Genomic DNA, 69566 nt, shown 5'->3' on the forward strand with positions numbered 1-69566 from the left:
CCCGGCGGGCGCACCTAGGGCGCCCGCCCAACACGGTGACGCGCGCGCACATCCGTACGGATGGCCAGTACAGAACCAGCGGGTCCGGTTCTTCAACCAAGGATTACCTGGACCCCCGCCGTGTCGGTTCTGTCTGGACCTGACCCACCGACAGGAGCAATGTCCTGTGGTGGCGGATAGCGCGCTGTGTTCGAAGCTTTTGCAGGCCCCCGAGGCCAATTATCAAATGCTTCGGATCCGCCAAGGTCTCCGTCCAGGTTCGCCGTTCGAGCGTCAACCGCCGACCGCGTGGCGAAGTTCGCGTGCGCAGGCTCCACGGGCATCAACGTGGTCGAGCCGCGCGAGACCGTCCAATAGGAAGAACCCGCGCTACCGCTGACGGACGAGGGGGCCGAGGACCTTGGGTTGACGGGGGAAGCCGGGGAGGACGCGTAGAGGCGTCGACGATCCTCCCCGTGCCAAGCCTCAATAAACAAGGCACCCCGTCGACCGCTTCGGTACGCGCGCAATCGCAGAGCCGAACGGACGAAGCGGCAATTTGCTTCTTCAAGAAGCAAAATTATAAGGTCACCGCAACGGTCGGACAACGACGCGGGATGATGCGCGCCATCACGCCGGTTCTAGATTCGGGCGCCGGCCCGAATCTAATACACCTACGCTGTGTGGCAGAACCGTGGCGCGCTGCCATCTAGTCCGCGCGGAGCCCGCCGCTCATCGACGCTTCGAATAGGTCGATGAAGGCCCTTGGCGAGCTCAAGCTGTACGTCGGGATTGGTGAGTTCGTCGCGCGCGTACCGTTCCTGGTGGTCACCAACCTTGCCGTGGACTGTATCCTCGGAACCACGTTCCTGGATCGCCACGTGAAGGCGATCCTGCCACCGCAGAGGAAGGTGCTGTTCAATCATGCGCCGTCCGTAGCGCTGACGGGAGTCACACCCTCTAGGCACGACCGCAAGATGGCCTCGAGGGGACCGTCGCAGCAGCTCCGGCAGGAGGAAAATTCGGCCGACCGGAAGCGCGCGCAGTTCCCGACGAACGTACCGTCACGGAAAATTTGCGTGGTCAAGGGGGTCACGATACCCCCGATGACCCAAGCGATGGTACGCGTCGCAACACCAGTTGGGGGCTTTGCTTCCTGCAAAACCACCCCAAAACGGCGCATAAGAATTTATGCCTGATGGCCCAGGGGGTCATGGACCTCTTCCCGGGCGAGCCGTTAACGGTGCTTGTTAGCAACTTCGGAAACCGCCCGGTCCACGTCCCCAAGCATACCGTTGTTGGTCTCGCGTTGCCATCCCCCACACACATCCTGACACTTGGCGTGTCGGTCCCCGGAGAGGCCGACGCTAAGGAAGGGGGAGGGAACAAAAATAATTCCTCGACCGCTACGGAGGAACAGGCGCGACGCGAACAACCAGTTACGGACGATGGCAGAAGAAAATCCTCCACCGCTACGGAAGGATACGCGCGTCTCAAAGAATCTGCTACGGACGAAGGCAGGATTAATTCCTCACCCGCGGGGGAATGTGCGCGACGAGAAGGACCCGTTACGGACGATGGCAGAATTAAATCCACGACCGCTACGGGAGGAGGCGCGCGACGCGAAGAACCGGAAACGGACGTCGCCCGCAGTGGCAATCCCGCTAACGCGGATGAGCGGACCGATACGGACGCGGAGAAGACCCGCTCGTGGGAAGAAGACGTCCATATTGGCGCAGAAGACAGTACCGTCCGGTCGGAAATTATGGACATGCTGTCCGAGTTTAAGGACATGTGGTCCGGCCACTTGGGTAAGATCGATGCTACGAAGCATGGCATCGAGCTGAAGCCCGGTGCGAAGCCGATCTACCAAGCACCCTACCGGGCCGGACCCATTGCGCGCGAGAAGGAGAAGAAGGAAATCGACCGCATGCTGCGCGCGGGAGTCATCGAACCGACATCGGCCGAGTGGGCGAGCCCCGTGGTCTTCGTCCCTAAAAGGACGGGTCCATGCGGTTCTGCGTGGACTATCGCAAGCTAAACGCCGTCACGGTTCGCGACTCCTACCCACTACCGCGCATGGACGAATGTATCGACTCGCTCGGCGATGCCACTGTCTTTACCACGCTAGACTGTAATAGCGGGTATTGGCAGGTGGAGATCGCCGAGGAGGACCGCGATAAAACTACGTTCGCGTCGCATTCGGGCCTCTACCGCTTTCTACGCATGCCGTTCGGTCTCAAAAACGCGCCCGCGACATTTCAAAGAGCGGTCGACATCATCCTGTCCCGCGTGAAATGGGAGACCGCGCTGGTCTACCTCGATGACGTCATCGTCTACTCGCGAACCGTAACGGTTCGTAACGGTTACGGAACATATGGCGCACGTGCGCGAGGTACTACGGCTCCTACATACCGCGGGCGTGTCGCTAAAATTGGTGAAGTGCGCGTTTTTCGACACCTCGGTAACCCATCTCGGGCACGTCATCCGTACGGGACGGTTGGAGGTGGAGCGACGCAACGTCATCGCGATCGAGCGCGCGCGCGCGCCTACGAACCAAACGGAACTGCGATCCTTTCTCGGGATGTGCAACGTTTACCGACAGTTTGTGCAAAGATTCGCGAAGATCGCCGCGCCGCTGAATAAGAAGACCGGCAAGAATCAGCCCTACGAGTTCGAGATCTTAACCGATGCGGAATACGCGGCGTTTGAGGAATTGAAGCGGCGCCTCGTGTCGCCGCCAATCCTCACGCTGCCCCGCTACGGACGGAAATATACTCTGGACACCGACGCGCGCGGACACCAAGTGGGTTGCGCCCTTCTACAGGAGCAACCCGATGGAGGTACCCGACCGATCGGATATTTGAGCCGCGCGTTGATCGACGCGGAGCGCAATTATACGACGACCGAAAAGGAATGCTTGGCCGTAGTGTGGAGCATCCTCACCCTACGGCCGTACCTATACGGAAGCGCGTTCAACCTCCGCACGGATCACGAGGCCCTACGCTGGGTCCTCAATTTAGCAGACAGTTCCGGTCGGCTCGCTCGATGGCGCCTGCGCTTGGCGGAGTACGACTACGAGGTACAATACCGCCCAGGCGTCAAGCACCAACTCGCGGACGGCGTATCGCGCTTACGTACCGATGGAGGAGACACCGAACCGGTCGATGATGTGGTCCCGTGCTTCGCGGTCCAGTACGATGAGGGCAGCGAGGCCCTCCTGGACAAGGTGCACTGGGACCCGCCGCAAGACTGTCCGGACTGTTGTCACGCGCTCGCGATAACTCCCGAGGAACGCGACGCTGCGTCCATCTCGGTTGAGGAATTTCTACGCGAACAAGCTGAGGACGCATTCTGTCGCTTCGCCGCGGAAACCGTCGGGACGCCGAACGCGAAGTTCGACATCGACCGTTACGGATTTCTCGTAAGGACGTCCCCGCTGGACGAGACCCTGCAGCGCGTGGTGCCGACTCGGTCGCGTCCCCGGGTACTGTACCTGGCACACCATCCGAGGTTGGCAGGCCACCATAGAGCGACGCGTATGTACTACATCCTTCGCAGGGAGTACTACTGGCCACACATGGCCAGCGACGCGTTTTCGACCGTACGGAATTGCACCTCGTGTGCTGCGACCCGCGGGACGCTTGTCAAGAACCAAAAGGATCTCAAGCTGTTCCCCGCGGCGGGCCCCTTGGAGTTTGTCGCGATGGACCTCCTGGGGCCCCTGCCCAAGACTGCGCACGGAAACCGACACGTGTTGGTAATTACCGATCGGTTCTCCAAGCTAATGCGCAGTATCCCGCTTCGGACCACAACCGCTTCGGTCGTCGAAAACCCGTTTTTGGACCACTGGGTCTACGTTTACGGAGCGCCGCGCTACGTACTAACCGACAATGGCCCTCAGTTCGTTGCGAAATTCTTCGACGGGGTATGGGCCCTCCTGGGGGTGCGGCATTATCTCACGACGGCCTAGCACCCCCAGCCGAATGGGCAGACCGAACGGTTCAATCGTACGCTGGTGCAGCGCCTCCGGCACTACGTGGAGGAGCACCAGTGCGCTTGGGACGACTACGTGCAGCCGCTGACCTTCGCGTACAATACGCAGGTCCACCGGTCGACGGAGACGACTCCGTTCGATTTGGCGTTAACCCGGCCACCGTCCGGTTTAATCCTCCCCGGTACTGTGCCGCAGGACGCGGGGACCCATCCAGAGGACCCGCGGACCCCGGTGCAGTACAAGCGCGTTACGCTGCGCAGGCTTCGCGACGCTCTCGACCGCGCTCGGACGAAATTAACCGCATCGCAAAAGCAGTACAAGGAAGATTTTGACAAGAAGGTCCGCTTCCGTCCGGTCATTGTGGCGGGCGATTTTGTCTACGTCGATCGCCCGCCCCGCCCGTTGACAAGAGTCGAGCGCTGCACGCGTGCGCAAGGTACGGCCGGAACGGACGAGCTCTCTGTCAGACTACTACCGAAGACAGAGGGTCCGTTTTGCGTGCGCTCCGCTACGGACACCACGGTCCTCATTGAACAGGACGGCGTGGAAAATCGCGTGAGCATCGACCGCGTTACGAAGATGCCGCGCGGGCAGGGGAGTACCGTCACCCCCGCCCCATCGACCGAATCGGACGGACAAGCCGCAACGCCAAGAGCGGAGGACGTCGTTGACCGCATTGTCGGACACCGTGCTACGCGTGGCGGGATCGACTACAAGGTCCGGTGGTATAGATATACAGATTCGGACGATACCTACGAGCCCGCCGATGGGCTTCCGCAGCCGTTTATCGACCGGTATTGGCGCTCGCGCCAACAAGGATCAAGCGTGCATGCGTACCGCAAGTTTCGGCCGCTCTCGGTCGCACCGCTCGGACGCTCGCTCGCGCAAAAGCCTCTCGGGAAAGCAAGCCGCGCACGTGCTATGCAGCCCCGGCAGCCAGTCGCGTGTGACTGCGCACCGCAAGGCAGCTCGTACCGGATGGATCCCGCGCAAATGGATGCAGATGCTTCCAAAATTGGCCAACCCTCCGGGAGGGTGGTCCACAATCCGAAGTTCTCCCAAGCGTCCACGCGGATAGCTATCAGCCACGCCTGACCGCACCGTTCTGATGATCGCGCTCGCACGCGCCTATGGAAATGGAGAACTGTAGCGGGAACCGGTACTTTGTATTGAGATGTATCACGTTCGCCGGCTTTTTAATTTAGTCGCGATTTGGGCTACGTTTTTCCCTCCCACGCTGCGGGAAAAATTCGTAGCCCGTTTCTGACAACGGCATCGCACTCCTGGGAGCATTCCGCGTCCGGTAGTGTCGCCTCAGGAAAACCGCATTCGGACATATTTGGAAACCAAATCGGTTTCTTCCCGTTTCTTTCGGTTTCTTTTGGTTTCTTTCAGTTTGCAAATGACGCTTTAGGAGACAGGTCTCAGAAAAGGGACATTCCGATCGGTTGATGCGCGCGAATCGCTGCGAGCGCACGAGGGAAGTTCTGGCGCACGTATCCGTGCCCTTCTGTGGCCGACTTCGGCCGCAAAGGACGGAAAACAAGGGCGGATTTATGAAAATTGGCCAGCCCTTCGGGGCAGGAGTGCGAAGACGGGGATTCTCATCCCAAACCAACCGTACGGAACTTGCGCGCGCTGTTGTCCAAGTGCGCTGGTGCGCTGGGGCGGTGAAGAACCGCCCGGGCGCCAGTGTCGGCCCCCGTCCAGCCCGGCGGGGGGCGGCGGCGAGGACTTTGGGTCGCGCACTGTACGCCGTGGGCACGCGCACCGCATCAGACGAATTAATCCGCGCGAACGCGGACTCGGCCAACTCGGTGGCCCGCGGAGCCTCGCCGCGTTGGCTTCGCCATGGGTGTACCGCATGGGCCGATCGGCTCGACGCCGGAGCCCGACCAGGGCTCGACGGCGGACCGTATGGGCGCGCGGCGCTGACTTCGTCGTGACCGTTCGTTCTCGGTCTCCGGAGGAGGTACTGTACGGAAAAGTCGTCGCGGGTGGAGGAGTTGGGAATTTCGGGGGAGTGTTAGGAGGGAGTCGGGGGTTTCGGAGCGTCTCGCAGGAGGGAAATTGGACGACGCGCTTACCGATTCGGACGGGACAGCTGGCGTATCGACCGCCAGCTCGGAGTCGAGGCGGGAGAAAAGTCCGCCCGCACGCACGCGCTTTGGACTTCGCATCGCGCGCGGAGGAAAGAAGAGAGACCGCAAAGGAGCCGTGTGGTCGGAGAAGTGGTCGCTTCGGGGACGTAGCGAAAGCTAAGGAAGGGGGTCTGTAGTATAACGACCGTGTCGCGCGCGGAGAGGATATTAACCGTGCGGCCGTGCACGGTGCACACGTGGGCGGGTGTGCCCACGTGTACGGAGCGCGCGCGTTGACTAACCGGCCGTGGCGTGGCGCACGTGTACCGTAGCACACGTGTCGTCCGTGCGGTAGTCTACGCCTGTTACGTGTGCGCGTTAGCACACGTGTCGTCCGTGCGGTAGTCTGTAAGCAACACGCGTGTACAGTAATGCACACGTGTAGTAGCAGCGTCCGTGCGGTAGTAGTAATTATGGCGCTAGCTTTTTAATTGTGTACAGTACCCGGCACGCACTAGGCGACAGGTACTGTACTACTGTACTGGGACAGGTGTCCGAGGCGTCCCTCTGAGGGGTTAAGACCTGACACCCGTCCCTACCGGTAAACTGGGGCAAGCTCGCCCCCGTCCCTTTCGCGCCTACGTACGTCCGTTTTCGGTTGTCTGTCGCGCGCGCTGGCTTCTATCCCGTTACCGGTCGCTCCCGTTCTCGCACCACGGGGCGACTGCGCGTAACCGGCCAGTGAGCCACTCCCTTTTCGCGAGCTCGTCCAATCGGTTCAATTAGCGCGTCGCGTCCACGCCGCGTGCTCCCTCGCTATAGCCTCCGCCTCTCACCCAACCCAGGGCGGAGAGGAGTTATCCCACAATGATCTCACGTAACTCTTCCAAAGCTTCTGCGGTGTTGAGCTTCTTGGCATGCATCAAAGATTGAATTCTCAGGCTCTGGACGTACTTCCTGATTCTGTTCTGCCGAGTTATGCTGTTGTATTCGTCTTGCATAACTTGGCATGCCTGACCAAAATTTTCACACCTGTCTCTCACCTTCTCCCGATAGAATCTCTTAGCTTCTCCATCGAATATGTTGTGGAAAAAGGCAAGTTTGTTGGTTTGGTCAAGGTTGTAGTCCTGGGCGGCATCAATATAGTTATTGATGTGTTCCGTGAGGTCCTCACCCAGTTTTCCGGTGCATTTATCCTGGTTCTTGAATCGCAATGCCATGTTGTGAGCGGCTCTTGCTTCGGAGTCACGTCTCACAGGGGGATAAACTTGTACTGGTGGGCCGGCTTGACATTCAATTTCCTTGTTAGTAGGCATACATGCTCGGCTACTTTTCTTGTGTTGAACAAGCCTTTCGTAAGCAAAATTGATGTCGTCTGAGTCTGAGTACAACATTTTTACTAATCCCCATGAGATGCGGTCAGTTGCGGGATGTCTGATATACTCTACACCTTCTGCACGTAAGAACTCACGGATGATTCTGAAAACGAACGTGGTGCCCTTCAGTACTTCGAAGGAATATAGAGTTTCAACAGGGAGGTCTTCACGTAATCTTTCTACTAGTTCTGTGTCCAAAATATTATCAGATCTTGCGCGAGTAATGTGTAGCGTAATAACTGAAATGATATCATTGTGAACTGGAGATGGTGGTGTATACGTTTTAAGTTCCTTGGTGATGGTCTCTATAGCTGCCTCGTCAATTCCGTTATCCATAGTGTTTGGTGAGTTAAAGTCTCCAGTAAGTAATTAAGTAAGTTACTTTAGCCTTAGAAAAATATGCTTTCTGCAACCTTACAATTATACTGAAATTTTGACTTTTTTATGGCTCACACTAATTCCAGCTGAATACGCGTACAGGTGTGCAACGCTCACAGCTAGTACAGTAGTAAACACGTGTGCAATTTCCACACCTAGTGCAATGTGTGACACGTATCCGATTTTGTGCGCGAAGAACACCTGCCAAACGTGTTCAATTTCCACACGTGTTAGAGTCCACACGTGTGGGAGGTGTGTGTGGAGAGTGTAGTGTACCACGTAGGGGGGGCAATTGCAGTAGGATACAACAAACTGTAATTCGACTTTTCAAAAAACAGCAAAAAATGTTTTCGGAAAAGTTTTTTAAACTTGTGTTTCAATTTTCGGGGAGGGTTTTGGAAAATGAACCAAAAAATTTTTGTTACTAAAAAATCTAATTACTGCGCGTTATTTTACGCTCGCGCAAATATAAGACTCGACGGCGGTGGTTGGCGCCAATGAAGTGGGACGCCAAGTCGTGCGCGGAGGGAAAAAACCTCTCGCAGGTAGCGCAGTAGTGGTCCTCGCTCTCGCGTTTATAGCGAGCTTCGCGTGCGAGGTGCCTCTTGCCACCCTGGTGCTGACCTAGCTGATGGGTACCGGTAACGGTGACCTGGCACACGCGGAACGTGAGCGAGTGAGAAGGGGGCTTCGTTTTCTGGATGCGCGTCGTAGCCACGCGGTACAGCGTTCGATTGACGAATTCAGGTAGCGTAGATAATGGTACCTTCACTACAGTGGAACGAGACTTAATTTGATTAAAAATACGAACAGCGTTGTCCACGTGTAAATTTTGTCCCGCCCCTAGTGCGTCAATTTCCGCTTCCTCTCCAAAAACCTTGTCCTCCGGCCTCGGTTGGTCTGCCGGGGTATCTTCTTCTTCGACGAGGTCCAGTACGGAGACGGAGTTCTCCTCGTCGCTTTCCCAATTTACCTCAGGTGTGCGGGGTAGAGACAGTGCGCCAAGGGTGGGATCTTCTGGGTCTTCTGCAAGGGCGGTCGGTGCCCCGAGTTTACTCATTGTTTCTGAATTTAATACCACTAGGATAGAAATTAGTTAGGCAACTCGATTCCTATATTAAAGGTAGCGAAAAAACAAAGAACTTATACTTGTATTTTTTCGGTGAGAGTTATCCTTAAAAGGATGATGGCTATACCTCTTAATTGATAAACTGTAGTGCGTTAATATCAAAGAAGAGGTAGGGAGACCACTCTCGTGGCGATTCCAAAACGTTGAACAATTCCAAGATCCTTGAGGTTGTTTTTTTCTTCTGCAAAGAAAACTATTAAGCTTAAAGTCTAGACTGTCGCAAAAAATAAAAGGAAAGGAGGGAACAATAAAGGTTAACCGGCAGGACCGGGCGAATGAGGGGAATCGCGCTTTTCATTGTCGTGGCTTCGTTTTTGTTTTTCGCTTGTCTTGGCAGCTAGTCTGCCTCGACTCTTCCCTTATTTATACTACTTCAGCCAGGTGCTTTGTCCTCTCCTCACGTAATGTTTTGCACTATCGAAGCATTTTTAGGAGAGGATGCACTGCATGTTGACAGCTGAGATTATTAAAATGCTCCCGTTGTTGTGCATTACATTAATTGCGTTGAGGTGCATTTTATTCGTCCTGTATGCGTCACCTTCATACCATAATTTCCCACATTCCCTCTACTTCTGACGTGACGTATCCTCATTGTGGCTTCTGTCAATCCATTGATCCACGGGGTGCATGATTCGTGCGATTAATTGCGTTGTGGTGCATTTTATTCGTCCTGTATGCGTCACCGTCATACCATAATTTCCCACATAAATGCCTCAAAAGGCTGGCGAGGCGACATTCTACCGCACGGTAAATTGGGTGCATATCATACTAATTGGTTTCATACATGATGGACCAGAAAGGGGTGCCCCACCTTGCTGGCATCATGTAGCCAATCAGATGACGGCGGCCCCACCACGTCGATTGCAGCTCATTTTTTGGGGGGGGGTGCCCAACCTTGGCCGAACAGAAAAGCGCTGTAGTCCCCAAAATGCGAAATCGCTTATAGGCGATTTCGCATTTTGGGGACTACAGCGCTCACTCAAACTTTTCTGTGCACACGCTTCTGTATACAGAAGCGTGTGCACAAGAACGGTTCCCCGCACCCCTCACGGCCTCAAATCGTAGCCGTCGGGCACCAATCAGAGGGCTCCCAGTGCCCACTAGGATGACATACAGTGACGCGCGGTCACGCGATTCTGAACCCGCCTTTTTGCCGCGTCTACCTTCTTCAGCTCGTCCCCGCCCGGCCCCACACAGCTCGCTGCCATGACCTCACCCGCCTTCCTCCCCGCCCTTCTCCGCGCCCTGTCGCTCTGCCTCTCGCAGGGCGCGCGGCGGCTGCCCGTGCGGCGCGGATTCGGCGCCTCGCCCGCGTGCGCCGCCATGCGCGAATTAAGCAGAAGGGGTTTGGCGAGCTGCTTGCGGAGCAGAGTTGCAAGGGAGACTTCGGGTTTCTAGCGACGTGCAAGCATGGGCGGGAGGAAGAGATGATGGCGCTGACGCGTGGAGGTGCGTCGCTGGCGCGGGCGCAGCGGCGGCACAAGCCGTAAGCGCGGGCGTTGCGAACGATCAACGTGGTGAACGTGCGCGTGCTGGACGGGCGGATTCAGAATAACTACCCGGCGCGCGCGGGGACGTACGAGGAGTGAGTGTGCAGCACGCCGTGCGCCACGACGGAGAGGGGTGGCGAGCTGACGTTAGACGTGCAGAACCCGATCACCGGGATAACGTCGATGGCAGACCGGGCGACGGTGTGGCTCGGCGACCGGTACAGGATCTGGGTGTTCTTGCTCAACCTCGCGCTCAAGCGGACGGTGCGGGTCAGGCGGCTGAAGGTGAACGCGGGGCGGTGTGGGTTAGGAGACAGGTTTAGAGGGGGGTTTATACGGACGTGTACGGGAAGGCGCTCAAGGACGGGCCGGGGCTGGACGCCGTGGGGCAGTTCATGAAGCCCAAGTTTGTCGGGGGCATCCCCGGGAAGTTTAGTCCCGGGGAATATGGGAGGGGCATGCACCATGCAGGGATGGTGCAGAAGTTCATCTTGCCGCATGGATATGGGATCAATCATTACGTCAACTAGGCGCAGCTAGGGGGCGGTTTGCAGGCGGTTGCGGGGCGAGGAGGTGGTCGTGGGGCGGATGGTGGGGAGAGGTATTTTATTGTGGAGCAATGGTTGGGCATCGGGTGTATTTTACTCGGTGTGGGATGAGTTGTGGGTTGGTTTAGATGGACAGTAGATGTTGGTTAGATGGTTGTCGGTGAGGGTGATGATTTTGAGGCATTTACAGTATCTTCGCTGCCTGATACGTGTACACGTCGCCAGCGAACACAGTTGCCACAGCGGGGCAGCCCTTGCCAACCTCGACCCCTGTACTGCAAACTACTTTTCCCCAACCAGTCCGTCAACTTCTTTTCCGACTTCACTTCGTCCCCTTCTTTCCCCCTTGGTCAACACCAACGTTCCGTCCTCCCTCCCTCTCTCAACCCACATACCCACTCTAACAACGCCCACCGCTTTCCCTAGCTTCCCTTCCCCTAAATCCCCCCCCCCACCATGGCGTCTGCGCGCCCCTTTCTCCTCCTCCTCCTGCTTCTCCTGCACCTGCTGCACACCTCGGCCACCTCATGGAAGTCGACAGAGCTCCCGAACCCCCAAGACGACCCCGCGGGTCTATGCGGCCGTGGCGGCTTGCATTCGTCCGTGTGCGACCCCGACGGCCTTCTTTCGCTGTCCGACGCCGACACCATCGACGGCTTCATTAACTTCATCCACGATGGCACCCACGGCTATACAAAGCTAACTTGCGCCCACTCTGACCTGGCCGGTGCCCAGCTCGCAGTCGCCGTCGTCGAAAAGATGGACTGCGGCCTCTGCCTTGGCTCAAAGGAGAACCGCGCCTTTGAGTTTGCAAAGGACTTACACGATCGTTGGGGCGTCGGCGACGTCAAGTGTCAGAACGGCGTCGTCTTGTTCTTGTCCTTGCGTGATCACGTCATGGGTCTGTCTGTGGGCAGGGGAGTCAAGCATGTGTTGAGGACGGACATGGTTCCGCTCATCATGGGCATTATGAAGCCCAAGTTGAGGAAAGGCGAGTACGGGCAGGCCATAGTGGACGGCGTGCACGCCATCGGCAATATTGTTAGCGGCATGGAGGTTCAGCCAGTGGAGGAAAACTCATCGGGGTCCATCTTTCTGCCCATGTTCTTTGGGGCGGGCTTTCTCGCTTTGATTGCTAGGAACGCCCGCAGAAATCAGAAGTTTAAGCGATGTAAGGAGGCACTCGAGAACATCGATAAGGACCGCGCTTGTGCGGAGAACAACCAGTTCGTTGTCACCAGTTGTCCTATTTGTCTGAATGACTTTAAGCAGTCGAGAGATGAGGATAACGAGGACACGGAAGAAGAGGAAGCCCAGCCGCTTGTGGAAATTGATACGAACGGGCCGAAGTCGACTAACGTGGGGAGCTCTGAGCATAATGTCAAGTCTGTTTCAGCCGGAAATGGCCTTCGTACTGCGAACGCAGGCACGGGCACCATGGAGCAAGACGTCACGAGTGAGGGGGAAGATGCTGTCAAGATTCTTCCGTGCGGGCATAAGTTCCACGAGAGATGCATTTTACAATGGTTTTCTACTCCACAGCAAACTAACTCACAGTGTCCTATCTGCAGGCAATCGGTCCTGGAGCCGGAAACAGTCGAGGCCCGAACGAACAACGGTCAACCCAGTGGCTGGGATGTTTATGAACCGGAGTATAACTTTCGCATGCGAAGGGCTCAGCATTACTACAGCGATTTTATCACACTCGACATGATGAACGACTGGAACTCACGTCGACGCGATCAAACGCCCATGACTACAAGTCCGGAATTGACGCGGTTGGATCCGGCTGCTGTCACTGAGGCGCGGCGGTCGGGAGCTGATGGCAGTTCTTTCGCTTTTGGAGGTGGCAGCAGTGCTGGCGGTGGCGGTGGCGGAAGCAGCTGGTAAGGTTTTCTGCCCTCGAGAGTTCGATGTTGTGTCTGTATTTATATCAACTCGGAGCGAGATTTGCCTATGTACAGTACCGTAGGTAGATATTATTTCGGGGGCAATCCTGGTCGTCTGCCCTCCCACAATAAACGAAGATGATGCAACGTTTTCTCGTTGTTCAAAAAGTCATTTCCACGTTTATATATGTCTGGGATGCTGTAGTTAACGTGCTACACACGTAAGTCGAACTAGTAGTCAACCGAACCCCAACCATCTTCAAGTTATATCTACCAAGCATGAAGGCCCCCTTTCATGGGGCCAAATAAGTCGCATCTGCAGTGGCAGTACTCCCCGACCGGCTTCCTGACCGCTCACTGGCAGGAACACCGTTCTGTCACTGCTTAACCCCTCCTCAGCTTTCGCAATTGCTGGTGAAGCTCATCCTTCTCCAAAGTTAGAATAGCAAGTGCCATTTTCGCCTCTCGCAAATCACGCACGACATCTGAATAGACGGGCTCCCTTGAAAGCTTTACCTCCAGATCTCCTACATCTCGTCTCAGAGCTGTGTTTTCTGCCATCAGTTTTTTAAGAGATTCTGCGTCTTCTCCATACCGGCTGTCCTCTAGCTCCCGTTCAAGCGATTCCTTGTCTTGAAGAAGGTCATCGTTCTGTCGCCTGAGCGCTCGATTTTCCCTACGCAGCTTGTCAAACTCAACCCGTGATGGTCCTGCCGTGTTAGTGGCACCGACGTCCGTCTCAGTACTTCTAAAACGACTGCTGTGTGAGGTTCCAAGTGACGAGTCAGTCCCTGAAAACGCGGTTCTCGGTGACGCAGATGGCTTGCGCTGTATCTTTGGCTTCTGTACAGGGTCTTCAGGAGCGGGTGTATTCCCTTGACGATTACGAATCGAGGGTTTTCTCAAGTATTGCTGCAATTTAGGTTGCGGTGGTTGCACGTTAAGAGTAGCATCGTCAACACCGATGTCGTCCAGAGAATCACCGGCATCGATTTCCGACCTTTCGTCGTCATCTCCGACTGTAGATGACTGGCCATCTGATCCCGGATCGTGAGAGCCTAAGGAGGCTGTGCCGCGAGAGGTTTTCCTATTTTTTGCCTCTGCGAGAAACGTGGAAACGACGCGCATGACGATACGGCCACCAGAGGAAAGCGGGGCGCCCACGCGCTTCGAGTATGACGGAATCTCAACATAATCGGCAAAATTGAGCTCAATCTTACCGATAATCTTACCACGCTGAGAGTTCTGACGAACGGCAAGCCTGTAGACTTTGTCTTCGAAGTTGGAGCCCTCCTTCTTCTTCTTGAAGAGGGTGACTTCTTGTGAAAGAACTTCGCCTCCGAAATGAGCGATGCGAGAGGACCTGTCAATTTTTGCAGCCTTCGTTGACAGAACCTTGGCTCCCCGTTCCCAGGTAACGACAACATCACTTGACGCTATAATCTTGTCCACAGACTCGATGTGGAGGTCGAACCCGAACTTGTACCCCAGCTTGTTCAAATTGCGCATGGAGCTCGCCTTGCCGATGAGCTTTGAAGAAGAACGCTTCATACTGTGATAGGAGGTCGCAAAAGTGTGAACGGCAGTCCGTGTATCCAAGTATCAAAATGAGTGGGTACTTCGCAATTATGATGCAGAAATGTCAATCCAACTCGTCCCGGACTCAGCAAACGAGAACGCACCTCGGGAAGGGAGTTGGTATGAGGTGAAAAGTTGTCGCAGAGAAGCAGGCGAAGTGAATAGTGCGAGCGGGGGTTCGGGTTGTCTTAAGTGTTGTGTGCAAAAAGTGAGGGGGAGCTTGTATGGAAGGGAACAAGGTTGCTGGAGAAATAACATGCTGTGGTCCCCAGAAAACAGGAGGCTGTATTTGGAGGGTGCCATGGGACAGCATTGCTGGATGAGCATACCCCCGACCATGCGCCTTCAGTTCGACTGATGCCTGTCAACGACTGTTCCCATGCTGTTCAAATTTGGGTTTTTCTGCACGTCATCACCCTGTGTGGCCGTTTTCGCAACGACTAATTTCTGCATAAAATCATCTACAAAAGTTTTAGAATTTTAACTACTAATCCCGAACCGTTTTTTTGGCTTTACTTGTGGCACTGTTCAGGTTCTACATTTGGTTATGTGTTCAACAGCGTCTCTCCCTTCTGAACGCCTGTTCAATCCGTTTTTCCTTCTTCATCCTACATCTGAACGATACCGTATGTGAGTTTGCATTTCTACTAAAGCCCATCGTCCATCCATTTCGTGCTCTCCTTCGTGGCATGCGTCTCCGTATGTGGCATGCGTCTCCGTATGTGTAGGACTACCCGTTCCTCTAAGCAATGGCTTCCCGCCGTCGCGCTCATTATGAAGGACAAAGTAGTGCTCTTTCTTTCGACTGGTTCAGTAAAGTCTGAACAAGGTAGCAAAAAGCATTTATGCGTATGAGGGACTCCGTGCATCTGCACGGAGTCCCTCATACGCATAAATGCAGATGCAGGCAATGTTTCTGTTTAATCCTTTCTTTCTTCTTACCATGAAAACGATTGTGAAGATATCGATCTTCTCTCGCATTTCATTCACACACTGCTCTCTCAATTTTAACAATAAAAAAGCTTCATCCCACTCAAAAACTCACCGAAAGCAAGGATGAGATTCCCCTGTTTTTATTGTTGGAGAAACGGGCCGCTACAGTTTCCGATATCTTCTAATTTCATGTCTGATCATCTTTTCACTTTAGAACGGCAAGGGATACCGTACTGTGAATCGCTCAAAATATACTTTTTAGTTGGATGGCAGCGATTAAGATTGGGATGTCGTCTCAACTTTACCTTCTCACTATTTTGAATTGCCTTTCAACTTAAAGGGGTTTCGCGACTGCTAGGACAACTGAAAATTGCGACTTGGTGTTTTCTATTTTTCTTGCGAGTAACAATGTTGCAGATGAGAAGGAATTGGGCACAGCCGAAAAAGGGCTGTACAAGGAGTGGTACTCGGGCGTTCAATGCCTTCTTCTCTCTCCTCAATTCATCACCTGTTCTCCCACTTCTTTCTCTCAGTTATACTCTCAGTTATACTATTCAGTCATCACACCAGTATGTGTTACTTCTTCTCGAGTGGCTTAACCAATGAAGAATGTTTGGCTCAAGGCTCCGCAAGATTTCGGGAGACCTTCATCTTGCAAGCAGATTGCTTGTTTTCCCCAATACAAAGGTACTGACCACTTGCGCCACGCGAAGGCGGGCAACAGTTGCGAATTTACCGTTTCGGGCGATTTAATCATTCGGGTAATCATTCACTGTAAATACCTCTGGGTCTAGAATCATTATTAGGTAATAAATGTCTTCTTGTTTTTTCAACACTATTGACTGCTGATTGTACAGCAAAGAACGATCATAGAGCATTGCAGTCGAGGAGTATTGCACCTTTTTTGTACCTGACAGCGGTGTGCATTAATGATCGGTAGCCACTGTAATGATTCGTCAATATCTCACGAAACGAGACACTGCATCGGAAATACAAACCCTACATACACAGTGACTATCGTACCAGTTTTTCCGCACAGAGATTCAAGTTCAACTGCCATCTGAATTCACAGCCCAATCTTGGCCATTGTCCCGGTTTCATAGCACCTAGTCTGTCACCTCTGCATTTTGAAGCAAGCATGTCTGAGTCTCCAATTGCAGAAGCACAGGAGACATCATTGGATGGTCGTGCGCAACTAGGTTCACAGGAAATAGATGGCGGTTTGGACACCGCGGAGGACATGGACCATGTCTTCGTCGATCGCCCTGAGGCTGAACATCAGTCCGCTCAGAAATCATCCGAGGACCTGCCTGATAACAGAGCCGATCCAGACGATGTCAATACTGTCCAGCTTTATACGGAAGATCCAGGAGCAGGAATTCGCAGCTCTTCAGATGACCAAGTGGAGGAGGCCGATCATGTGGAGATTGCTGGCACGGCAATGGACACCACAGGACTAACGCCTGCACCTGGGCAGCAGCAACCGGCGAATTCTCAAACAAAAACTGATACAGCTGGGAGGGATGCAAAGCCGCCACCAGATCAGGCGTTGGCCTCTGCCTCTCCGGCTGCTGCATCTTCTGCTATCGCGACGTCGACCGTTCCTGGTATTCAAATCCCGTCAAGTTTGTCTGTTAGTGCAGCGCAGTTCACAGCATTCGCTCCTTTGGCTGCAAATGGGGCTCCCATCATGTCTCCCTCCATGGTATCAGTCCCAATGACCGTGGGACGGCGTGCTGTCCGGATAGCGCCGATGGGAGTTCTCCCGCTTCCACCGCAGAGCACTGTGGCTACGAGTATGGTGCCAGATCTCACAAATTCTACCAGTGCTGGCCTGGTACCTCCCGCTAGTGGTTCCGAGGGAGCAACCATAGAAAGTCATTTGAATGCATCGACTGGGGGCGCGGGAGCTATTATTGGTGATATGCCAAAAGGCAAACGTAGAGGAACTCCAGGTGGTTCCTCAACAAATCCCGAGGGTATGACCCCTGAAGAACGAACAAAACAGAAGCGCATGTTGAGAAATCGAGAGAGTGCTGCGCGCTCCCGGGATAAGCGAAAAACAAAGAACATTCAACTTGAGACCTCAATAGCGAAGCACACCAAGAAGAACCTTATGCTTGAAAAGGTTCTTCGCGAGCTTCAAGATGTTATTCGCTGCATGCAGCAGGAGTTGAGTAATCAAAACGCCCAGCTTTCCTGTTAACGAGCCTTATGCCCTGGCAACCCCTTCCGGCTGTTGTCCAAGCTGATTTTCTGTAGAATACACTGATAACTAGGAGTTCGTCAACCGCAGCTGTGTGTGTGTCGTGCTGTTCCTTCTCGAACACAGCACTGTGACTGCAAAATGGCTGGTTTTAGTTGAGCAGGTGTCGACACTTTACTGTGTGTCCCAAAGTAACAATCGTGAATCACAAGCCCAAAAGCAAAACTACAACGACATCGACGTTGGAGCTAAGAATGGTGTTCATGCCCCTCTGATAGTACCGCAACGGCAAATTGGACATGTGTCGTTTGAAGAAAGGCTTGCGTCGGGTAGAAATTTTGCAGGACAGACATTGCAAGACAATTGTACAAGGCCAGGCTTGAAAGTTCGCAACGTGCGATAGCATAGCTTCGGAACAGCCTCCTCCTGGGCGTTGGCAAAACCTCTCGCAGCGCACATGGCGTACTTGTCCCGAAGAACTGGCCTTATGGTCTCTGGAACCCCAATCTCCTTGATCGCTTGCAATGCGTGCGCCGCGGTCCCGAAATTGTTCATCATCATATTCGCGTCAGCTGCTATCACGAGTGCTTCTATTCGATGCTTTTGTTGCAGTGGTAAGGCGGTAAGCGCGGTAGCCAGCTGAGTGTAGGTCTGCTTACCGGCAGCAGTGGTTGAATGTGTACTGCTTCGAATGTCTTCCATTGCTGCTCTCACCTGTGCAAATAGCCTGTAGTGCACTAGCTGGCTTATGAGATCAGGTGACGTATGCTGTCCTCGCTCCTTCCCTCTAGAAATTGCTCGTAGAGCTGACTCAAAGTGCTTTTGAGCGGAGCTGTATCGTCCATCGTCGAGTCGCAGAGTACCTCTCTCTATCATTTCATTTGCACGAAGCGTTGGAACTGTTTGACCGTCGACTGCAGCTAGTCTCTGAGACCGCATCAGCTCATGAGTAGCCTGACGGGCTTCCTGTACTGGGCCTGCCGTTGCGTCTTTCAGTGCTCGGATGCTCCTTCGAGTTTCTTCTGCATTTCGCTCAACGATACCTGTAGTTGCGTTTTCTATGGGGGTCTCTGGACTGATATTTGCGTCAGCAGAATGCGGTGGTGGTTCTTTGCTGCGAATCTGGAAAATTGCCTCCTCATCAGACGAGTCGTCAAGGCCTCCCTCGACAGTCCGATTTTGAGTAAGGCTTGGAGCAGAGGTTCCTGTACCTTGTCTTCTGACTTCGGTGTCATCGGAGAGATCCGCATACGCCGTGACGTAATCTGAAGCCTCCAATTCAATGACTCTTCGAGACATTTCAAGTCTCTCGCTCATATCAGAAGGAACCAGTTGAGGTAATGCAGAGCAAGAAGCTGGACTTACGCTCCCGTGTTCTTCTTGCGTCGGTGGCGAGGCAACGAATATTTCAGTTGTACTTGTATTGCCTAATGAAATTGATGAGAAATCGATTGTTTGCCTTGCCCTTCTCATTTTCTGGAGTTCTGTCAATGATGGAATAATGGATGAATCCATTGCAGTACTGCTCTGTGAACTCTTCTCAATCAAAGTTTGAAGGAACTGTGCTAGAGCAGTATTTCCATTCGAATGCACATGGTCAGCAATGGATTTCACAGCAGCGTTTCCTCCTTCCACATCTACGAAAGCCGAAAATGTGCCGCTGCGACCGAGCAGTGTAGAGCATCGCCGCCCGATAGAAAACTCTCCAGTAGCAAATGCGACGTTGAGAATTCTTTGCAGAACCCTGAAAAGCTCTGAACCCGCGTGAAGGGCATTCGCGTGACTAAGACGTGAACACTGCTCCTCAATAATTGTAAGCGCCTCTCTGGTATCTCCCATTCTACCCATGAACATTGCGCGACGAATCGGTGGCATACTCAATCGACCTTTCTGCGAAGTAGCAAGTAAATATGCTACTGGGGACATAGAGTGGGCAATCAAAGTTTTCGTGAGCTCTACAGAACCTTGGGAAACATCTTGGAGCTCAAGAATGCGATAAACTTGGTCCGTGGTGCGCACATCGGCCCGAATGGGCTCATCTGGAAGAGTTAACATTCCCCTTAACAGACCTGACAGTGCGCCATACTGACGGGAGGAAATTGAGAGTGCTGTAGTCGCCCGTTCTGGGCAAGGCCGAGCGTAAACAATTCTATCAGGTAGTGCAGCAACTAGTGCAGAAACATTCCGACCATAGCTTATTCCCGCGATTGTATCCGCACGTCCATTTAGAGATACCGCAACTAAAGAGTTCCCTGATATAACCATGACAACAGGCCCAACCCATGAAAACGAGGGAAGAGAAAGCGGTGCATCCATGGGAATGTTCCTCTGAAATTCGAAAACAGACAATGCAAGAAGCATGTCTTGAACGAAATAAATCCTCTGTTCCGTCATAATGGCACCGAGATAAGTTTCATGCTTTCTTTTAGAGGGCAACTTTTGCCATCGAACATCAACGACAGTTTCTGTCTCGTGCAGTCGTAGGGCAGTTCGGTCCTCTAAACAAAGATCCACTTCTGTCATTGTAATAGAGGTCGAGTCCTGACTTTCGCCGGAGTGAGATAAGCGCTTTCGACTCGACGCGTTCTTCGAAAGGCAAACATGCTGTGATTCTGGGCTGTAGTACAAGACAGCAGTCCATGACGCAAACGGCGCACGAAAAACTTGAGTCGCAGTTCTACCATCAAGTTTAAAGCGCTGCACTCCACGACCTGGACGCATTGGAGGCTCCCCTAGTGTGCTCGACGAGGGCGCAAAGGAGGACAAGGACACCATGCTTCCTGAGTTGGCGAGAATGATGATGCGATCCTCTCGTCCCATCTCATTCAAAAAGCATCCTGCACGACCTTCATTCGCCTCTGAGACATTCCATAATTCGGCGTCCCCACGTCTTGTGCACAACACGTACTTGGCAGAATCCTCACTCTCTTCGTAAAGTTGCGTCGGATAAGATGCTTCATCAGCAAAATAAAACACAAGAGCCGCACAACAATAGCCGTACTGGTCCCTCGCAATCTCGATACGATAGAAATCGCCGGGCGGTAGGTCACAGATTTTAGAAACACACTCATCTTTGAGCTCATATCTGAACAAAGAACCGCGGTGAACTACAAGAGAATCTGAAGGAATTGTCACCGGGCCCGTGAATGCAACATGTGGCATTGTAGAGAATCCTGTATCCAACCCTGAAGACAAAGGCGGTCGGATACTCCCGATGCTATTTGTTCGTGGCTGGAATACCAAGACCTTCTCATCATTACTAAATGACGCCGCAATGAGGCCAAAAGCTGGCTCACATTTCAAAACAGCGAAATCTTGACCAGCGTCCTTCCGTACACCTGGATGGTCACTTTCCATATTTGAATCATGGTCTAGGGGTAAAATCCTAGACGGTTTCGCATAGCGAGAACTATTCACAATCAGGCTTTGATTGCCTATCATCCGCACGATAATCCGCCTGGATGCTGTCAAGAGCATCAAATAAGCCGGGTTTCCGTGCACAAAACACATGGCCTGGAAACGACGCTTTCGATCTCTTGTTTTGGAAGTGGCAAGCACTGGTTCATCTCCTCTTTTGTACAGGGCAGCTTTCATGTAAAACGTCATGATGCGTCCTTGGCTTGTGCATAACACAACGACCGGGAGAACAGGATGCCAAGCAATGCTTCCGATTTTTTCTGACATGAGTAACTGCGCATCAAAATGGCTTCTTTGTTCCTTTTTCGCAACGTCCCAGACACGTATAATGCCGTTATTGTAGGCAGCCGCCGCGAACGGATGACTGGGGTGCATGGCAATTGCAACGATTGGACATATACGGGACTTCGGCTTTGACGCAACTTTTCCCCGCACTTTGGCGACAACGCCGCCCACAAAGTTAACGTTTTCCTGGTCCCCCTCAATATCACTGCGCAGCTTAAATGCTTCAAGCATTGTACCGTTCTCATTAATCGGTAAACACCATAGACTGGGACTGTCAACCTTGCAAAAGAGGGCAAACTTTCCAAAGTATGAACCTTGGACCAGTCGAACAGATCGCTCGATCCCAGTGATTTCCTTCTCTTCAGCAAGCTGTAGAGATGCGAGCCGTTCTACGTATGATGCGACCCGCCCGTTGTCCATGAAAACTAAAAAGGAACGACCACCGCCCACGTAAAGAACTTTGTCGATATGAGAGGAAGTACGAGTAGAAGCTCGAAATGCATTTGTAGATGTGTCATGATCCACAAGCAGGTTACCGCACGCCGTAACAAGGCGGGCAGACCGCGACGACAATGCGAAATCAGTCGGCATTCCCAGCTTGCCACCCAGTGGGTGCGATGCAACATATCTCAGGCGCAAATCCATCTTGCTAACACGGGTAGATGGATGTGCAAGCGAGCCTGGCGTTGAGCTATTTTAGCATCCCAAACATCTGCATTCAACAAGTCAGGTCTCTGGTTCCCTCGTTCCTAGTCCTCTTCCTCTGCCAAGAACTGCGTCTTCTGTTTCCACTCCCTATCTTTTCCAGATATAAGGCTCAGATATCGCAGTAAGAGTGCCACTGATCCACCTCTGAATGTCTAGGTATGTGATAATCTCTCCTTGACGGAGAAACGTGTCGTGTGTTGTGCCTGGTGAGGCTCTTTCAAGTTCACTTCCTGTATTCCGTCATGTGCACATGAATAGAACTGACCACAATTGAGAAGTGCGCCTAAGAGGAAAAGAAAGCTATGAATGGACGTGACTTCTGAGCTTCTTGCAAATCGTTTGGCATTGACCTTTCTCCAGGGAGGAGCGCATCTCTGTAGCCGAGTATGCATCCGGTCTTGATATATCGATCGAAGGATGTCATATCGTGGACACGTGGCCAGCACATACCAGCTCTCGGTTCTGTTGACAGGCCAGACATGCGCATCGAGCACGCTGTAGATTGCCGCTTCTGGGCTTTTCATGTTGTACACGTGTGTATAGTATACACACTGTATACAAACTGAGCATACTTTTTGCTGGACCCGAGTCTTCAAGAAATGGCACCATGCAGTAAAGCGCACCTGGACACTTCATGTGCAGGGCCTCCCCGGGCTCCTTTGTTCCTCATCGTTCTTGCTCCCGACAGATTTCGAGAGCAAGAGGCGTGAATGCTTCAACATCTTGAATCTATAAGTACGGCAAACTGCGAAATCGTCTCATATGCCATCCCGCATTGACGGAGAACGACTTCCCTGTAACTGAGTTGCACGGTTTGGCTTTCTGTATTCGCGTGTCGCTCAGTTTTTCGCAGAAAAACAATAATGAAACCTCTCAGTCGATATGTGGTTGAGTTCCCCATCTATGGGATGGAGGTCCTCGATGATGGATGTTTTGCGATTGTTGGTGGTGGGGGCCGAATGAAGAGCGGAATCCCAAACGCATGTGTACGTCTATACTTCCTCTTTGTTTCACGCCCGAATGCTTCACATTTAATATGCGATGTGACTTTTTGAGAAGCATAAATCACAAACTGATACTTTTCCTCTGCTGGGCTCGTGGCGCAACTATTCGTAGGAAGTGTTATCCTTAGATGAGCAAACTCATTCCTTGGAACAACGTGCTTCTGTATCCCTAGATGACGCCCCTGTCTCTGTAGCCTCACATGGACGCATTCTTATCACTGCTATGGGCACTGGTTGCAAGAATCTTATCCGGAAACAGCCAGAGACGTTGGTGCCGCTATCGAGTTTTCATCACGATGTTCAGGTTTCGGCCGCCGACGAACAGGTAGCTGTTACAGTGGCTCCAAGTGGTTCTCGTTTAGCTGTTGCATCTGATGATGGCCACCTCACTATTATACAACTCCCACATTATGATTTGTTGACTTCCAAGCAACTGCATTCGCAAGGCATTACAGACTTATCCATAAGCTTCGATGGCGCGCTTCTAGCGACAACCGCACGAGATCGTGCTGCTTATGTGTGTAAGACAGACTCTATTGAGATCGTGCAAAGAATTCGACCTGTTATGCCAGAGGCTACGCGCACACATGTCCGCGCTATCCGTTTTGCGCCAAAAGATCCTTCTGTGCTCTTCACTGTTGAGAGCAATCCGCGGAAGGGTGGATGGGTTGCCGTCTGGCGCTCAAGAAATCAGGATGGAGGAAACTGGAGCCCAGTGTCATGTTTGAAAGCGTCGAGAGATGCGGTGACGGCATTTGCGGTAGACTCGAGCGCTGAGTTCTTGGCACTGAGTTCCTCTGAGGGTCACGTATCGGTCTTCAAATGGAATGCCACATCTTTGTCGCGGTTGTGGAGCACGGAAGCGAATATGCTAAGTTGGGGGCCGGGAACGCCTCCGCACGTGCTACCCGTCACCGCTCTGGCCTTCACGAAATCTTCTGAACACCTACTCACAGCTTCTGCTGACTACACTGTCGCTGTGTGGTCTACACGGAGAAAACGCAACTGGAGAATACCACGTCGCGTTCTTCTTTGGTTTGTCGGCGTAGTTGTACTCATGTTTGCCATGCTTCTCGTTGAGGATGAGCAATTGAATCTCGTCCTGCGAGAGACGCGAAGTCGCATTACGCCCCGCCTTGAACCATTTGCATCAGAGCTTCAAACCCGCATGAGGCCTCTCGTACATAAGGGTTCGGAGTCTCTACGCCCGTTCGTGCGACAAGTCCAGAAATCATCATGTTCAAGCCTTTCGTTACTCCGCGGCAAAGCCAAACCAATTACAAAACGTTGGGAAGAATTCCAGGGGGTCTGGCGAGCATTGACGGAGAGAGCTCGGGACAGTTTCGATGGTAAGTTTAAGCGCGGCGCGAGGCCTTTGGGGGGCTCAAAAGCTATCATGACAGTCTTAGGAAGCCACTCCGCTGAAATGCTGCAGATTTCAAAAGAAGAACAGGCTGTATGTACTATGGATGACTTGAGGGCGACGCCAGAATCTAATCATGAGAATCTAGAGTCACAGACTAGAAGTTGACCAAATGACATAACATAAGATAAATGCATTGAAGACATAGTGGGGAACCTGTTGCTATTGGACCGTTGTCCTCATATGAGGTCACTTTTCAACTTTTTTCCCGATTTGCACTTGTTCGACAAGAACGAAAAAGATACCCTCGCCACCCTACTTGGCTTCTGCCTTGCAGAAAAAAAAAATGTCGGTGAGAACTGCATGCCCTTCCCGGTTATTTTTAGAAATGTCTCGAAAAGAAGCTTTCGTGAGCATCCTTGAAACCCTATGTAGGAATACTTCATTCAAAAAAGCAACTGGATGTTTAATCTGCAATACATTTTTAGTCTTCCATTGTATTCAAAATTGCTCTCCCGGTGTTCTGCAAGATTTTACGGCCGACGACAAGTACATTAAAGAAATAGTGTCTACAATGACATTCTAAATTTGTACTCTAATGTAATACTGTACTTCCAATAATTGAATGTCCTCGATAACTGCCGAAGCTGCCGCTTCATTTTCAAAAGCAGTTGTCGAGGATGACTGCACACGTTCTCAGTCTAGCCGACATCTATGAGAACGAACGACAGCGAATTTTTCGCGGTCGCCTTGGTGGTGGATCTCGGCATTAACCTGATTTTTGAGGATCCAGTAGCACTGAGTTTACGAGATCGTATTTCAACTGCTGCCAAAAGTCGCTGCAGAATTAATCTGAATTCCACCAGGGACGTCAACAGGCCGGCAACTCGTCCATTCTGTGCGTTTTTGCAGGTATCACGCTTCCATGAGCCATGGCCAATGCAATAAAAGCGACGGTGTTACAGATGCAGTGACAGTCGTTGGGGCTGTGCTGAGATGCAGGCGTCTCTTCTAGAGAGTGAAGGCATTGTTTTTGCTCATGGAAACATGAACCAGGTATCAGCTCGGGACATGTAACACGAGAATGCCAGGCAAAAAGGAGCAGAAAGATTCTCAAGTGGGAGAAGAGCAGGCGGTTCCAGAAGCCAAGGCTCGGACCAGTGTGCATGGGCACTTGCACTAACTTCCCCTTTTCACACAGAAGCACCGATGTTCTCTGTAGATGACAATCCCAATTCTGTCTTTATTCCTTTAGCTTAGATCCCGTCTCACTATGCCCAAAAAAACGCAAAACGAAAATAGTCTTCGCTGCATCCTCCAAGCAGAGGGCCGCTACGCTTTTGGGACGGTCTTTCAAGAGATCTTTGAGTACGAAGAGGCGGCTTCAAGCGCGAGTGAGTGGTGTGAAAGATACGAAGAGAAGTTTGAATGGCATTTGTCCTTGGACCGACTTTTTTAATTCTTTTTGTCCTCTCTTCAGCGCCTTCCCATATCACACGAGTTCTTCCGCGGAGAATTGGTATACGCATAATATTGATTGGTTCCCGAAAAGATAGTCATACTTTGAAACTAGATATTTGAACATCGAGACTTTCGATGTTGAAAGTTTCAACCTCGTCCTCGGGTTTGCCTTTGCTACGCTGTGTTTCGATTCGAAAACACGGGTTTGCCTTTGCTACGCTGTTTTCGAATCGAAACACAGCGCAGCAAAGGCAGACCCGAGGACTGGCGCGATTATATGAGATCCAGAACGAATTGCAAAGAGATTTGATATCATGCGCCCTTGATAAAATTGATGAACACTCTGTACCATTCCAGGCTCTCTCTTTCTCAGCAAGGAACTGTGGGGTAGGCATATTGTTCAAGAACCGCCCACGTCGCCCTGTGCTTGGCGGGACGAGATTGGTGAGGCAACAGCCTCACCAATCTCCTCACGCCGGCGACAGCCAAACACAATTGTTGTGTTGAGTCTGCCTCTGTCTGTCCCTGGGCTGTTTTTCATTTTATTACAAAGCATTTCACTCATCGCCACTAATACAATGCTAATACTGTAGCAGATCAACCACCTGTTTCTCCTCTCCATCAAGCGTTATGGAACAGTGTCTGGGGTAGTTGCCCATGGCGTCGGTTTGCTACACTGTATATCGTCAAAGTGACCTGGTGATTTCTGTCCCCAAACACCACATAACTAAGTTATGTGTCAACTCTATAAAGTCTTTATGGAGTTGATTCGCGGTCTTAGATCATTCCTTTCTGTCATCAGACATACCTGCAGCGTCCAATTGAAATGCATGACATGTCTTCAGACAAAAAAAACTAACTAACTCTAACAATAATCTGGTTATTGTTGTCGCGTTTCTATTGGATGTCCTATATGTTAGATATTGCAATAATCACGCAACGTATGATCCGTCGGATTAGGTTGTCTGTCCCATTCTCGCTTCTCCCAATACATGCGCGCAAACGCTCCGTGGAGTGCCTGAAATAATGTAAAGTGGAGAAACCGGCGCGCTTTCGTTTCGGCTGTGTGTGGTGATTCCTTCATATGACTCCCAGTCATTCCTCTCTCATGTCGTTGGCCAACGGCACCTCCCCTTTTGCTCAGTGGTCATCATTCCCTGCATCACACTGTGTTTAGATGGCCCTATGGCCTGCGCACGTCCCTGTGGCCTTGCGGCGGAGCGGCGAAGCGAAACCTCTCTCCTCCCGAGACCGTCGCGTAGACTTTCGTACATAAAGCGCGGCAACGCGTCAATAAAGGCAGCCCTCAGGAATCATCGACCTCCGAGGCGCGTTGCCGGCCGCTACTCGCCTTTCCTTTTGTCCTGCCCTCCGCAACGTCCTGCCCTCTTCTGTCCTCCAGTTCTGTCCGCTCCTTCCCTCCGCAAGTTGCCACAAGGCCTTTATGCACCTCCGAGTCGTCTGTCGATGACGCCAAAGTGCAATCCCTTCAACTTTCCTCATCAAACTGCACTTGCTTCCCTCTTCCCATATCCTCTATCCTCTGCCATGCCTCCCGCTTTCGCCCGTGTCGTAATCGCCCTTTTCGTCACCCTTGCCGGCGCCACAACACCGCCGGATCTCCTCATTATCGGCGCCGGCACTTCCGGCTGCGCCCTCGCCGCCCGTCTATGCGTCGCCCTTCCTACTCGGAACATAACCCTACTTGAGCGCGCCTCCCCGCGCAACTCAGCCGCTGATTTCCTCGTGCGCTCTCCGCGCCAGATGTGGCTCGCCTGGCAATCCTCCTCCGTCGTCGAGCCGATCCGTACCTTGCCATCATCAGGCCTCCTCGGCCGCGCCGTTCCCGTCTTCACAGGCGCAACCCTCGGGGGCACATCCGCTATCAACGGCATGCAGTGGGTCGTCCCGCGTGATGGCTCTGTCGACACCTGGGGCATCCGCAACCTCACCACCAACTCTGCACGCCGCTACTATCAACGCGCCTTCCGAACCATCGGTTTTGCTGCTCAGATACCGCCGCTCCGCCAGCGCCATGTCGACGCCTTCTTAGGCGCTGCAAGGCGCGCCGGATACGACACAGGGAACAAGGACCCCTTTGACCCTTCTGAAGCCTTTGATTTTTTCGAAAACCGAATGGCCATCGATCTCGCCGGCGTCCGTCGCGACTCTTGCACCGCCTACTTATCTCCCGTCCTGAATACGAAGTGCGCTCACAACCTCCGTCTAGTACAAGGCGCTTCCGTAACCCGTCTTCTACTCTCACGGGAATCTCGTCCGCGCGCAACCGGCGTCGAGTACACCGTCTCCGGCTCCTCCGCCGGTGAGCGGCGCACTCGCAAATTGCGTGTCGCTGCGGGAGGGGAGCTCATCGTCACCGCAGGGCCGTTTGGTTCGCCAAAGCTTCTCCAGTTGTCCGGCATTGGGCCGCGCGATGTTCTTCAAAAGGCAGGCATTCCGGTCCGCGTCGGCCTCCCGGTCGGGACACACACAGTTGCGCGCCCGTTCGCCGCGCTGGACAGCGAGATCCAGGCCCCGCTCGAGCCCTCTAACAATTCAACACTACTAAACGATACAGCGCAGCGAACATTGTGGGATGCCGGGCGAGGCAGTGTGCTGGGGCGCTCGTCGTTTATCGCCAATGGACGCGACCGCGCCGACGCATACCTTACGGGCACCGGCAGTTTCTTCCCGGCGCTCGTGGACCGCAGCATCGTGTCGACTAACTGCAACTCCAACGTCGCCCTTTCGCGCGGGTTCGTGCGTGTGACTACGCGCAACGCGTCTGCACCACTCGATGTGCAGATGGCGCTTCTGCAGAAGCGCGCGGACTTTCTGCGCATGCAGCGTTGTCTGCTTCGCCTGCGCAGACTACATGAGGAGTTGCCTAGGCGGTTCACCGCGAAGTGGGCCAACCCATCGGACGGGCAGATTACCGAGAGATGGATACGTGATAACGCCGGCTGGGCAGGGCATATGGTCGGGGGGTGCGCCGTGGGTGAGGTGCTGACGGATGGACTTCGCGTCAAGGGTGTGCGAGGATTGAGGGTTGTTGATTCTTCTTCGTTGAGGAATATGCCCGAGTCAGCAGGACCGATGGCGTCGACGTACATGCTCGCAGAGTTCATGGCAGAGGTCATCGGGAAAGAGATCAAGGACGGCTCTGGTGTCTACCAATAGTAGCTCTAGCTACACCCAAACATCGCAATTAGGGTGACCCCACCGCGCCTTGCCCAAAATCGCAAAAAGCAGACAGTTGTCCTCCGGTAATTGGATCTACTATCTTTTAATCAAGCCGCGCTTTGGGGGAGGTGGTGATTCAGAGATGAACCCCACCGCGCCTGTAACACGATACATCTATCATATTCAGGGTCACCCCAATTAGGCTACAAGTATGTCGTAGAAATACATTTGGCGCAAAGAAGCAAGCTACTGCACGCGTCCGTTCCACAATTGGCGGCAACTTTTGCTCGTCACTTGCCCGCTCTCCATAATATGTAGGCTCCTGTTTGGGAATTATCAACTCGGCAAGTACACCACGCATTCAATTCCTATTATGGACTATGGAACTGCGCTCTCAGCAACGCACAGGGCAACATTCTCCTCGTCTGACCACCCCAGTCCCTTACCCTTTTTCCTCACTCTTACTGCCGAGTCATCAGTCCTAGTAACCACCTCAGCCATTGCCTGCACTTCTCAAAAGACGAGAAGGAGGGAGAAGATGGGAAATGTCCACGAGCGAAGGCTGCACAACACTCCTTTTTGCGTCCCACACTATTGATGGGACTTCAGTCAAAACAGCCCCAAAGCCATTTGGAAGAGCTTTGGTAGAGCTGTAAGCACATGAAATTCAGATTTTTTTCTGTACCGTTACTATAGAACGAAGCTCGCCCAAACGGCGCTTTGGACAAAAAAACTCGACCAAATGATTTTGGTTTGGAAAAGAATCCTTCCCAAATTCTAAACTTTAGGACAAATGCTGGCGCGGTGGGGTTCAAAATCTTTTCCATCGGTCCAAACGTTACTCCATCGGTCCAAACTTTAGTAGTTGGAATTTTAGGACTGAAATTTTGTTGGCGGTGGGGTCACCCTTAGTCTGGGCTAGACTATAAAAAGTCTAGGATATATTTTCACCCTCACACGTAATAATGCGTACTGCACTAATATGTGTATCCGCACTATATGCATCACAACCTAAGATAGAGTAGACCAGACTAATTTTCAATGAACATATTAGTGAAGACTACACTATTTTGATAAACACGCTATTGCCCAATCATAACCCGTCCATGTTAGCATATCAACACATTTTGAAGGCTTGAAATAGACGGGGCCGGATCGAAAGGGCGGGGGTAGAATAATAGATAAAAGGGGAGGGATTGGGGGAAGTACAACCGAGAAAGTCCGCATCCATAAGTGTGAAACAATGTATGATACGGAGGCGCATCCATTTCTGTAATTGCTGGATGCGTCAGAACTTGTCTTTCTTTATGATACTGTAAGGGTTAAGTAGTATATAAGTAGGGCTCGCGCTGCGAACTGTAGGTTCGTACCGGGCCAGAGGTTTTTGTCAAAACGCAGAGCCTACCTGCGAAAACTGTCCGACTGCACGGACTTCGCACGGGCTCGGACGGTCGGTCGTAGACCTGTCTATTGACACTTTAATAAAATCTCTTTTTCTAATTCTTTAAAGGAACTCCTCAGGAAATCCCACATTAATTAATTGCTGATTTCGAGTTAGATTCTTTTCCCCTCTTCCTATTGGCCATCCGTGAGATCCTTGCGCGAGCGATCTCCCGCCTCCCGTTCCTGCCGCCGACTCCCCACTTGCGTGTGCGCACAACTCGTCGCGTCTCGCCGGTTCACGACCCCTCGCCGCCGCCGCTCGCTACTACCGTCGCGCTCTGCTGCTACCGCCGCTGCTTGCACTCCCGCCGTGCTCTGCCGCTCTGTGCTACTGCTGCCGCCCGCTACTGCTGCCGACGACTCCTGCTGCTGCCACCTGCTACTGCCGCCGCCACTCCCAGGTGCCGCCGCCGCTCTCTGCTGCCGGTGCCGCTTGCTGGTGCCGCCGCCGCTCTCTGCTGCTGCGCGCCGCCACTCTACGCCACCGCCGCTGTTGCTCTGTGCTGCTACTCCTGCTGCGCGCCGCTGCAGCTCGCCTCCGCCGCTCGCTCGTCGCTTCTGCTGCTCTGAGCTGCTACTCCTGCCGTGCACTGCTGCAGCTCGCCGCTGCCGCTCGCCATCGCCGCTCTCTCGTCGGTACTGGTGCTCTGTGCTAATACCGCTACCGCGCGCCGCCGCCGCTCGCTGCCGCCGCTCGTCGCTGCCGCTGCTCTCTGCTACTGCTGCTCTCTTCTGTTTCCGCCGCCCGTTGTGCTGCTGCAACTACTCTCCACTGTTGCCGCCGCTTGCTGCTGCAACCACACGCTACTGTTGCCGCCGCCGCTTGCGGCTGCACACACGCCCGCGCTCTCGGCGTCAGTGCTGTGCCGCGTCGCTCGCTCCACAAACGTTTGGGAGAAGGGAGGATTGTTTGATTTGGTTGTTGTGCGTTTGTCTGAAGGTCAGTTGGAAGTGGAGGTAGTGGTTTGTTGGTGCTGGAACATGGAAGAGACCCTTGTTTTGCCTGAGAGCGGTTGACTCGGGATCTTTTTCCTGGTGACGCAAGGCTGGCAACTCGAACCGTGAGGAGATCCTCTCCGGCAGGGAACCCCACCGGTCCTTCGGGGCAGATAACGGTGTCGGCTTTCGAGCCTGGTGTTTCTGGGCGTGGTGATCTTCCGGGGTGTTGTGCGCTGGGTAGACAAGGGTTTCAACTACTGGACTAGCGGTCGCGCAAGAGTCCCGCAAGAGAATAGACACCCCTTAGGACTGTATACTGGCTGGTGTGAACGTCTCGTAGGGACCATCGCGCCTACTCTCGTAACGCAAGAGTAGGTTGACAGCTGAAGACGTTACCTGACCCGGACAAGCTCCGGGCGTCAGAGGTCGGACCTCTTCTACCTGCAAGAGCTGCAGGCGCCGAGGGTCGGACCCTTACAAGGTCAACCGATCTACGATCGACGCAGTTGTCAAGTTTTTTTTGTTGCTATTGTTTTTCATTGGCAACACCACCCGTCACCACTTAACTAAGTGGTATACAAAATGCCTCCCACTACCCCAGTTAGTGACGAGGCCAGTCTTCCACAAAGCCAACAAGTGGGAGACGATGCACCCGCGCCCCTCGCTTATACACTTATGCGGGGGTTAACAAACGATGCCCTTACAGTTCTAACAAGTGCACAAAAGGGATTCATATCATCTATTCGCTTCCTTGAGACTACGCCCGACCTCACCGGTATCCATTTGAAAAGGACTGTAGCTGATATGTTTCCACCAGCTTCGCTGTTCCGCCAGGAAATATGTGACCTTCCTGCGGTGCATATAGAGTTGCGAAACTTCTTGACGCGAAAGGAGCAAACTTAGCGCAACACTCTTCTCATCGTGTGGTCATGACACTACTCCACGGTTTGTATGAAGAGACAGAGGACACACAAGCCGCAATTAAAATGGCTCGTGAAATCATTGCTGCAGAACGCCGCCAACGCCCCCATGCTCCCAGCTCTTCCTCCCATGGTGAACAATCACCCGTGCCAAGGACAAGCGGATCCTTCCGTATCCCGACAGAGAAGGTATCCCATAACGTCGCTATGCGAATGAAGGAGAAAGAGAAGAAATTCTCAGGGGACTTGGGCGAGTCCTGGATGGAGTATGTAGACGACTATCTTCATATTTCCAGGGACTACAACCTCAGTCCTCCTCAGCGACTCCAGTTTCTTCACAAATTACTGCGAGGGGATGCTAAAAGGTATTATCTTGACAAAATCGATGGATATGCGACCAGCTTTCAGCAAGCTATCCAAATGCTCGAGGAGGAGTACAACTCCCCTGTCCGCCAAACCCGGGTCAAGAACTATCTCAACTCCCTCCGCGTGACTGTTTTCGCTGCAGAAGGGAAGGAAATGTCCGCTGGTCTAGCTTTGACTTACAAGTAAATTATCAAATTCTCCCGTCAAGGTCCGCGCTCCCATCAAGGAGACGCTCACAAGGTTGAATTCCTCCGAAATGCTGTTGTAGGAATGCCATGGTCCAGCGAATCGCTCAGTAGAGTGACAACGCACCAACTCACATTCCAACAACTCTACTCAAAGCTTGAAGCAGCGCTACAACTGGATAAAGAGTCCAAGATAGCAATCATTCGCGATCGTGCACAACTGAATCAGCGTTCCGTTTCCCATGACAGCTCGGCCGGCATTCTGTATACTGGACAGGGCAAGTATTACAACAATTCCCCCTACCCGCGTGAGCGAGACCACACAAGTACCCGGCAGCCTCACTTTGGCGGAAGGGCTTTCAGATCACCCTCTACGACTAAGCAGAAGGTAAAGTTCAACCCGCTGACAGTATCGGGTTGCTTCTGTCGAAGGATCGGGGAACATTCGTGTTGTGCTGTACAGCATGTGCTGTACAGCAAGGTAAGAAATGCTAGAGAGGCCAAAGGTCCGGGCCTGTACAGTGATAGTGTAGAATGCAATTAGTGGTGTCTCCCCTTGCCTCCAGGAACAGCGCGAGACAGTGCGCGCATTGCGAACTAGGCTACGAGTTTCGCTCTGGAAATAGTTCCATTCCCTTTTGGGCTAGGACGAACATCAGTAAACATTGGAGCATTATTGCTACATTGGTGATACTCTCCCGCGCGAGTAGTCACAACTCTCGTCCTCAACCGATCCGTGTTCCAACAGGAACAACCCAGGCTCCTGTGCGCCTGCCGTTAGGACAAGACCGAAGACTTGACCTCGAAGGAACACTCTGTCATAGGAGTTTTCCGACATTCCGGAATTAAGGAAGACTTCTTTGTCATCCTTACACTAGAAAGAAGAACAAACCCTTGAAAGAAAGAAAGAGGAACTGACCATGTCCCCTCCTTCCCCACCGGCCCCGAGCCTCCCTGCCCCGATTCCCCCCGTGACCGATCCCGCTGACAACCCGCAAATTGGTCCATTTGGCGACATACGCCTGAGTAATGCACACCAGGAGGGTCTCTTCAATCTGTTCTATGGATACTCCACACAGTACCCAGTGCCTAGAGGCGATGCTCTCCTACAACAGATTCGTGAAGACCTTGAACCTCGCGAACTCGTGGATCCCATGGTGACAGTCAATTATGAAATCTACAAGAGGATTCGTTTTCTCCTTAACGACCATGGCGTGGATACTCCTTGAACCAGTGCCTCCGGTAGCCTCATCGTAAACCGTCTCCTTCACACAATCTGGTGCCGCCCACAGGATGTAGAAGAGCGCAACAGAGCCGTCGCACAGTTTAAGGCAATCAAGCGTGGAGAGTTTGTGCCAAGTTCACCCAGCAACGGCATTCAAAGCCCTGCCACAAACCCCTTCGCGTTGTCCCCCAACCCTGAATTTTCTCAAGCGCAACAGCCCGGACAGCATGCATCCCCTCGTAATTGGGAGGCCAGAAACGCCAGCAACGCCGCGAAGGGAATGAGTGTCGCTTACTCATCTGATAGGCAGAAGTTTTGGGGCAAGGTTGACGAAGACTGGCTGACTAAACTTAGTCGCTGCCAGTTCATGTGCAGTCAAAATAAGGTGACCGGTGCGGACAAGATCAGCTACATGCACTACCTCCTTGACGGCGCCGCACTCCAATTCTTTATCAACGACGTTGAAGGTAGAATCACCAACTGGGGAGAAATCGTTCGACGTTTCCACGACCGGTATGCATCAGCCGCCGAGCAGGACTCCATCTCACATCGATTGAACGAAGTGAGCATATCCCAATTCGAGACTGACAACGCCACCGAAGGCCAAGCATTTCGCGCCACCGTTGACGAGATCGATCGGCTCACCCCAATGTCCCACCCCGAAGACCGGACCGATAGGGCCAAGATGCTCCACCTGCAGCAAGCTGTACTTGGTCGCGAGTGGGCCCGCACAGTGCTGTCGAATGTCACTGCCAACGAGCTGAAGTACCACCCCCTGATTGAGCGTCTGGAATATTCTCTCCAGCAAACCACGAAGCATCAGGCAGCCTCCATCGACAGTCCTGCAGGCAGCAGCAACACGCTTCGCAGTTCACGTTGGAAATCGACTAATTTTGCCGGTCAAGGTCGTTACGGCAGAGAGCCACGCAGTCGCGCATCAATTGTTCCCCGGCTACCCCATCATTTCCAGTCCATGCGAACTCAGCACCGCACATATCCAAATAAAACGTGGCATGTGAAGCGAACCGAGAATCCAGACCTCACGTGCCACAACTGTGGTAATACGGGATGCCGTTGGTATAGGTGCACGAAACCGCTTGACATGAAGCTCGTGGCGCAGAACCGTTTGAAGGCCGCAGCTAGTCGCCCGGGCCTTCGCGAGCAAACATTGCAGATGTTGCTGATTCCCTCGCTCAGGACCTCAATGACGCCATGGAGACACTTCTCGTCTCAAATGACACCGACGAGGACGACCTCGATGAGGAAAACGCAAATGAAGCGTTGATGACACACCTCGAACACGAAGCCTCCGTCAATCACAGTGTCCACTTTGATTTGCCACTGCAATCAGACGAAGAGGGCGCTGATCTAGATGGTGATCTGGATTTACCTGTGCATTTTTAAAACGGGGCTTGATTTGCCAACAAGTCCCGGCACTCAGGCACAGAGTACCACCAGATAAGACCGGACACGACCTCCTCGTCCCTCCCAGGTTCGTTGGAGCAATGCGTACCACAGAACCGACATCGAGTCTTCGCTATCAAGGTCATCTCATCAAAACAGTACTGAAGGTCAGAGCCAACCCGGCATGCCCTACTCGTCAATACAACGATCTATCATTCGAAGGTGCATGTACGGACACGGGAGCGCAGAGATCAGTCTGTGGACTCGCGCAGGCAAAGGCATACTGTCGCTCCAGCAAACGTCCATTTCAACTGAGAAAGTCACCATACTCCTACAAGTTTGGGGATGGTATTCGCAACAGTCTTGGTATGATCAACATCAGAATGCGCGTTAAGGAAGGGTATTATATCGAGTTCTGGGTTGACGTTGTGGACGCTGATGTACCGTTACTTCTAGGCCTCGACATACTCGACAGGTACAAGCTCATCGTAGACAATGTGGACAACACGTTAGTGAGTAAGGTTGACAGTTGGACCATCCCCATAGTCAGGACACACGGACATCTCTTCGTTCAGTGGGACGTACACAAGGTGATGTACACAAGAACTGAACTCGAAAGGCTCCACCTCTATTTCTTCCATCCGTCCCGACAGAAGCTGCTCGACTTGCTGAAACGTGGCACTCCCGACCGTGTCAAAACGGATACTCCGAAGCTCATACAAGATATCGTCGACAAGTGTGAGGGATGTAAACGCTTTGGAATCCGGCCATACAGGTTCCGTGTATCGCTACCAGATGATGAAATTATTTTTAACCACGAGGTGGCCATCGATCTCTTCTGGGTAGGCGGCAACCCCGTCCTCCACATAGTCGACACACACACTGGGTACCAGAACGTCGCACTACCGAAGAGTCTGACGGCACAGCACGTTTGGGATGTCTTCTTAGAAGCATGGGTTACTGTTTACATTGGTATACCTAACCGAATCCGTGCAGATCAGGGCTCAGTATTCACTTCTAAGTTCTGGGACGACATTACGACACTCCATGGGATTGATCTACAGCTCTCTCTGGCACTCAAAGTCATAACTCCCTCGGAATTGGCGAGAGATATCATGCCCCGCTGCGCCGCGTTTTTCGGGTCATCCGCTCACAATATCCGAAGTTGGACCCAGAAATAGCGCTCCGATTGGCCGTGAAAGCGGCAAACGACACGCTCGGCCCTGACGGTTGGGTACCGTCTCGCCTGGTCTACGGTGTTGACCCTGCATTCCCCGTCGTCAATGCACGCCTACCAGCTCAGAGAGAACGCATGGCCGCACTGGAAGCAGGTAAACGAGAAATGGCGACGATTACTGCAGAACTTCGCATCCAACAAGCCCTACGGGCTAAGCTTCGGCCTGCCACACGCTACAACATCAAGCCGGGAGACGACGTTCTCGTTTATCGGGAGGAGAAGAAAGCGTGGTTGGGACCATGTAAAGTGATAAGGATGATGCAGAAAGAAGTGTACGTGGACTGGGAAGGGAAGGAAAAGCATTATAATTTGTCACAAGTCATCCCGATGCCCGCAGAGCAAGGCGATAGGGAAATTAAACGCCTTTTAGACGGCATGGAACAGTTCAGGGACCAACACCCCCCCGGTGTTTTCGTGACAGAGATACTGCATCCCGCCGATCGCAGAGGGCGTTCTGGGGAACTCGACGCAGCCAAGGCCAAGGAGCTAGCCGGGCTAGCAAAAAGAGGAGTGTATGAGATTGTATGCAGAGAGAATGTGCCCACTGGAGCTAATGTACTAGGCGGCCGTTTTGTGCTAGCTGTCAAAAATGTAGACACTGCGGAAGAAATATGCAAAGCCCGCTTCGTCGTCCAAGGACATACGGACATCGAAAAGAACATCTTGGTACACAACAGCACCAACATCCGCCAGAGCTCGGTACGTCTTCTCGTGGCCATTACCGCTATCTTCGGGTTCCGACTGTGGTCCCAAGATGTCTGGCAAGCGTACCTACAGAGCGCAGACAAGCTCATGCGCGACGTTTACGTCAAACCGACTCGCGAGTTTAATCTTTCATCAGATCAGCTGCTAAAATTGCGAAAGCCTCTGTACGGCCTGTCGGACTCTGGAGATTACTGGCATGCCACATTCTCGAACCACCTCATCTGCGATCTCGGCATGACTCCGACTACTGCCGATCTATCCTTGTTCTCAAAGGTCGTTGAAGACAAGCTGAAAGGTATGACCGGCGCATACGTAGACGACATTATTGGCACTGGAACGACGCAGTTTGAGGAAGATTCCAAGGAGACTGGGATTCGTTTCCAGTCCAAGACACGGGAGGTCGGAAGCTTTCAGTTCGCGGGAATTCAAATTGAAGAGATCGAGGACGGATATCTTATGCATCAACAGCGGTATGCTACGAGGATCACAGAATTAGCAAAACATAGCACGTTCTACGAGTTTCGGTCCAAAAGGCACGAACTGGCCTGGCTCACGCATACACGTCCAGACCTCTCTGCTGCTGTCAACCTTGCCGCTCAGGTCACTGAGCCGAAGTTCGAATCGAAACATGTCAAGGCCATCAATGAAATCATCAAGCAAGCACACACACACTCGAAACGAGGAATCAGGCAGCAACGTCTCGACGATAAAACGCTGTCGGTGCGAGCTTTTACAGATTCATCTTTCGCAAATACCCCGGATCTACGGTCGCAGCTTGGCTTCATGGTGCTTATATACGATATCACAGGACGATGTAACATTGTTCATTTCTCGTCATACAAGAGCAAGCGAGTCACCCGGTCAGTGATGGGGGCAGAAGTGTTGGCGTTCGCAGATGGATTCGATTATGCATATCTCCTTCGTCATGATCTGCGACACGTACTTGGGAGAATGCTGCCGCTTGCCATGTTCACAGATTCAGAGAGCTTGTTCAAGACGATTGTGAAGTCAACTACTACCACGGAGAAGCGCCTCATGATCGACATACAAGCCGCCCGCGAGGCTTACGGGAGACAAGAAATTAGTGACGTAGGATGGATACGCTCGCAAAACAACCCAGCAGACGGCCTGACCAAAGCCAGTCCATGTGCCGCCTTGGAAAACTTGCTTGACACTGGAACGTTAAACGTCCCTGTCCAACAGTGGGTCGTCCGTACCCCGCTGCCTCGCCAAAGGGAGGACTGACCCAGACTTCGGCCTCAGAAAATCCCCGAGTGTCGAAGGATCGGGGAACATTCGTGTTGTGCTGTACAGCATGTGCTGTACAGCAAGGTAAGAAATGCTAGAGAGGCCAAAGGTCCGGGCCTGTACAGTGATAGTGTAGAATGCAATTAGTGGTGTCTCCCTTTTGCCTCCAGGAACAGCGCGAGACAGTGCGCGCATTGCGAACTAGGCTACGAGTTTCGCTCTGGAAATAGTTCCATTCCCTTTTGGGCTAGGACGAACATCAGTAAACATTGGAGCATTATTGCTACATTGGTGATACTCTCCCGCGCGAGTAGTCACAACTCTCGTCCTCAACCGATCCGTGTTCCAACAGGAACAACCCAGGCTCCTGTGCGCCTGCCGTTAGGACAAGACCGAAAACTTGACCTCGAAGGAACACTCTGTCATAGGAGTTTTCCGACAGCTTCAATTGTGGAGATAACCACTTGCTCGGGGACTGCGCTCTCCCGCTCAACACATCTAGAGCAGCAACCCGTAAGATGGAATACTACGCAAAGAAGGCAGACACAAAGCCAATTGCCGTCCATCATGTCCTGGCCGACTTATGCCAACAACTTGACATTGGCTCTGTGCCGGAAGATGACTTGGAAGAGGGGACAGAAACGACGGACATAACTATATTTGAAAGCATTCTAAGCGGAAATGACACAACGGATGATGTCGACTCCACAGAACATCCCACGGACTCAGGCAGTGATGCTATTAACCACGTCTACCTCATAAGCAACTCATGGAACGTGACTGTAGGCGACCCCTTTCACGGGATATGCATAGATTCAGCCGCTCAAAAATCCGTCGTTGGTGTTGAGCAAGCCAAAGCATACTGCAGCTTGTTCAATGTCCCCTACAGTCCTTCAACATCAAGTGCCAAGAACGTTTTCAGCTTTGGACGCACAAACATCTCGGGCTTGGTTTGTTGACAGTGCGGGTCCCAATAGCACCAACACACTTCATTTCTCTCTCGGTTGAAGTTGTAGATACCAATGTTCCCTTTCTCCTTGGACTGGACAACATGGAGAAATACAAGATGGTACTTGACACTGATAAAGGCATGCTATCTTCGAAGCTTGAAGGGTGGAAGATACGCCTTCGGAAGAAACTTGGCCATCTGTACTATGAATGGGGACCGAACATATTATTCACGGAGTCCGAACTTATGAAAGTACACAGACACTTTCATCATCCTGATTCTGAGCGCCTTTACTCCGTAATGAGCCGTGCTGAACCCGATAAGACATCACCGGAAATACTCCGGACCTTGAAGCGAATCAGCTCTACGTGCGACCTTTGTCAATGTCGCAGTCGGGCCCCTCATCGTTTCAGAGTTTCATTACCTGATGCGGATGTAGTGTTCAATCGAACCGTATGTTTGGACCTTATGTATCTGGAGAACACACCAGTGCCGCATGTTGTGGACAAGGACACCATGTTCTTTGCAGCTGCGTTCCTCGGAAAGGAGACTGCAGACGCAACTTGGAACACTTTCATGAACATTTGGGTATGTGTGTACATCGGTTTTCCCGACGCGATGACAACAGACCAAGGACCACAGTTCAAGTCACAACGATGGAAGACGCTCTTGTTGTTGGCGGGAATCAAGCACTTCCAGTCTGGGGTGCAGAGTCATAATGCTTTCAGCGTTGGAGAACGATATCATGCCTTTCTGAGGGATATATATCGCAAAGTCCGACTCCAACACCCAGGGATTGAAAGGAGTCACTGTCTTTCGTTGTCATTAAAAGAAATGAATGACACGGCAGGATATCATGGTTTGGTACCCACGCTCCTTGTGTTTGGTGCAATGCCAAGGATACCAATTGTTCCTATGGACTTACCCGCGCAGATGAACCGTATGAAAGCTATGGAATCTGCGCGAAAAGAGATGGCGTCTGTCATGGCCAAGGAACGAATTTCTAGGGCCGTGCGCATGAACTTCCCATCTGCAGCGGACAATGATATTGTAATAGGCTCTCGTGTACTTCTCTATCGAGAAAAGCCAGAGGACCAATGGACTGGACCATACCTTGTTCTTGATGTCAAAGACAAGAGTGTAACGATACAGCTCGAGGGAAAGATTATGAATGTATCCATCGACAAAGTTAAATCCTACAACAGCCCTCCTGTTATCCCAGACTGCACACCGCTTGCAGTGAATAACGATGATTCATACAATTTCACTGCCGACAATGAAGATGTGTTAAGGGATATAGACACGATACTTGAAAGAATCAGGGGGACGCCTCCTCCAGCACCAAACGGGTTTAGCGATACTGCGCGACAGGATGCAAATGTGCCGTTAAGCACCCCCGACATGCTCACAAGAAATGAGATCACGTCTGTAACGCAAGCACTCATGACACAGGTCCTTGATCAAAGCGACATCGCTACAAAATCGTCTAAGTTCTGTAAGGCCATGGAGGAGGAGGTGAACGGACTGCAAAAAAGGGAAACATGGCAAGTAATTCCCAAAACGTCGTTGCCCCACAAGGCAAATGTCCTAAGTGGTCGTTTCGTCCTCACTTTGAAGAACTTCGGTTCCGCAGACGAACGCGCTAAGGCTCGCTACGTTGCCCAAGGCAACTGCAATCGAGAAAAAGCACATATGGTCCACAACATTACGACTCTACGTCAAAGTTCGACTCGGATCATTGTGTCGGTATCTGCGATCAAAGGATTTCGCCTCTTTTCTCATGACGTGAGACAAGCCTACCTACAAAGCGAGGACAAACTGACACGCAAGGTGTTTCCCCTTCTAAAAAGGGCAGACCTGAAGTATTTTGGTCTTGGTGAGGAGGACATACTCGAACTTCTTAAACCTATATATGGCATGACAGACGCTGGAGACTACTGGGGAGTTACAGTTGACCGTCATGTCAAGTATGACTTAGGCTTAGTTCCTCTACTTGGTGATCCGTCTTTGTATGTGAAACGAAACGAGGAAGACCTTGACGGACTGCTTGGAATGTACGTGGATGACAGTTGCATTGGTGGAAACAATGATATGCAAGAGCTTACCAAACTTTCTCTTAAGAAATTTGACTCAAAAGAACGACTTTGGGATAGTTTTGAGTTCTTCGGAACCTCTATCAAAACCCATCCAGACGGCTCGTTCTCAGTTACACAGAAAGAGTATGCAAAGAAGCTTAAGTCTATACCAATGGACTCATCATTTGCACGTTTTAGGTCTTACCGGTCCGTTCTTGCTTGGATTGGCTTCACACGTCCGGACGCTCTCTGTGCCATTAACAAAGCCGCACAAGTAACGGAGAAGACTTTCGGGACGGAAAAACTAAAAGCTTTCAATTGCACGGTTAAACATCTGAAGGGGACACATAGCAGGTGTTTAACTTTCTTCCCATTGAAAAAAGATTCCCTTCACATGAGGGTTTACACTGATGCTTCTTTTGCCGCAAACGATGATCTTTCATCACAACTCGGGTTCATAATTTTGCTATGTGATAGTTCAGATCGTGCTCACATACTGGAGTATTCAAGCAGAAAGTCGAAAAGAGTGGTCAGGTCTATTCTAGGAGGAGAGGTATACGCTTTTGCATCCGGTTTTCACCGCGCCTTTATTCTGAGACATGATTTGGAGACAATATTTAAAATGTGGATCCCACTTTACATGCTGACCGACTCACTTCAGATGTTTGATGTGATTACCAAAGGTTCGTCAACGACTGAGAAAAGGCTCATGATAGACATAGCGTCAGCTAGGGAATGCTATAAACGACAAGAAATCTCGCACGTAGGCCTTGTTTCGTCGGAACACAACATAGCAGACGGTCTCACAAAGGAAACCCCTAACAATGCCCTTGAGAACCTGATGAATAGTGGTTATGACCGCAATCCGGTGAAGAACTGGATTCATCGTACACAGCCAAGTTCTGCCATCGGAAAAGTTGCAGAGTGAAACAATGTATGATATGGAGGCGCATCCATTTCTGTAATTGCTGGATGCGTCAGAACTTGTCTTTCTTTATGATACTGTAAGGGTTAAGTAGTATATAAGTAGGGCTCGCGCTGCGAACTGTAGGTTCGTACCGGGCCAGAGGTTTGTGTCAAAACGCAGAGCCTACCTGCGAAAACTGTCCGACTGCACGGACTTTGCACGGGCTCGGACGGTCCGTCGTAGACCTGTCCATTGACACTTTAATAAAATCTCTTTTTCTAATTCTTTAAAGGAATTCCTCACGAAATCCTACAATAAGATGCTCAGAAAAGGGGCAAAGCGCCGTGCAACACAATCCAGCGCTGAATCGAAAAATATCCAGCGGGTAAATCAGGTCGACTGGGCGGTGTGCCTTTCGGATCCAGCGGCCAAAATAGGGTCGTGAAGAAAATTTTTGACATGTCCTGCTGGGTCATATTCGCAAGTGTACTACAGTAGCCAAGCACCGGTGCCCTTGTGCGCTACGCCCGATTTCAAAGGCTTTCCGGAGTGACTTGTCGTGACTCAGCTTGACTCATATTTCCAACTAACTGGGATAGATTGTGAAGGCAATCCTAGCAGCAGGGATTGCTACCTGCTGCCAGGACAACCTTTCAGATCTTCGGCCGCGCTGCTTTTTGCCTTTACCAGACATTAAACCATCTGCTAGCAGCTTCCATTCCCGGACATAAAACTAGCTCTAGCAGCTGGCTTCATGTCTTGGAAACGCAAACAGCCAACAGCAACGCCGCAGCCGTTTTGTATGTAGGCTGGGCTCAACGAATAAATGTAATCTTAACGCATGTAGATAATGGAATATATTCTGTAGCCAACATGCCCGCACACTTCATGCCACGAGCAAAACATATTGTAGAGTATTTATATGATATATTTTATCTGCAATCTCCAGATTCCCAGGCTTTCTTGTAAAACCCATCCAGCGCGGTTTCCCAAACGATCCAGCGCGTTTGCCGCTGGATCCATGTGAAATTTCAATTGGATCCAGCGCAAATTGTGTAATTGTTTCTGTTTTCCGCGCAATTACGCTGGATTGTATTTGCGCATTCGGATCCGGCGGCTCTAGCAGCTCAGAATAAGGGCTGGATTCTATTCTTCTAAAGTGTAATTATCTAGCACGTTGAGGTGTAATTATCTAGCGCCTCCAAAAATAGATATTTTGGGAGTGTGTCGAGTACAATGCGTTGCGTTAAGTTCTAGAAGTTGATATCGGGAAACATGATGCCCATGAAAGTATTTCGTGTATAATATTGTCGCTCTGAAAATATTTCAGACAACGATTGACCTGTATAGTATCATTCTTGAGCATGATATGTCTCTCCATGCTGTAAACGTGCAAAAATATTTTTCCAAAGTACAGTACAGTACTTCAAATTTTTTATGAGTTGTAGAACATCTTGCCTATGAAATGTATGTGTGGAGCACATGGAACTAATAATACGATACGTACGGGATGCACCTGAATTTTGATTTGTGAGTAATTGTTGGTCGTTGCTGTCAACGTTTCTTGTAAGTGCCAATCACGTCGGAGGGTTTCAAATATGTGGATTGAGACGTCGCAACGCCTGCATATAACATTTAAAACTCTAGAGTTGCTCTATCAGCTCAGTACATCTACCGCAGTCCCATCCCTTAACTGAAATGGCAATGGAGAATCAGTAACGCTACCAGTTGACAGAGTTCATGCTAGCTTTGGAAAGGTCGGAAATAGTCCGAAACTCTCCAACGGAACAATCTTAGAATGTGTCTGGTCAGGAAGACGTCTTGGTTTCTTTTCCCTGACAGAGTTGGATTCACTGTCATCAGCAGACCTCAACAAACTTCTCTTGGGTAAACGGCTTGTGTCGCCTTTTGGCGCGGTGTCCGGGTCATTCGAGTAGTACTCCATTTCTTTTTTGCCAAAAATCCTTGCAGGCAAGTGCTTAGAGAGCCTAATATCCCTTGAAAGGTCTCTCTGACTCTTGTACTTGTAGTATAACCCCCCCTGGGGCTTTATTTTAGATTACATCAACTCAGAATCGGATCGGTTACTGTAGAGCTCGATGCTCTACAGTACCACCACGTGTAACCCCGAGTACAGGGGGCGCACGTGTACACGTGTACGCGCGGGACCGAAGAGCGCACACACACGTGTACTGTCAGCCCCGATGGCTGACAGTATTACAGTGTCGACCGACCGCTACAGTACGTCGCTACAGTACATCGGTACTGTACTATTATGATAGGTTATTATGTACATTAAATATGGAGCGGACCGGCGGCGGTGGAGGAGGACAAGCACGGACTTGTCACCCACCGACCTTCAAGGTCCGACTTCCCGCTTATTCTAAGGCAGCGTTCGCTAACTACCTTAAAGCGGCACCGAACGCGGGTTGAGGACGCGCGCGGTACGCCCACGAGCTGGCTCCGCCTCCGCCCGTCGGTACTGGATCGTCACCCAGTACCGCGCCGGGGCGTCGAGGCGTCGAACCGCTCGCGCGTACCGGCGTCCTCCCCGTTCCCGCTCTACCACGCTACCCGGGCCCGCTGCCCGGTGCCGTTAGCTGGTGTCCCGCTTCACCCCCGTCTTCCCGTTCGGACGGGGTCTACGTCGAGCTGTGCATACACCCCTCTCCGCTGGGGGTGTTTATGCTACAGTACTGACTTGAATAAAATCTCTTTGTGAACCTCTCGCCCACAAACCACTTCGACTCCTGCAACGAGACCAAGCGACGTACACCAATCCGCTCGGTCTCCAGTGATTGATGGAGCTGAATTCAATAGCCACACTATCCAGATCGAACCCCTGTGATCGATGTACGGTCATGGCATAAGCTACCATGGCTGGTAGTTGCATCCTACAGGCGATCACTTTTCTGTCAAAGCTGTGAACATTAAACTTAGTGACACCTACAGTTACACCTGCATTCAAATAATTTCCTTGATCTTGGCCAGTTTCATTCCGACTCTTTAGCCCATCTGCGAGTACTCGTAGCCCTAGACGCGTGCGACGAAAATTTCGATGGTTCAAGACTTTTGAAATTGTGCAGGCAGTGCCGGGGAGCAGGTCACCACACTTTCTTGAAAGCACTACAAGACATTTTTTTTTAACTCTAGACATTGGAAAGCCACTTCGTTCAGGTGCGTCCTTGTCTTTGGCGTGTTAAATCCGCTGTTACTAAATGTGTCTTCTGCTTCAAAGACCTGTAGAATCTCATCTATTTCGTCCAGTCTAGACCTGTTAATCGCAGCAGCAGCATTGTAAGTGAGACAAAGTCGTGCGTGTGTTCGTGGTGCAATAGTATCAGTGGCGCTTGTTGAATTCAGTGAATGGATGTCCTCATCGTTCAACGTCCCATAACGGACACGCCTCAACACGTTGAAGTAGCCTATATCACCCGATTGCCTATGTTTGTGATCTAGCACAGCCACCACCCCATTTCTGTACCCAGTAAAAGTCAGGAACCAGACCCTGGATTGAAAAAATGTCTTGTGAATACTCCCGTACTCGTCAATCTTCACGGGCTCCAGCTGAAAAGGGTCACCGACTGCCAGAAACTGACGACCCCCAAGCGGCAATGCAGCATCATCTTCTGGGTTGATAAGCCTCCGTAAAACATAGTCAATGAACTCAATATCGTTATCTTTTAACAGAGACACCTCATCCATAGCAAGTATCTTACAGCGACGCAGTCTGTCCATAGTACGCTGCAACTGGCTTACTTGTTTCCAAAGCTCTTGTTTTGACCATTCCCATGCCGGTTTTGCGCAAAATAGAGAATGTACAGTTCAGCCGCTTATACCATTGGCAGCGTTGTTGGTCATTGCACATGCTAGGATATATCCGGTTGCACTTGTCGAAGTTCCGATCTTAAGGAGTTCATTTAGCAGAAATGTTTTTCCAGAGCCGGCCCCACCGAGCACAGCGATACTTCTTCCAGTTTTGAACTGTTTTACGACTTCCTGCTGTGTCTTGTCCAGGTGCCCAATCTTCGAAGCCAAATGCGCAGTGCCACAATTGGCATAATACATTTCCATTACGAGTCAGAAAAATGACGACGGTGTCCTATGTGACCTCAGTGACCTCAAGCCGCTTTGAGATTGAGTCCTCGGTCGCGTCCTTAGTTGCAGTCTGCGAAAATCCCGCCAAAAGCACCGTACAAAGCAAACTCTCATGTGTTCAAAAAACAGCATTGAACAACATCCCTTCCAACCCCGAGAAATATTAATAATTCAGGGTACAGCATTTCGTGAGGCACAGGCCATAAATATAATGAAGTTGACTGGGAATGAGTGCTTTCGCCGAGACACTTTCACGACCGGAACCAAGAAAGTTCCTGTCTTCAAATAGTCCTGCTCTTACTATTTTTTCTGCTAACTTTATTTTCTGTTACGATTCTGTGAGCAATTCTGCAGCATTTGAAGCAATGAAGGTACTGTTCGTACTGTTAAAGTTCGAGCACCGTAGCAAATCGCACTCCCCAGAGCAACAGGCTTGAGAATGACTGGCGCAACGCACCGCCATGAAAACCGTAATGTACTGAGCATGCAGTTGTAACGAATATGGCGCTTAAAATGTGCTGAGAGAATCTCAAACTAAACGAAATCGTCACCTTTTAAAATTTCCGATGCTGCGTTGCACGAAATCGCGAGACACAGACGTAAGCACAACTTAGAAATGTCGCAATGCCGCTTTGCTCACAAACACAAGAAACGCATCCAGATTAAGAGTTGGCCAAATACTGCCCGGAAGGAATTTGGTTACTTACTGTATCCCAGGAAAGAGTCCGGTGTGTAGTTGCATAGGAGCAAACGACATGTGCAGAAAGGGAAGTATTTCCTTGTCGTTGCGGAGGTTTTGAAATCATGAACTCGAACACCATCCGTAAAAAACTTAGATAGATTCATCACCTAAGACATGCTGATGATCCCAAAGCATTTCAATTACATCATCCGTCTCCAAATCCGATAGATTCCTGGGATCCGAAGTATTCTTGAAGTGATAGGAAACGAGATGTGAAAAGGAGGGTTGATCGTACCACTCTGCAAATGGATAAGGGTGATTCTCGGATACAGCTGTGCCATCTGCTGAAAAGTCTGAGATAATCACTGCACGTTGCATGGTAATTCCAAGCCCCATATCCGCACTTCTCTTTCTTTTTCGTCTAACAGGTTTTCCCACGTAATTCGCAATGTCCGCTGCTTGCAGCGGGCAGTCGTGAACGAGAATCCCGGAACCAATGGAGTTGTCCAGCAGTTCCCCCATTATGCGAACCCTTGAAACTCCATTCTTATGCCAAGTAATTGGTTGCGTCTTAGCTGATTCGAGCGGTCTGCGGGCATCATTGTCCAATCCTTCATCTGCCACATCATAGAATTCTGAGAAACAAACCATGTTGATTCCTTGGGGAACAATAGTACCGCACAAGTAAGATACACGTGAGTGAACTGTGCCTTTCCCGACGACGGTACTTTTTCCCTTCTCAGATGTCGTGAAGAATGTGCACAGACTCTTCGGTTTCGCTTTGCAGTCCACAGGACCCCCACATGTAGGAGAGGAGTTCACTCTTCCTGGGCGCGCTTTTACTGCACGAGTGCGTGGGGTTGCATTCTTTTCCTTTTGTTTCTGGCCCACCTTAGAGAACTTCATGAAACTCACACAGGCTTAACTGTATGGAAGTCCACTCAATGCCCTCTGTTCGAGCATTCGTACTGCGCTTCCCTTCCTTGCTGCTGACTCCAGATGTATACAAAGAACAGCAAAGTTTTTGTCCTTACCGTTCTTGTCTGGTTTCTGAATGTTGAGCTCAACCTTTTTAGGAGCACCGAATCCTCTGAATGGAAGTGAAGCAGCACCATTGCTCTTCGATCTCCCTAGAGAGACGCAAGGAATAGACACATGCTTGCCTCTCAGCTCTTCTGGAACTAGTCCGAGATATAATGGGTTCTTGTGACTTCTCTGTTCGTTTGTGACTCCGCGAGAGCATCCATCTCCGTCAAATTCCTCTGTATTTCCAGTGGTTCGTCTCATCTTTACTTCTTTCCTCCGCAACCCTGAGACGCAAATTTCCAATTCTCGAACACTTATGTCTGCATATCCGAACTCCTTGAAAAGAGAAACATGGCTCGTATATCCTAGGCTGTCTAGCAAGTACGAAACACACTTTGCAGCAATGCCAGGATTCACCTTGTAAGCAATATATGACTCATCCGATTGTGGTTCATCCACGTCGATGTTCACAGAATCTGCTGAAGTTAAAGTGAAGAGCGCACGAGTCCGCGGTTGCGAAGGATCCGGCTTCCTAGATCCAATTGGACGTGGGGCCGGCTCATCGACACCGCCACATACGTCCCTTGGCCCCCACAGAACATGAATCGCGTGAGAAGCTTCACTGTGTTCCCCTGGAGGAAAAGTTCGAGCCAGAAGCAGAAACTTGATTGTGCCCAGTTCTGCTGAATTGTTCGCCGTTTCTTCCATTGCTCCAATGTTATGCTGAAAACTCGTAATTGTAGCGGCCATCGCCAACACGTTCGCTGGGAGACTGTCGTCTTCATTGCAAGACTCATCTATCAAATTGAAAACGCATCGAACAGCCTGTTTCGAGAAGGAGGGGTCTTGATCCATACTGAAGTTCAAATGCCGCTTTAGTACCGCACATACAACGCATATGAAGATAGCATGGAGACGTTAGTTAGAAGCGAGAGGAACGCTGAGGAAGAGTTTCCATGGAAGAAGGAAATGAAAATGAAGGATCACGACGATGCGGGTCGCTTCCGTCAGATTGATATGCGCAAGCTCATTGCGGGCCAAATAAACTTGCATACTGTAAATTTACGTCCTTAGCTCGCAGTGCTTGCAACTGACGATTTACCAGAACTCACTGACCGTGTTCCTGCGTCCGCGACGTTTCACAAACCGAGTAGTGGTTTTGGGGTTGCTTGCCGCTTGAGCAAGCATGGTGACCACACTGCCGACATGGGTGGGTTGGGAGAGGTAGATTCCGTTTTTGCTGTACTGTACGGACCAGTTGAGGTACTTGTCAGGTCGTCCTAAGCGCTTGACTGTGTACTTTTTGTTGAGCACGTTGTACAGTTCGTCGATCATCCATCGTGCCGATGCGACGAGCAAAAGTCATCCATGCTGATCCCGACGAGTATGATGTTCTGTTGTTCTCGTTTCATGAAGAGGGAGGTGTCTGCGAGGAGTTGTTTGCACCCGTGTTTTTAGGTGAGTGTGCAGCTCCGTGCTGTAAATGTTTGATGCGGCTGGTGTGCCGTACAAATTTCTCTTCAGCTGCCCATGGTTGCTCTTGTGTTTGTATTTTCCGTTAAACTGTGGTGGTTTCCATACGAAGACTTTCTTGGAGTGTTGGTATTTTTCATGAAGGTATGCCCCCGCTATGGCGAAACGCTCGAGGTGCATCTCCATTGATGCTGCTATTGCAAAGAGGGATCGGATCGTGGTCCGGTCCGCCAGGTATATTGCGGTTTTATCGCGGTCGAAGTGTACTGTAGGGTTCATGAGGTCCCCTCTAATCTAGCATCTTGCTTTGCGCTCTGTGTCCTTGATCTTGTTGCCATGCCTGTAGCGGTACGTCATCGTGGTCGGCAGGATGTTTTGCGGTTGGCCGGTCTGGTTGTGGCGTTCAGTCAATTGCGTTCATCCTGTCGAGCTGGTATGTCTCATCATCATAGGCCTTGCTCCAGTGTGGGGCGGGGGGGAATTTTCTTGCCCGCTTCAGCGTCTTGGGTGCAGGAGTTGTGGTGTGATTTTTGTGGAGATGTTGCTCGTACGCTTCGTTTTTCGTTGCTTCTTGGTGGCCGTTGCGGTGGGTTGTTTTTGTTATTGCTACGCTTTCCTCGCTTCTTGCGATGTGTCTTCCTTTGCGCGTGGTATAATTTTTTTGTGGTGTGCCACGGGTCGTAGTGCCGTTCGTAGGGTCGGAAATCAATGGCTCGTATTTTCGTGTAGCGTGGGGTTTGGAGGTTTTGGACGCCGATGTGAGTTTCATCAATTCCATAAATGTACTTCCGTCGCGTTGCTTTCGCGTGCAGCTTTGGCATGTGCGGTTACGTGAGTGGGTTAATCCTGCTATATCTTCAGATGAATTAGCACATCAAATTACTATGGCTGGTCTAGAAGTTGACGCCGTGTCCTGTATGCTGTGATGGTACGTAAGATTGTACTTGAACACTGCGTCATTGAGGGCATCTTGCCAGTCACTGGCACGACGTGCACGGTGCACGTCGTGCAGTTAGCTGTGGGACAGTGTGGCACGAACTTTGTCCATTATGGTCCTGTTTATGCGTTCAGCTAGCGCGTTTTCCTGCAGCGTGTAAGATGTGGTGGCGCCGTATGTGATGCCTCGCTGTTCGAGTTGCGATCGTACTTGTTTCGCAAGATACTCCTTGGCATTGTCGATTACCAATAGATAGGGTTGGTGTCCGTTTTCTTCTGCTGCATGGTCTATTGCCTCTATGATTTCTTGTGGCACTTCGGCTCGGTTTTTGACGCTGTGTAACTATAAGTATCTTGTGCGGGTGTCAATGACTGTGAGGAGGTAATTCGCATTGTGGTTCGACGTGGGCTTAATGGGGCCGCAGACGTCGGACGAGGGGCTGTTCTCTCGTTCTGTGTCGTGGGATGTGTGCTTTTGCGGGCGTGTTGATGTCTTGCCTTTGATGCAGCCTGTGCATGTCATTGTGGCATTGTTGTCCTTGAGTCCTGTCGGCATTCTGGGGAGCAGCTCTTTTTGGACATGAGTGCTATAGTTTTGGGGTGTGCGTGGTTTAGTTTGAAGTGCCACTCTGTCATTTGCTGTTGTGCCCTTGTGTCGTTGCGTATTGTTTTGTGGTGTGCAGGGGCGGTGCGGAGCGTGTGCGTTTTGTGCTGGTCTCGCGGCGGTTGTATGGGGAGGAACTGGGGGGTGGGTGCTTCGCGTGGGCGGTGCGCTCGCAGTTGGAGTTGGGACGGTTCTGGTTCGCCGTTTTTGTTGTCGTGGTTTTACGAGTGTCTGTTCGAGCTCCTTTGGCTGTGGCGTGTTGGTCTACTCGGTATTGTCTCTTACTGTACGTGTCTGTCAGAATCGCTGGAGGTAATGCTTGTGAAGGGTGGCCTTTGTTATTGAGAAGGTCCTTGGCCGTGGGCAGTGAGGTCGTACACTGAAAGGAGGTTCTCCTTGATTTCGGGTGTTTGTACGTCCGATATCGTGATTTTCTCATTCCTCTGTTCGATAGTGACATGTCCCGTATGTTTCATTGGTGCGCGATGGCCAGTTGCAGTTGCAGTTAATGTCCCGGTGCTTTTTTGCATAGACACGTGAGGTGTAGCGGTATGCGTGGGGTTTGCACCAGAGTCCAGTACGAAAGGTTGCTTACCGTCGCTGGTTTCGCCGGTGTCATACAGCGTTGTTTCGAGTCCCGTCAGCCGATCCTGCAACTCGTGCATGAGGCTGATTGGTTCCTTTGCTTCTTTGGTGTCGGCGTGGGCTGTGCACGCGCGTGGGTGTGTTGATCGCGTTTTGTATCTGCGTGCGTAACAGTTTGCAGATGCGTGAGTTCTGCTGCCGTGTATTTCGCAACCATTGCCGTTGGTGGCCTCCCGGTTTGGGGTAGCTGGTTTTGCCTGTGGGCAGATGTTGCTGTGGGGCTCGCGTTGTGGTGCGGCGGGTGCTTTGCTGTGTGGCGTTCTGTGCTGCGATCTGAGTGCGTTGGTCTGCATGCGTTGCACTTGCTGTATGTGGTTTGTGAAGGCCTGAATGGTTAGCGAGGTGTGTGCCGCCATCACCACGGCCAGTTTATTCATTTCAGGGTGATGAATTAGTCCTTGCAGCATGTATCGAACGGTGGTGCGTTCTTCGTTGGTGTTAGGGTAATTTGCGACCTGCAATTTGTATCGCATTTCCCTGTGTTGTTTCACGTAGTCCTGTAGCGGTGTGACTTGGACGTACTTGATTCCCCTGGCTTCGGCGTCCAGTATTTCGTGGTGCTTGGTTGTAGAGGTGTTAACTACGCTGCTTATGATGCGGCATATGGCGTGTGGATCGTACCTCAGTACGTGTGGGGGAAGGATACGAGCTACTTCTGTTGTGAGGCTTTGCATTATGGCTTTGCGGAGTTTGTCCGCTTTGCACCGGTATGCGGCCTCTGTGTCGGGATCGGGATCGGTGGTGAGCGGCGTGGTAAGGTGGGTGCCGGCGTCGATCGTCCTCGCGTAGATCTCGAGAGCGTGGTACCAGTGTGTAAAATTTCTGGTCTAGGGTCATGGGAGTTGCGCCGTGGGTGATCCTTGTTGTTCTGTCATTTTCGTAGTTGCGGTAGAAAGGAGAAGGCGTAGAGGGTTAGTCGTTGCGCTCGTTTATAGCGGTTGAGAGTAGTTGATTGTGTGCCGCGGATCGATTGTCAGTGGTGTGTTTGGTGCCCATAACCTGTGATGCCAAGATCAGACCGATGCCTCCGTCCCCCGAAGGTAATTGGAGCGCCGGCGGCTTTATTTGCGTGTGAGCTATCAGTGCCTTAAGGGCGGTTCCCTATCTATGGGTGGTGTCCTATCTGGGTGGAACTACTGATGTGATTAAACCAATACAGTGCGTAATCAAGACGCTTGTGACTGCACTACCGGCTGCCCCATATTCGCCACAGAAGGCGCGACTGGACAGAGCCTGTCCAGCCTAAAACCTGTGCACCGTAAACCGCCCAAAATATGCCGTCCTTCATCTGAGGCAGGTGTTTGCGCGCCTAGGTAGTAGCATTGGACGACCTTTATGTCGCTGTGGTTAGAGAGCCGCATGATTAACTCAAGCGGAAGGCCTGCAGCGTAGGCGCCAGAGATGCCCCCGCCGCAGAGGGAGCAGGGGGTGAAGTTGAGTCCCACAGGGACCAGATCCGCAGTAGAGGCCATTGATGAAGAGACGTCTTGGGCCACAAATGCTGCAGGGCCGATTTGAGGTTGGACCTGTCGGGAAAAAGATAACCGGAGGGTGGTGCGTAGGATGACAACGACCGGAGAAGAATACCAATAGGGTCCGAGGGACCCCTGAGGGAATATAGAGAGCGATACGAGGCACCACTCCCGTCTCTGCGTACTTGAAGCGTTGCCTCTGCACAGTTACTACTTCTGGATGGGGGATGTCCTGAGCCTGTCGTTCTCGCATGCTACGTGAACGTGTGCATAAAAGAAAAGTGAGGGCAAGCAAGCCGAACCTTCGGAGGCCAACGAGGTCACTGCATTCGATTGTAGCAAGGGCCTCGCTGAGTGCGTAAGAGGCTACGGAGGCAGGAATAGGAGCTGACCATTGAGGAGGACCGTAATTGCGACGTGCGCCTCGGGCACAGAATCCACGGCCAGTCTGAGAGACTTCGCCACGTGGTAGGGTCTGAGAATCCCATCGTCAGATGCTTTGCTGCAATGGCCGCAATGTAGGGCCGTATGGAGCCTCCTCTAATGGATCCTCGATCATATCCCTAATGCTTTTTTTGATCAGTATACTGAAGACAACCTTAAAATAGCATACTGCCGTTACATGTTGTATGTTCAGTATACTGATCAAAAACCCCGTTTTGGAGACTGTTTTGAAAGAATCCTCAAGACGTTTCTTCGTCAGTTTTCCACTGTAAATCATTGGCATGATGTGTAGCAAAATGTTATGCACCACATCGATTTTCAAGATCGAAAATCGGTGAACTTCCCGCCGAGATGTGACCACTGCAAGATTATCGCCCAAGCCCCATCAATCTTCCTTCATCATTCACCTCCCTGTTCCCCCCAGCCCATTTCTTTTGTCTCATGCCATCTTCTACCTCCTTTCCGTCCCTCCCCTCCCCTGAGGAAGAGTCGCATTCACCGACAGATGCGGTATTGCCCACGAATCAACTTGACGATCGGCCTGAAGATACATCAAATCTGCCGAACACTGAACACGTAATTCAAGGTGAAGAGAGTGCGGGGGGTGGGCAAGGATCGAGCGGTGGACGAAGGTCAAGCGTCGGACGAGGGACGCGCGGTGCACGAGGGTCGCGCCGTGGATCCGCCGCGCGTCGACGAGGCTCGCGAGGAGGAAGAGGTTCGCGTGGTGGGCGTGGAAGGGGACGTGGCCGAGGTCGAGGTGGAACAAGGGGTGGAAGAAATCAATCGGACCCGTCACAAGGATGGAAGGTGATAAGTAATGAGTGCGCATCAGTCATGATGGAGGAAGAGTTTACGAACATCGCGGTTGGGAATAGAGCAAGACTGTTCTGCCAAAATGCAGTCGAGAAGCTTATCACAGAGTGCGCAGTGAGAGGAATTTTGCCTGGTCGTTGCGGTTTTGTCATTCTGTTATGCCAGGGGTTGTTGCGGCAAATGTTGGATTGGATCAACGAGAGCATTCGTATGCATCGAAGCGAAGAGGAGCCTCTTACGATGCCCGACATGTATCGATTTCTCTCGGTTATGCTCTTTAGTCACACATCGGGATTTAGCTTTGAGAAAGCTGTTCTTGTTATGCGTGCTTTGGGAAATGATACCCCTCCTCTTCATCGCCTTCGTTTTATTTGCACAAATCTTCTGGCCTATTCACCGACGGGAAGGGGGAATGATGGGAGCGTTTCTTGGAATTCACAGCGCGATCAGACTCGGCTACTGTCTGAGTTTGAGAACCTTGCATTTCGGGAAACAAGGAAGGTCTTTTTCTGTCCGTTACATCTACTCGCCACGCTCGACGATGATTTGTTCGGCACAAGAGCCGTCGATAATCAAGTGAAAATGCTCAGGCAGCGTAAGGCAGACAAAGAAGGACACGCGGCAGATTCAATCGCCGACGCACTATTTCGGGTTGTTCTTGGGTTACGGTTTAGAAGAAGAGGAGAGGCTCAAACCGTCTCAGTCTCCAAACTCCTTACCACAATCTTCGATGACAAGGGTGAGGAAGCTGTGAATGGTTGTGTCATAACGGCCGATAGGGGGTATGGAAAGGAAGCGTTTTTGGACATACTCAACGCAAATGGACTTTGCTCCATTCTAGTTATGCCTGAGCATCTCATCTGCTGCCACCCCTTCGTTGGGCAGTCGTTTTTGAATGCGTACCGTAACGACATAGAGGAAGCCGCAGACGTCACGACGACTCAATCCGAGCGGGGCTCAGGGCAAGGCAATGAAGAAGGTGGGCGGGATTCAGTGGGAGAGAGTCGGGATAGTGGCGCAAATGTCATCAGTGAGGGAGACGGGGAGGGAGCGGCGGGGGGTCAGGACGCACTGAGTGAGGAGACTAGGGGAGCGCACGGACAGGGTGCTCAATTCGATCGTCCTGCTGCTTTCGTCATTCCAGACCATGGAGGCCTTGGTCCCGATGTACGTCTAGCCACAAAGCCCATTTCCGCAAGCGGTAAGAGGGTGGGGGTAAGAAGGTGACAGCAATTGCCGTTCGGGAGCACGGTACCGAGAAGTTTTGCAAGATACTTCGGTTCCTCTACACTGTACCTCCAAGCGTGGGTGACATCCTAAACACTTGGATTGCTGTACCGAAAGAAAAAGAAACGGCGGGCGCGGAGATTCTCTTCACCAGAGTCAATGGCGAGAGCATTCATGGGCGAAGCATGAAGGAGGGATTGGAGAATTGTTTGCGGCTAACTTGCATGTGCCTTACTACAGCACAGCGTTGTGCAGATTGGTTCCTACTTCGCCAGTTTCGCATCACTGGCACAAATGCGGGGGCTTTTCTGATGCGCAATGTCGCAGTTCGCACTGCACTTGAACTGGACGGTCAGGGGGAAGTGCAGGAGCGCACCAATGAAGAGTGGTTCCAGATACTTTCTAATTCATGGTTCAGCTGAAAAGTATCTACGGAATCTATGATGCGGGGTAGTGTGAACGAGAAAGCAGTTGGGCACGCGTTGCGCAGAATGGAGATGTTTGGAGAATTCTTTGAGGTGGGGATGTTGTCAGTGCTGGATGCACCGTACCTGGCATGCTTTCCTGATGGTATAGTGCTGCTGCGGGTGGACAGTTTTAAGGATGGAGCATTCGATGAAGATGACATCATTCATGTCGAGGGCACATCCTACGTGCCAGCAACAGTGGAGATTAAGACTCGCGTGCAGCCAGCGAGTCTTGGTCAATCGCTGGCGCAAGTGTCCCTCAATCTGATCAGTTGCATCATGGGAGATGAGACCTTTCACAAGTACATTCCCGCAGAGCACATGGGACAAATCTTGCATCAATTGGTTGTGATGTCATTGCGATTTGCCATCTACGTTGCGGCCTCTGAGACAGGTGTTCTCTACAGAGTTTTAATTCGCTCTCCCCAAGAGACAATTAACGTAGCCCGGGAAGCGCTTGAATCACTTTCATCCCCGTTGTTGAGATGGGCGTATGAGGAGCCCCATGAAATACCGAGATTCGTGACAGGGTCTGTTCGAGAATTGGTGGAGTCCCGGTTTCCTTTTTGGCAAGTCATTAAACGGCGGGTTTTGGATAAAGGCTGTTTTCATCCTCTGAAGCTGTTCAAACATGCTTCTCAGACTATCTACAGCAAAACGAAAGCAGGTGTCGACGGATCAACGCAGCAAAGGGCAATGCTACGGTCTTCAACGTCACATTTAAAGTGGGAGCAAAAACTGGCAGTTCAAACGCTGAAAACAATGGCGCTAAACGCCTTTTTTGCGTTTTGCATCTACGAGCAGAGGTCTCTACTCGTTACGGTGGAATCATTCAAAACCCTTGAAAAGTTCAGGAATCTTTTAAACAAAGTGCAGTCCGCTGCGGACTTCATGTTCGATTTGTCACAGGGGCTGCTACACTACGCTGCATCTCTGGAGGTAATGGATAGGAGAAAGAATGACATGCGCACGGATGATACTGCTGCCAAAATCTCTGACAATGATGCTAAACGTCTTGTTGGCTTAGCAAAGGGGCGAAAGCGCAAGAGATTATTTTTCTTCAATTCAGAGGACGGCAAAAAGACTCAAAGACTGAGGCTCTCCGTCAGCGGGCATCAACCTAGACAGGGTCCGGTTCACTACTGTACACTTTGCGGTCAAAACAGTGGCTCTTGGAGAGGACATAGGACGACGTATCAATGCACACTTTGCAGCACATTTCTTTGTATTCGAACCTACCCCGGCTTGCGCAAAAGTTGTTTTGAGGTATGGCACACAGCAAAGCATCTATCCCTGCGAAGCCTCCACCAAGCTCCGCAGATTGAGAGACTGGCAGTGCCAAAGCACGGCGAAAATGAAGGGACTGAGCAGATTATCGGCGAAAATGGAGCTACGAAGAACCATCAGAGTCCATCTTCTGAACAACCTGTGGCACAGAGACTACGCAGTCATCACCGTGGAAGTGTTTGATACACATGTCGTCGATGTAGAAGTAAGCCGTATTGTGTATCATTCGTGTATGGAAAGGTCAAGCTATGGTCTGTATTGAGCAGTATACTGATCAGAACGCTGTTTTTCGGGTGCTTGTGAGGTCTCCTGAGACCAGACTTCATGTTTAAATAAATCTGCCTGTATTTGGCTATGTAGCGCCAAACTATGCCGACATGTGTAACTGACTCTGTATTGTGGCCCTATGCGGTTTGTTTTGGTATTGGTAGACGCACTGCAAAACACGCGGAGTCGGAAGGTTCTGTGCAGTATACTGATCATAAAAAAATGGCATTAGGGATATACATAACCCAAGTATTCACAGATGGTTGTAGCCGAAGCGGGCATGGAAAGTATACCGTTTTGCGTGCAGTATGTCTGCAAGGTTTCCCAAAGACGCTGATAGTTTCCCTGCGTAGTGGACGCGTACAAGGAACTGATGAGCGCCGCTGCAGTATTCGAACCAAGGGCATGTGATAGTTCACGCCTTGCAGGTAAAGAAGCCCCATCTTCCCATAGTAACTGCGCTTCATCGCGTATTCGATTACGATGCCCGAACAAGGATTCGTTAATTCGTGGCTGAGGCGAAAGATGAGAGCCCCTTGCTGCAAAGAGTTCTGGTACTAGATTTGGCCTTGCCAGTCCGGCCCTACGAGGATGCCACGCCCTAGGCGCTGCAAGTAGCGAGCCGGGTCCAGCTTGTAGCTAGATGTTTTCTGATGACGTGGCGGGTGTTTTTAGGGCAGCTGCAACCCGAAGCGCAACTGGCGGACAATATAAGGAGTGGCACCGATGCGTAGCCTGTCTTGGTGGGCCGCTCCGACCGGCTGATAAGTGGGGGAGGCATTATTGGTTTCCGCCTCTCCCTCGACCTCTGCCCCTCCTCGTGAATCATTCAACGACTGGGGTAGATTTGGATGTACTTGATACTGTACCTCTTCCGCCTGGTCCAGGGCCCCTTCGAACCTCTGCTGAACTCCGTCTGCTGTTACTGTATCCGGCCGTCTTCTTTCCTGCGTTCCGAGCCGCTGACCAAACTGCTTGGACCTGCTGCTGCTGGAAGGCGATTCTTCCGATGGAGCTGTGGGCTGCAGGCGGGTCGATAAACTCCTCGAGGAGGTCGGGATCGGCGATTCCAGAGGCGCCCTGCCTTCTGCAAAGCACTTATTATCTTGCTGCAGCGAGGTCGTAGACACCGTGGGTAGCAACCTGCGCATCTGAGACCTTGCCGAGTATCTCTTCGAGCGGTCCCTGGATGTTGTTAGATGAGTTGTTTGATATAGTCAGCTCAATAATGGCCTCTGCCAGGCTTTTCTTAATAATGCAGGTGTGCGCCGCTGTAGCGTAGAGACTTGCCGCTTCGCTGGCTATGCCGGCTGATGCGCCGCTTGCAGGTCCAAAGTTGCAGAAGCGTTCCTCTGAGTCAGGCTCGAACCGAACTGGGCAGACGGCTCTGAGACGTGCGGGGACTTCAAGTCGGGGAGCGATTTGGGCTCCACGATGACGCTCGTGTCAACGCTTTGAAAAATGGCTGGCTGCGTCCCTCTCAAAATAGCCTCCTCGTCCTCCGACTCGAGGACTTCGTCGGTATATTCTTCTTCCTGGAAACCTTCTCCGTAACCGTTGGTTTCGGCGGCAGCGTCTTGGGTTCCCTCTTTGGACGCTGCTGCAAGCGTATCGGTGACTTGGACAGTGTTGGGGCCCCCGCCGCCCCCTCAACCCTCGGCTCTGTGTCGGGGTGTGGTCTCGATACAGCTCTGTGTTCTCCGGACTGCTAGTTTTCTCCTTTCTGTTGAGCGGAGAGCGCAGCGGCGACACTTTGCGAGATGAGGTCTTGCAGCGCAGCACGGGTAGAGGCATCGAAGACAGGAGCTGTCTTGGTGTTCCCTACTGGCGAGTCTGCCGCTCGCTCGCTCATTCCTGTGGGGGATACCCGCAAAAGAGTGTGTCAATGCCGCCGCACTCTTGTGCACGCGTGATATCGCTTCTAGATAAGAAGCGATTGACTGCCCAGGGGTCAGCGCGGTAGGAGGCAGGTTACGGATGTCTGTTAAATAAAACCTCCACACGCCGTCGCCAAGAGCGCGACTGCGAGTCGCTTGTAGCGCGACGGGTGTGACCTGTCAGAATTACAGCGCTAAAATTACAATGTGATTAAACAAATACAGTCCGTATTCTCGAACCACCTTGTAATTTTGCGGTTAGTTTTAGGCAGGTCACAAAAGTGCGGGCGAGATCACCCACGCACCGACGGGGAGCGAGGTCTGTATTTAACAGTCCTCGCCACCTGGCTTCTACGCTGACCCCTCGGCAGTCATTCGATTCTTTCGAAGCGATCTTTTCCGTGCACCAGAGCCCAGCGGCTGACAAACTTTCCCGGTGATTACCGCCCTAAGGGATGAGCGAGCCATCTGCAGGCCCACCAGGAGAGAACACTAATTCCGCCGACTCTCCGCCTTTCACTCTTGATGCCTCTGCCCTTGCCGCGCCTTAAGACCACATCGGACAAAGCGTCGCCTCCGCGCTCACTGCACAGCAAGAGGCGGCTGCCCAGCGCCCAATAAGAAACGGAATGGGACCAGGACCCAACTCCGCCACCGCCCAGGCAGCTGAAGGCGGGGCAGATTCCGGCGATGTTGGCGCGGTCCCCAATCTGCCTCAGGAGCGCCTGCCAAGGGCAACCAAGATCCCACTGCCACCGAAAAGGAGAGCCTATACAGCAGGGAAGAGGAGGAGTACTCCAAGGACGCCGAGTCCGACAAGGACTCCAAAGAAAACGACGGAAACTTCGCGGGAAGAACCCAGCCGTCCATCTTCTCCAAACGCTAGCACGAACACCACCGCAGTCCTGAGATCGCCCCGCGTTTCGTAGTCCCCGCCCGCTTCCCAGCGATATATCCCGTCGGCTTCCAGCCCGATTCCGTCGAGCACTTCAGAACTTTCAGGCCCGGGAGCGGGGTGTCAGTCGGGAGACCGAGTGAGGCAGCCCGCCTCTACTCAACTGCCGCATACACATGTATTGTAAACGACTCGCTGACGGAGGCTATCAGAGTTCTGGCCGCTCAGCCTGCCGTATCGGACGACCTCTAGGGACCTCTCGTTGGCGTACTTGGCACGTTCTCAGACGCCCAGATTGCCATCCACGGCGTCTACGAGCCATCGCCACACGGTACGAGGTCCTCTGCGGGCTGCAAGGAGCACCCGGTATCGCCCATCTCCTCTCTGAGACCTATATCGACTCGCCTGCCGCTTACAGCTCCGTCGCCCGTGTGGCGTATAGGCAGCCACAGTTTCACGACGCGCGCTCCGCTGCGCAGCGTGTCGGAAAGAAGATTCTATGTAGGGCCACCTCTGAAAGCCACGCGAGACCCACCGGGGCTGTAACGGGGGCGGTGGCGCGCCTTTCAACCCCAATACCTTCATCCCTCAAGCCATTGCAGGCGGGGGAGACGGAGGAAGAGGACGGGGAAGAGTCAGGGGGCGCGGTCGGGGCTAATCCACGCCATGTCTCTGCCTCCCGTCCCGCCCCCACTTATAGCAAGTGGGGGCGTCCCACGCGGCCTGGACCGGAATAGGGACGATGCCTTAGCCGGTTTGCCAGCTCCGCCACGGGCTGCAGCTGTCATGCAAGTCGCCCCCGAGGTTCGCGCGGACCGATTGCTACAAGCTGGAGCCCTAACAGCGACACTTTGCCAGCGAGGAGGCACAGAGGTGGTTGGAGCTGGGCTACTGTCACCGTGCTACCTACCGCGCAGGAGCGAAAAGGGGTTGCCTCGGCCTAGCAACGTGTCGCTGGGTTCGGTCACGAACAGCGCCGGGAAGCTGCGGCTGGCTATCGACTACTCGGCGGTGAACAAATGCTTCGAGAAGCTGAATTTTCGCATGGACCAGCTCTGGGACCTGGCAGCAGTCCTTGGCCGAGGCGACGCGAACTTCAAGGCGGATATATCAGACGCGTAGTACCATCTGCGCATCAGAAGCCGCGACTGCAAACTCCCCGCATCTCATGTGGAGGGCGTTGTCTACTGTAGTACAATTGTGGACCACGACCACCCCGGGGAGATGTGAACCGAACGGGGGAGCAAGTGCTATTGTAGCGAGCGGATGTACACGCGCCAGCCCCGGGGTACAGTAGTACCCCACGGGTCACACGTGGTACAACTGCTGGCAGGGATCGAGGCCACGGGTACACGTATGTAAGCCGTACTTTAGTTAATTAATAAGTAGTAGTGATTGGCACAAAATAAGTAATTGTGTACAGTAGCTGGTATGCACTAAGTAACCGGTACTGTAGCGGGACAGGTTTCCGGGCGTCCCTCGTAAGGGTTAAGACTGGGGGCACCTGCCCCGTCCCAGTAAAGAGGAGGCAGACTCCCTTCCCTTTCTTTTGCGGCAATTAGCTGCTTCCGTTCCGGTTTCCATTCCAGCTCATGCTTCTAAACCCGTGACCGGCCGTTTGGTTTTAGCACCTCCGACCGGCTAAGCGTCACCGGCCCCGTCTGCATTCCCTATACAGGTCCTTTGTGTACGGTAATGCACTTGCGTTGGTATCCAACCAGCGAGCGCTCCCTTACCTCTAAACCCCCTTCAATCCGTGTGGTCTGGTTGAAGGTGGTTATACAACATCTACCTACCGCTCTTCCTGAACTGCGGGCTGGCCATCGCGCCTTGTCTCTTCATAAAGTCCATGCGGCCAGTGGCGAAGAATTTGCGCGCGAGAGGTCACCGCCTCTTAGCCTATCAAAACGACTTCTTTGGAGCCGCCCGCAGCTCCTCGTCGCAAGGCGCACCCACAGGTGACACGAAGTGCCAGGAAGAAGAGATCCAGGAGCTCTTTCGGAGACTGGTCCTGCTGCTGCCCCCCGCAAGTGCGACTTCTCTGGAAGCAAGCGCCTGGAGATTCTTGGCGCCGTGGTCGACACTGAGAAAGCACTGTTTCTCCTGAGTGCCGCAAAGCTCAGCAAGATCGAGGTCCAGGCCCGCCGGCTGCCTCGGCACGCAGCACAGCACCGCCGCCACGTCGGCGTAACAAACAACTGGTGCATTGCGAGCCTCGGAAACTCGGCGACGCCCGCCGTGGTGGACGCCCGTCTGCGGCTGCGGGAGCTCCTCGACTCCTTCTAGCCACGTCACGTTACCAATCAGGGGCTGTTCCACTTCAGGGGAAGCACGCAGCTGTCTCACGCCGCTATGCGTGACCTGTAGTAGTAGTCAGTGCCAAGCGAGAGCCGCCACATCGGGCGCGTCTTCTAACCTACCATGGACGCTGTCGTCTTAACAGATGCGAGCATGCCGGGCTGGGGCGCCGCGTGGAACGAGCACTTGCCGGCGTCCGGATTCTTCAAGGCGAGCACATCAACAAACTGGAGTTGCTCGCCGCCCTTCATGCCCTTCGGAGCTTCGTGCGTCACGCCCAGCGAGGCGCGGTGGAACTGGTCACCGACTCCAAGGTGACCGAGTTATCGTTCGCAACATGACCTCGCGCTCGCCCCGCCTCCTCGCTCGCCTCCGAGAGCTCCCTGCACTCTGCTAGACCGGTGGCGTCGTCATCTCGACACGCCCCATACCGTGAGTAATCAACTCATGAGCCGACAATCATTCACGACGGACTGGACAGCCATGGGTGGACCCTACCGCCGACAACCGCCGGGCTGCTCGAGCAACGCCTCGACGGCAAGCTCCAAGTGTACGATGGGCACGAGTTCCCGTCGCACATGCCGCTCTACTGCAAACCGCTGGTGCTACCCCGACCCGCGCTCCTGCCCGTATGGTCGAGCCTCTTAAAGAGGCTAGGGTGGGGAGTTTTCGTCGCACCTACGTGGCGAGAACAGAGCTGGTTCGGGCACGCAGTCAAACGCGGCGTTCAAGTCGGCGACCTACAAGGGCAAGAGCTGCCACCTCCGCGGACGAGTGTGGCAATAGACTACGCGTCGCTGCGCGTGACCTTCGGGAAAGAGAAGGATGGCTGACGGCCGGTCGCCTACTCTCCAATGCGCTGGGGCCGTCACGGCAGCTTTGCTGTTGTCCTCTGCGTATGCCTCATCTACCCAATGAAATTACCAGCGGTGTGGGAGTTCTTTCTGGCCTACTGAACCCACGACGGGCTCACCGCTGCTCGTGCCACGCCCACAACGATCATTGCCTCTCTAGGCTACTTTTTTGAACGTGACACAGTTCGGGGCGGGTCCATACGCCCGTACCTCGCCGCTATCAAGGCTAAACACCGCACTTTGGGGCTCTGCTATCCCTCGGCGGACGGTCAAGTAGCTCCATCGCGCCACGGATACCGCGCAAAGGATGCCCAGACGGCTAGCGGGCCACTGCAGAGACAGGAACTCGACTTTTCCTCATCACCTGGCGCGGTCGGGGTCCAAATGCAGCGTTACAAGCATGCGGACACTGGGGGCGTCCCTGGCATTGCTATTAGCGTTCCCATGCACGGGCAGGACCACCGTATCGTTCTGCTACTGCACTGCCTCGCATACTCCGCGGCTCCGTCAGAATACCTCTTCCCCGGTCGCGGCCGCGCTCCTGTCAAATATGCACCCGCGTCGCTCCCGGCAGACGCAGTTGTGGCGGCGCTCGCAGGTACTGGAGCCCTGTCTCCTGCTGGGCTCAAGTGTATCCCCCGTTTCTTCAGGAGCGAAGATATATCATCCGCTTACGCGGTAGGCCTCCCGCCAGAGTTGATTATGAGACTGTCAAATCATTCCGACCAAAAGGTCTTCCTCAAGAACTACCTAGACCCCCAAACCAAGACATCGCCGGAAGCCCGGCTCTTTTTTGGTCATTTCATGGTCCGCGGGGTTCTGTCTGGTCAACAGTGTTGAAAACACAGCTGTCCAGTAGCGCTTTCTGTGGCAAAACGTGGGCCAGCCGGTATCTAGCGAGAAGCGCAGCGATTACAATTCGATTTTGGTGCCACTCCTTCATGGATTACAGTACGTAGCAAAGTAACGTACTGGGTGTGAAATCCCGTAGTCCAGTGTACACAGTGCACGCAATGTACAGTACACCTCAACATCCTGAACGTACAGCACATGCAGTACCAAGAGCAGCGCTTGTCGTATGTTACACGTGTACACAGCTCTGTCACAGTACTCAGCACTGCCGTCGCTCCTTCCTTCAATACACAAGACCCAGGTATAGATTCTCTCCTACAGGTTATATATACAGACCAAGGTCTAGAGTCTCTCCTACAGGATATAAGCCCTTTTTCTTCTTGCGCTTCCACTGCCCTCCCTCTTCCTCCCCTTTCCATCTACCCTCACCCAACCGGCTCGCGGCAGACACGCCCCTCCTCGTATCCCTCCCAACCGGCCCACAGCCGATCCATCCCGTCCTAGACGTAGTACGTCAACCGCTCCTCTTCTCAGGAGGTGCAATAGCACTGTGGTGGAAGCAATTTTAGTCCGGGATCGGGGCGCTAACGTGTGAATATTTGCACAGTTCTTATTTTAATTATTTGATCTTAATTAGTTAATTTAGTTACCATTAATTTAGCTGACAGTAGATTAGATCCAGGATCTAGCCTCGAGAGCTACTGTAGTGGCTCCGGCGGGGGATATATACCCAAGCCCCTTGACCACCAAGTCAGTAAAGGTAACCCGAGTTGCCGGAGTTAGATCTCGCTTTCGTCGAAGACCGCTACCGTTCACGCGTCGCGCTTCACTTCTACGCTGCTAACGACATCCTCTATTGCTTGGGGTCCCATTCCTTTTCCTTATCCTTTACCATTCCTATTTCCATCTCTATTCTCTATCCTCTTCTATCTGTTGGTGCCATCGGCATTGGTTGCGACCGATCCAGTGTAGGTGTTTTAGCCACCGGGGCAACACGTGGTGTAGCGCTGCTACTGTTTCGAGTTCCGTAGGAAGGCTGTTGCAACAACGCCTCCGTCGAAGGTCTCTCTGCATAAGACAGAGTTGGTACCACCAACCGCGATCCCGATCGCGCTGGTGAGGGTGTTTTTTGGCCATTGGGCAACACTTCGGTAGTAGCATTGCTACACGGTTACGATCCCGTCGGGTAGTGCTCAACAAGCCCCCGTCGAAGACCTTGAATTATACGCAAGGTGCTGAAGACGCTCGTAGAGCATTGGCCTTACAACCCAGCGAACCGTGGTTACATTATCGTAGACAAGCCCAACCCGCACTCGCCGAGCACTCAAGTCTTCACAAGTCTCTACCACCATTATTCTCCCGGGCCGGGCATCTTTCCTTACCCCCCCGTCGGAGTTGAGCTACTGTGGACCGCAAGCCCACACAAGGGTAAAGGGAGTTTCGAATGCTGCGTAGCGCGTGCCATCGGCAGTGGTTGTTGCTGTTGCTGTATTTCTTCTTTTTGTTTGACCGTCGGACTGTGATCGCGGCCTGCCAGGCACATTGCACCACAAAAGTGGTCTCCCGACCTAGAACGGTTTTTCTACGACAAGGAAGTTGGTCTGGGTAACGGAGTCTCTTTTTTATTTTTTTTGTTCGTATCTTTTTTAGCTTCGTTCGCTACGCCGAACGATGTCAACAAGCGCACCCGGGGACGTCGGCCCCAGGGCGAGTAGAAGCGGATCGGCACGGGCGTCGAGGATCCTGAGTGGTCCTCGCACCCGGAGCCAGGCCAATACGGCCACAGATCGCCGAGATGAAGAATCCCCTGCGGGGATTGCCGCCGACAAGAATGACCTCGACGATAAGTTCGAGAAGATGGGCAGCGAAATTCGCCACGAGAATAATAAAATTCTCGAGGATGAATTGGCCCTAGTGCGAAAGCAACTGGAGTTGAAAGCAGCCGAGTTCCACGTCGTGTTGAGAGAGCTGACAGTTCGCGTGGATCTCGTCGAGAAAGACGAGGGGAGGTAACGGACGGCGCGGAGCCGGAGATCCTAGCTTCGTTGAAACTTTCAGTTAAGGACGCAAGGCGCGACGCGAATCAAGCCTTGGAGTCCTTGGGAAAATTTAGAACAAGCATCGATGACCGATTCGATCGCGCCGCGCAACGTCTCAAGGACCTTGAGCAGGCCGCCGATCAAGCTCCGCAAGGATCGGACGACAAGCCGCTCCCTTGGGGTAAAGAAGGCGACCGTCGGTGGAAGAAGGACAAGCCCGCTCGACAGTGGAGCTCCAAGTCGAAGTCCTCCAAGAAGGACAAGCGACGTACAAGCAAGAGTCACTGTAGTGACGATCCGGAGAACCGCGACTCACAGTCGGAGTCGCTTGGTCCCTCCGAAGATGGTAATGGCGGTTCGTCGAACCATTCGGGCGATTCCGAACGCCGTTCAGAAGACGGAAACCGAATTTCGTCAAGCAAGAAAATTTCCTCCAGACGAGGCGGAGTCACTTCGTCCGCCTCGCGGAGAGACAAGGACGCGGAGCCCGAAGATGTCGCAACGCGGCGCGGGCCGCGATGGGAGGAGTTGGAGGAGCTGAATCCGACCAACTACCTCTTCAAGAAATTACTTTCGTACCGAACGTACCGCTTGCGGAACCCACAGACATATTTGTCAAGTTCCCGGCGGACCGCCTTTGCGAAAAATCAGGAGAGATATTCCGCCTAAGGTGAAGAAGAACAACACGTTCACAGGTGAGGACGGGGTCCTCGTGTTGGATTTTTTGGCAAAATTAGTTCAAGAGTTCGATACTCAAGAAATGAACGAGGGGCAAGCGATCCGCTTGTTGCCCGAATTTCTAAGCGGCATCGCCTTGAGACAGTACACTTCGGTGTCTCAGACGGCCGGGGCCCATCACGGAAAGGTATCCGTTTGGCCGGAGGCCGTACAGTGGTTGTTGAGGAGTTTCGCAACCGACGAGGCGATCCGTCAAGCCGTGCTCGCATTGCGAGAAGTTCAGCAAAGACCGTCTGAAGACGAGATGGAATTTTATATCCGTCTGACGGACGCAAGCAATCGATGTGGAAACTTATTTTCGATGGAAGAACAAATGGCGATGTTTATTGAAGGACTCGATTCGAGTATCAAGCCAATGGTATCTCAATACCGACAAGACAATGGGGACGTTTCGTTTTTGAGACTAGTTAATTACGCGAAGGCGCGTGGCTCGGCGAGCCGCGCCAAGGACAAGAAGACCAAGAAGGTCACGATTCAGACGCCGTCGACGTTCAGGGCGGGGAACAAGGCGAGGGCTTCTTCTTATCCCGGTCGTAAAGGTCACGCCGCCGTCCGTTAATCCGAGTCCATCTCCGCTTCAGAGGAGCTCAGTGCGCAGAGAAGCAATAAAAATTATTATCAAAGGGCGTTCGTCGCCGAAGGCGATTCTATTGAGCCATAGGAAGGTTACGGACACGAGGATTACGGAGGAAGCCGGTCGTCAACTTTACCGACGCCTGCATACACGACGGAATCGTTTTCAGAGCCCACGGATCTCGTGATGATGTTCCGGGAGCGCGGCCACACGCCGGCGCCTCGCATTCCGATGGAATACAAGGGTACAACGTTTCGAAGGCCAGGCTGGATGAGAAGGACGCAACATCAAGGAAGGCCGCCGGCCCGTGGAGGACCTAGGCCGCAATATCCGGTCAAGAAGCACGGACTGGTGTGCTATCACTGTTACGAGAAGGGGCACGTCGCGCCAACGTGCATTCTTTCCCTCCGGGAAATGCACCAAGTTTTGGGAAATTATGAGGCGTTGTCTCAGATGGAGAGATTGGGGATACCATCGACGAGTTATCTGAAGGTGAACAATTGGTTCGATTTGCAGACGGCGAGCACGCCGAGTGCTTCAACGCCGAGGTCGAACCAACCGTTTAGAGGGCCCGCCGCGGGGCCGGCGTCGTCGGACGTGAGAAGGAACCCGCAGCCGCAGGGAAACTAGAGAGGGGAATCTCGAAGGAGTCACGAGAAATGCAGGTTCAACGTACTGCATCCGAGAGTCAGTCCCGTTCCCCGTCTCTAGCAAAGTAGGAAGGCCTCGACGAGGAGGTAGTTGGAATAGTGGATAGGCCGAAGGAGCCGACTATTGTCAAGAAAATTCTAAGTCGAGACAAGGATCGTCCGATGGATTAAATTCGTAGGCCCTGGTACAGGGTTAAGCGACAAGAATGTCCTGAAAAGATCTTGGTCCTCGCGCGAAAAACTACAAAGTTTACGCGGATATTGGACCAACGGTCGGATTGATGAGTCGAGTGTTGTCAGAGTTGGACACAGGTGCCGGACCGAATTTGGTCGGAACTTCCGCCAGGAATGGAAATGTTGGTGTCCTACGGACCGACTCAAGACATCGGCGACGCGAACAATAGGCCACTCCGGACTCTCGGCACAATTAAAATGCCTGTGAGGCTTGGACGTCTCGTGTTCGCAGCCGAGTTTATTGTATGCGAAAAACTTGCAGCCCCGCTAATGCTAGGCGCGGACTACTGTGACCGGTTTGTGGAAGCAATTTATCCAAGGAAGAAAACGTTTGAGTTGGCGGATTTCTCGGAGGTTCCGATAGTTAGGCGGTTCTCGACGAGAAAAGGGAAGACGAATCTCGTCCCGGGAGAAGACGAGAATGATTGAAAGGGGGAGCGAATTTCCCCCAAGGTAAAAGTGGCAAGAGCCACGACTATCGAGCCAGGGACGCAACGCGTTGT

The 69566-nt window shown here is 52.3% G+C and overlaps 10 protein-coding genes; 6 read left to right on the forward strand and 4 right to left on the reverse strand.

Moving 5' to 3' along the window:
- The first annotated feature begins 11117 nt into the window (after nt 1-11117).
- On the forward strand, nt 11118-11681 carry CHC_T00005053001 (hypothetical protein). Its single transcript, XM_005716433.1, has one exon. It carries the CDS (start codon nt 11118-11120, stop codon nt 11679-11681), a length of 564 nt encoding a protein of 187 aa, XP_005716490.1.
- Nucleotides 11682-11737: 56 nt separating this feature from the next.
- Nucleotides 11738-12868, forward strand: CHC_T00005054001 (hypothetical protein). Its single transcript, XM_005716434.1, has one exon. It carries the CDS (start codon nt 11738-11740, stop codon nt 12866-12868), a length of 1131 nt encoding a protein of 376 aa, XP_005716491.1.
- Nucleotides 12869-13030: 162 nt separating this feature from the next.
- Nucleotides 13031-14784, reverse strand: CHC_T00005055001 (hypothetical protein). XM_005716435.1 is given in 2 exon segments: nt 13031-14493; nt 14494-14784. The coding sequence occupies 1 exon segment, from the start codon at nt 14782-14784 to the stop codon at nt 14494-14496; it is 291 nt and encodes a 96-aa protein (XP_005716492.1). The 3' UTR covers nt 13031-14493.
- Nucleotides 14785-16516: 1732 nt separating this feature from the next.
- Nucleotides 16517-17584, forward strand: CHC_T00005056001 (hypothetical protein). The gene has a single exon (XM_005716436.1). The coding sequence runs from the start codon at nt 16517-16519 to the stop codon at nt 17582-17584; it is 1068 nt and encodes a 355-aa protein (XP_005716493.1).
- A 261-nt stretch (nt 17585-17845) lies between these two features.
- CHC_T00005057001 (hypothetical protein) lies at nt 17846-21931 on the reverse strand. The gene has a single exon (XM_005716437.1). The coding sequence runs from the start codon at nt 21929-21931 to the stop codon at nt 17846-17848; it is 4086 nt and encodes a 1361-aa protein (XP_005716494.1).
- A 778-nt stretch (nt 21932-22709) lies between these two features.
- On the reverse strand, nt 22710-22895 carry CHC_T00005058001 (hypothetical protein). The gene has a single exon (XM_005716438.1). It carries the CDS (start codon nt 22893-22895, stop codon nt 22710-22712), a length of 186 nt encoding a protein of 61 aa, XP_005716495.1.
- Nucleotides 22896-22902: 7 nt separating this feature from the next.
- CHC_T00005059001 (hypothetical protein) lies at nt 22903-24576 on the forward strand. XM_005716439.1 is given in 3 exon segments: nt 22903-22980; nt 23111-24529; nt 24530-24576. The coding sequence occupies 2 exon segments, from the start codon at nt 22903-22905 to the stop codon at nt 24527-24529; spliced, it is 1497 nt and encodes a 498-aa protein (XP_005716496.1). The 3' UTR covers nt 24530-24576.
- A 2162-nt stretch (nt 24577-26738) lies between these two features.
- On the reverse strand, nt 26739-26906 carry CHC_T00005060001 (hypothetical protein). The gene has a single exon (XM_005716440.1). It carries the CDS (start codon nt 26904-26906, stop codon nt 26739-26741), a length of 168 nt encoding a protein of 55 aa, XP_005716497.1.
- On the forward strand, nt 26907-26999 carry CHC_T00005061001 (hypothetical protein). The gene has a single exon (XM_005716441.1). It carries the CDS (start codon nt 26907-26909, stop codon nt 26997-26999), a length of 93 nt encoding a protein of 30 aa, XP_005716498.1.
- Nucleotides 27000-27007: 8 nt separating this feature from the next.
- Nucleotides 27008-29374, forward strand: CHC_T00005062001 (hypothetical protein). XM_005716442.1 is given in 2 exon segments: nt 27008-29002; nt 29003-29374. 1 exon segment carries the CDS (start codon nt 27008-27010, stop codon nt 29000-29002), a length of 1995 nt encoding a protein of 664 aa, XP_005716499.1. The 3' UTR covers nt 29003-29374.
- Nucleotides 29375-69566: the final 40192 nt, after the last annotated feature.

The sequence above is a fragment of the Chondrus crispus genome, genomic scaffold (genome assembly GCF_000350225.1).
Source record: "Chondrus crispus Stackhouse genomic scaffold, scaffold_268, whole genome shotgun sequence".
Classification (NCBI taxonomy): Eukaryota; Rhodophyta; class Florideophyceae; order Gigartinales; family Gigartinaceae; genus Chondrus; species Chondrus crispus.

Bases quoted from the DNA above. Each gene is read 5' to 3' on its own strand.
- CHC_T00005056001 (XM_005716436.1), top strand. From the start codon at position 16,517: ATGTCTGAGTCTCCAATTGCAGAAGCACAGGAGACATCATTGGATGGT.
- CHC_T00005060001 (XM_005716440.1), bottom strand. From the start codon at position 26,906: ATGAAGGAATCACCACACACAGCCGAAACGAAAGCGCGCCGGTTTCTC.
- CHC_T00005054001 (XM_005716434.1), top strand. From the start codon at position 11,738: ATGGACTGCGGCCTCTGCCTTGGCTCAAAGGAGAACCGCGCCTTTGAG.
- CHC_T00005055001 (XM_005716435.1), bottom strand. From the start codon at position 14,784: ATGGTCGGGGGTATGCTCATCCAGCAATGCTGTCCCATGGCACCCTCC.
- CHC_T00005061001 (XM_005716441.1), top strand. From the start codon at position 26,907: ATGACTCCCAGTCATTCCTCTCTCATGTCGTTGGCCAACGGCACCTCC.
- CHC_T00005057001 (XM_005716437.1), bottom strand. From the start codon at position 21,931: ATGGATTTGCGCCTGAGATATGTTGCATCGCACCCACTGGGTGGCAAG.
- CHC_T00005058001 (XM_005716438.1), bottom strand. From the start codon at position 22,895: ATGGGGAACTCAACCACATATCGACTGAGAGGTTTCATTATTGTTTTT.
- CHC_T00005062001 (XM_005716442.1), top strand. From the start codon at position 27,008: ATGGCCTGCGCACGTCCCTGTGGCCTTGCGGCGGAGCGGCGAAGCGAA.
- CHC_T00005059001 (XM_005716439.1), top strand. From the start codon at position 22,903: ATGGAGGTCCTCGATGATGGATGTTTTGCGATTGTTGGTGGTGGGGGC. The intron at 22,981-23,110 runs GTACGTCTATAC...AACTATTCGTAG, and splicing joins GCGGAATCCCAAACGCATGT to GAAGTGTTATCCTTAGATGA.
- CHC_T00005053001 (XM_005716433.1), top strand. From the start codon at position 11,118: ATGTTGGTTAGATGGTTGTCGGTGAGGGTGATGATTTTGAGGCATTTA.